This window comes from Cupressus sempervirens, chromosome 3, assembly GCF_028749045.1.
Source record: "Cupressus sempervirens isolate cs-2001-9-10 chromosome 3, ASM2874904v1, whole genome shotgun sequence".
NCBI lineage: Eukaryota > Viridiplantae > Streptophyta > Pinopsida > Cupressales > Cupressaceae > Cupressus > Cupressus sempervirens.
The window spans coordinates 926,952,064-927,024,152 of NC_143120.1; positions in this window are offsets into that span (position 1 = coordinate 926,952,064).

A 72,089-nucleotide genomic window follows, 5' to 3' on the forward strand; every position below is an offset into this window, starting at 1 on the left:
GACTACCATTTCTCAGATAGGTACATGCCCAATGTTTAAGCATCCTACAGCTGGACATGTCAAGGTTGATTGTAGAATAATAGTATGTGTAGTTGTGTTGGGCATAGCACTAATGATTTGTTGAATATGTTCTTCACTTAATTGGAACATGGGTTGTGTTGAAGTTGATGTAGGTATAGAACTAGTTCCCACTATAGGTTCTTTTCCCTTGCTAGATATTTGTGCTATGGTGGTATTTGGCAATATGGGAGCACCATCTTTGGTAATTTGTCTAAACAAAGTGCTCTCATCAAAACTCATAGGGACATTAACACCATCCTTGATAAGGTTTTACAAATATCTCAGTTTTGTTCACCTTGATAGATTTTTTTAACATTTCCAAGTTGTGTGGGTCTGCAAGAAATGTTTGAACATCACTAGGAATATCATTATTTTCAATGGGGTCTTCATGTTGGTATACTTCTTCCTCATCATGTGTGTTACTACCTATAGTGGTGTTTCAAAAGGGATTCTCTAGTTCCTGTGTGGGTGTGGCCTTAGGCATACCTAAGTTTGTACTATGGGGAAATATGTTCCCCAATGAGACTGATCGAGGAGGAAAAAGATTTTTCATCTCTTGTTGTCTTAGTGATTCCAATAAATGGAACATAGGGTTAAATGTGAGTCTGTCAGATTGTGTTTGTACCATACAATTGTAACCAAATCGATGGGTGGAAGCTTGTGGAAGGAGAAGATGTGAAAGAGCAACTAAACCTTATATGATAAAAGAGAAAACAACCTAAATGTGAATAAAATACCTTGTTGATTCAGCAAACCAAGTGTGATATAGGATAAAATTATCTTTCTTCTACCAAAGATGGAAAAATGACCATTAGGCAAGATAGGACACCGAATAGAGGACTCAATATTTGGAGATGGACTTGTGATCCCAAATGAGTGAGTGCAACTATCATAAACATTTGCTTGTGGATAAAGCTCTACTGTTGTAATCTTGAAATTATTGTAACTAAGATGATCTTAGGTTAAAGGGGTTAAGGTTCAAATGGTCAAACTCTCTAGAGGAAAATTTGCAAATGGAAGACTAGAAAATTCAAAAATGGATTGATGTGGAAAATGAGGGTAATGTGATCACTATGTGGATAGCTTAATCATTTCTCACTGGAAACAAAAATCTCGCATTTACTTCAGATAAAACAGACCAATTTCAAAGTTTAGCATTGTAAAGATTTTTTCATAATGAGCCTATTCATCCTCTTCCTTTTTTATGTCTTTGATAGCATATCAAAATTTTTTATCACTATGTGCTAGGCTTTTCCTTTCCTTGTAGGCAAATGGTTTGGATAACTTCACCTTCTTAAGTTTGACTTTTTCAGACATGGCAAGAACAAAATAACCCCAATTACAAGACCAAGCATAATAATTTTACAAAAAAATGTTGTGAATAAAAGACCCAATGAATCTCAAATGTTGGACCAAGTATAAGGATTTATGAAAATAGTCATAGGTCAAGAGAACCCACTTACAACCATTTTTCTCACTAAATGTTTAGCTCACCGTTTCACTCATTTAGACCTATTTGATGTTTGGTATTGGTTTTGGATTTAAAAACTCAAGCATGTCTAACATATCAACAATCCTAAGAAGGCTTCAACTAGGATTTACAAAGATCAACTAAAGGGCATCATTAATATACGCAAGGTATGTGAGGCCAAAATTTGTAGATGAAAGAAAATAGTGCCATGGAGCCGGAAGGAGATGGTAACCCAAATCTCCACCTTCACTTCCCAAAGGTATAAATTTATTTGGGGCTTAGCCAAGAGTGACAAAATTTTACTTCCAAGAGAGGTGTCTTTGGATTCACCTCCTCATATTTATACTCCACCAGAACAATGGAGTTGAGGTTGTCCCAAGGGGTGATGAAATCCCCAAGAAGACCTCCTAAAAATAAAAATAAGATCACTTATTTCTTGTGCACTCAAGATCATTGAAAGGTGCGCGAGGAAAGAATAAGTAATTGGCCTCAAGGTTTAAAAGACACTTGTTCTTTTCCAATTGAAGCTTTAGATTTTTTATCTACTTTTGAAGACACTCATGTTTAGAGCATACAATGTTCTTTCCAACTTGACAATGTCATCAACATAAAAAAAAAGAGGATTTGTCAACAAAATAAATCGATCATCATCAACATAAGAAAATCGATAAAGGTAGAACAAATTCCTTTAAGTCATTCAAGGTTGAGTGTGTTCATTTTAAGCACCAAGTCTAAATGTTTCATAGCAAGCTTCTTTGTCCCTTAAGCATTCAAGATTGTGTGAGATTTTTTAATCCCAAATAGAAATATTTTATTGCATTCTTCTTTGAACTTTAAGCACTCAAGAGTGTGTTTTGCTATCTAACCATTCATTCCAATGAAAATCTTGTCAATTCTTTTAAGCCAGTCAAGATTGCGTTTTGCTATTCTACACATACATTCCAATGAAAAGTTTGTGCATTCTTTTAAAGAATTAAAGAGTGTGTTTGAACATCCATTCCAATGACATGTGTGTAAATCCCCTTTAGGAAATTCAAGAGTATGTTTGTAATGCTACTTTAAATACATTTGAGAGTTTTTGGGATTTTGGTATTAGTTGCAACATACAATCCAAGGACAAATGATTAAGCCATACAAGTTCATTTATCCCCTAAGTCTAAAGTTCTCCAAATTTTGTCTCCTATAATAAAAATATGATCAATAATCAATCTACATCAAACAAATAGTAAGTTAAGTATAATGAGATTAATCAATCTGTTAAAAAGATAAGATGACATAATGTAGGCATAGACGACAAAAATGAAAATCACAAAACAAAAACAAGTATGATATACCTAATACTTACACTCACAATCGTAGATGATAGGATAAGATCACAGATGCCAAAATAATTGCAGATAATAGTCAACTAAAATTGTAGACTTTCAACTACCCACAACGCAAATGACCGAACAAGAAAAAATAGAGATGATAGTTTACAGAAATTGTAGTCTTTTAGTCACCCACAACAAAGATGAAAAATAGGAGTCTACAGAGATGATAGTTCATAAAAATGGCAAGCCCTTAACCACCCACAATGCAAATGAGAGAGTATGAAAACTATGGAGATGACACTCAATAAAAATGGTAGGCTCGCAACCACCCACAATGCAAACAATAAAATATGAAAACCTCGCAAACAATAGAATAGAATGTATTTGCAGTTTTAAGTGGTTATAAATTTGTCATCGGTAGAGATGCCAAAACATGGAAACGAAGAAATGTCTTCGCAAACAGCACTACGTCCTAACAGAGATGACAGTGTGCAATTTTTTATAGAAAATATTAAGTTTTTTACCATGATTGAGTATGGAAAAGAGACATGGGTGCCGCCAAGAATGTTAAAATTTATACATGAAAAACCTACCTGTCGGGAGCATGCTTAAACAAGGAAAATTTTAGTTATACATGTTCATATATCAAGGTTCAAACAATAAAACAACTAAAACTACTTGCATTTTACGAAGCTAAAATAACCAATAGATATGAGTTTCATGCAACCTCAAAGCAGCTCAACAAGGGCACCCATGTAAACCTTATTGTTGTGCTCTAGTTGGAGGGATGTGGATGTGCTCTCTAAAACACAACGATTGAATCCCAAGATTATTTGAAATGAAATGCAAGATGTATGAAGCTAATTAGATGTGAAGAGAATGCTTCAAACAATGGTTATGGATGCAACCATGCTCAAAGCATTCAAGGATAGTGAATTTGGATGCAAGAAAATAAACTAAGTTAACCATGAAAATCAAATGAAGCTAGCAACTACCAAAAGTTAGCAACAATGTATGAAATTACTAAGAGCTCTAGAATTATACTAGCATGTTAACAATACAAATGAGGGAGATGAAGAATGCTTGAGACAATTATAGCTTGAGAGAGGCCCTGGGGAGGTGGCATCTATGTGGCATCCACATAGGTGCCACAAGGGAGACACATCGGCTAAGGAGACAAGTCATGCAAAGGTTAAGATAAGCCTTTTTGTGATTGAGATGGCCAAGGTGTGGTACACATGTGTGAGCAAGCTTGGAGAAAGGAAAGGGGACAAGTGTATAAGAGTGTAAGAGGATTTTTAGAGGAATTAATGAAAGGGGGGCTTTCTTGGATTTTAAGTTGCTCACACATGTGTGAGAAAACACATAGAGACTAAAAGCTGTTTAGGAAGGTGTTTAGGATAATTAAGTGGGATTAATTAGTGGGTAGGCTTAGAAGGATGAGAGTGATGCATGGTAGGCTAGGTTTTAGGTGGAATTAAGATTAAATTAAATAGGATTTAATTTAATTATAGGATTATATAATTTAATAAAGTGGGAGGAATTAAATAAATTGGAATTTATCCAAAAGGGGATTTATGGAGCACTATGTATTAAATAAATTTAACACATTAGAGGGGATGCATTTAAATTAAATTTAAATACTTTAGGGAGGTGAACTTATTTAATTAAATAAGCAGAAGAATATGACAAACATAATTAATTAATACATAATCAATTATAATGTCAAAGGAAATATTAGAAAAATTAATATAGTCTTTGGGACGATTTTAAGCATCTGCAGACCCCTTTTAACCTATTCTATGATAAAATATGTCCCTAGGGGTCCTAGGACAACTAGGGACATATTAAATTCTTTCTAATGGGTCAAATGGGGTCATAGGCTACCCTATGACCCCTTTTGACTTATTCAATGATAACATGTGTTCCTACATATTAAATTCATTCTAATGAGTCAAAAGGGGTCATACATTACCTTATGACCCCTTGTAACACATTCAACAATAGCATATGTTCCCTGGGGTGATAAGACCCTTAGGGACATATCAAATTAGTTCTAATGGGTCAAAAGGGATCATAGTGTACCCTATCTAGGACCCCTGAGGACACATAAATTTTGTTCTAATGGGTCGAAAGGGGTTGTAGGGTACCATATGACCCCTTTTAACTCATTCAATGATAACATATATTCTTAGGGGTTGTAGGACCTCTAGAGACATATTAAATTCATTCTAATGGGTTGAAAGTGCTAATAGGTTACCCAATGATCTCTTTTGACCCATTCAATGATAACATATGTTCCTAGGGGTCCTAGGACCCATAGGGATATATTAAATTCATTTTAATGGGTCATAAGGTATCCAATGACCCCTTTCAACTCCTCTAATGATAACATATGTTTCTAGGGATCGTAGGACCCCTAAGGACATATTAAGTTCATCCTAATGGGTTTGAAGGGGTCATAGGGTACCTTATGACCTCTTTCAACTCATTCAATGATAACATACATTAAAATCATTTAATGGGTCATAAGTTACCCTATAATCCCATTTGACCCATTCAATGATAACATATGTTCCTAGGGATCTTGGGACCCCTAGGGACACATTAAATTCATTCTAATGGTTCAAAGGGGTCATAAGGTACCCTATGTCCCCTTTCAACATATTCAATGATAACATATGTTTCTAGGAGTCTTAGGACCCCTAGGGACATATTAAATTATCCTAATGAGTTGAAAGGGGTCATACGATACCTTATGACCCTTTTTGACCTATTCAATGATATCACATGTTCCTAGGGGTCCTAGGACCCCTATGGATATATTATATTTATTTTAATGGGTATATTATATATCTTATAGTAATTAATCAGTATATCTATAGACACCTAAAAATTAGCGAAGACCTAAAACAATGCAAATTTTGATCAAACAATGCAAATTAAGGACAAAATCAAATAACGGAGGAAAACAATAGACTTTTAAATCAATGGTAACATCAATTAATTAATCAATCAAATAAAAAATGACATAAATCACTTTTAAAAAGAGGAAAAGCAATTCATAAAATCATAAAATGAAATAAAAAAAGAAAAAGGAAAAGGCAAAAGTTGAAAATAAATGGAACATTTAATAAATCAATAAAAGTCATTTATCCTCACAAAAGTAATGATACCACCATGTATAATATCCTATATACTATATCATATAATACAATATATATAATATATTTAAATATAATATAATATATTACAATATAATATGTTATAATATAATATAATATATTATATAAATTATATTATATAAATTATATATATTAAATACAATAATTTGTAATTAAAAATAGTACATATTATTGTTGATTAGGACCTCATTTATAACAATAAAAAAGACACAATTTGTATATCACATGGATCATGAAGGAGATAATCTAGATCCCTCAACTTTTAATCCTCGCTCTCCATTTTTAAAGTGATTCTTTTGACTTGTAGGGAGGGAACCTATCTAGTATTGAATGTTTTGGATACTCAATAGATCCGATACCAGACCTAATGCGATACCCGATATATCAGGTATCCCATTAGGCCTAGTTATCACCAAACCTTCTTGGTTAACTAAAAAAATGTTAATTTGCAATGTTTAGGGGTGTTCTAGAGTTCAATGAGGTAACTGATGACTTCTAATTTTACAAAATTCATTGAAACCAAAATGACTTCTTAAGGACATTCTCATCTTTGTAGCAATATAATTGTTGTCAAGATATTAGTTTGATAAGTATTTATTACTTATGGTTAAATGAAGATACCTATAAGGTGTTGATTTACATACTCATTGAAAAATAGCTATAACTTTCAAACCGTAAAACATTTTTGAAATCTGAAAGATGTGTCACATTCTATGTTTCCTCTAATATAATAAAAAATAAATAAATTTAAATTTAGTAATGTTTTGAATTAGTTAAGGTGGTTAGACACAAGGCTTTTTTTCCTTAAAATGTTCTACCAAAAAATTCATAAAAATATCATTTCTTTAGAATAAAAATACCCAAAAATATGTGTCACATTTGGGCATGAGTCTACTTCTAATATCTAGAATCTTATAAAAAAATACGATTAAGGTGGTCAGATATACACCTACTTCTTATTTTTGTTCTCAAAATTTTGTACTATTGTATTAAAATATGAATTTTTGATCGATCAGGTTTAAAAAAATTAAATAATACCTGGTAATTTAGAAACTACATTTAATTTCCTACAGATTTTGTTGATATAACCTTTTAATATACACTTGATAACTAGTTCAAAATTATACGTCAACTTGACATAAATCTGATTTATTGATTTTACACAGTCACTTAAAGGTATAGTTTGGCCCACTATGATCCTACACATACCCTGACCAAGTTAACTTTATTAGATAATTATTCTTTTAATTTCTCTTAAGAACATCACTAGCTCAAATTCTTCAAGTCCAAGTTGATATGGAAAAAAATGAATGAAAATAAATGAGAAGAAAAACAAAGAATAAATTGTAATAATATAAAACCTCTATAGTCATAGAATGAATTCTAGTCCCAAATAATATTTCTTGCGAACAAAACTCCAAAATATCATTATTTCCAATATGCCTTTGTAAAGAGAAGGCTAGAAATTTATAAGTACTAATATACCAAAAATAAAAGACTAGGAAATATAGGCAAGTGCCTACAACACAACGGTAAATTGTGAGCATCTTATTAGAGAGATCTTGGGTTCAAGTCTACTCAAGATTAATAAATAATATTAATAATTAGTTATCCCACATACTAATAATTAATCTTGCCTTTTCTCTCTTACCCATCAAATAAATAAATAAAATGACTAGGAAATATCTTGTATGTCTCAATGTGAGATGAGAATAAAACAAAACATTTATATTCTTTTCCAAATCTCAATGCGAGACAAAAAAGAATGAAAAATACAACAATTGTTGGTCTCGGATTGGTTTTTACAAATGAGTTTCAACACACTTAACCAATTCTCAAGATGATGCCGAGTATAAAATAGAAGTTGAGTTATAATGTGTGTTGAGCTAGAGAATTCAATAGGTGCCGAGTGAACTTCAGGTGTTGAGTGATCTTCAGGTGTCGAGAAAAGTTCAAGTGTTGAGTCACTATAGATGCCAAGTTACTATAGGTGCCAAGTAAAGTATAGATGTCAAGTGAAATAGAATTACTATAGGAGCCAAGTGAGACAAAATTCCTATATGTGCCAAGATCAGCAAATAGTAAGTTCCAAGTAACACAAAGTTAGCATATGAGTTTGTATCTTCACAAACTCAGATGTAAACCATTTTTGGAGCCAACTCAGGATGAATCTTGAAGAATCTTGAAGATAAGGTCAAATCGTTTGCATTACCTATGTAATTAGCATGCAACCAATAATAAAAATGGAGAAGGTATCCAACCAATAGGAAAAGTGCAAGAATTGAGCAGGAAATGAAGAGTAAATATTGACTGCAGATTCATACCTAAGACTAAGTCTTCGAAATCTTTAAAAGAAGGATGAAACCCCATTGTATGTCTACGTGTGAGAAGTGTATGGGTGAAATATAGAAAATTTTAGAGGGGTGTTTAAAGACTTAGAGAAAAGCAGAGCAACATTGTAGAATTCAATTGATCAAGAACAGAGTATCAAAGTTTCAATGAGTGACATATCAAATCAAGAAAGGATCAAAACAAACAAAGCTGAACAAGGATCTAGAATCAGAAATTGAGGATTGCAAGTCATCAATTCAAAACATTCTTCTATAATTTCTAACCATTGTATTGTGAGAATGAAAGTCCTATGTTGATAGGTTGGCTTAGTAGTTATATAGGTTTAGCAGCCATATTGTAGATCCTTGATAGGATTGTAAATCCTTTAGTAGGGTAGCATTCCATGTGAATTTTTGTATATCCTTTAATTAGGTCACTTTTAATAGGGTGTAAAGTCTTTAATAGGACAGGTCTTTCACAGAGCAAACCATTGGAAGTGGTCAAAATTTGTAACCTTGAACAGTTACATGTTGTTGTAGTGATACTTTATGGGTGTCATCCCCACCCAAGTTTTACCTTCTTATTTTGGAGGGTTTCTGGGTTACCAAATCTTCTATTATCTGTTTTCATGCATGTCTTTACTTTCATATTTATTAGATGAATTAGATGCATGTGAATGTTTTTAGTTAAAAGGTTTTGAAAAGGTTAAAGTTAGTTACTTCTTATTCACCCCCCCTCTCTGAAGTAAATCTTCCCATTTGTAAATTCCAACAATTGGTATCAGAGCTAAGTTCTGACAAGGAGGAGCCTTACAGCTTGGAGAAAAGATTTGGAAATGGAAGTCTAAAAACTTGGGAAGATCATAGAGAATCAGGCAATAGATATACAACTTGCTCTACATACTTTGGAAGAAGCCAAGGAGGAACTAAGAAAATTCTTAAAGAGAAGAAGAGAAATTGCCGTAGCTAAGAATGATACACAATACAAGGAGATTGACACCTCAAAACTATTTGCAAATGGAGATTCTAAAGAGTTTGATGCACCAATAGCAGACCTAATGGAGAAGAATAGAGCCCAAGCAAAAGAAATCAAAACACTCAAGCTTGAACAAGAGTCACAAGCTATGTTGCTTCGTGAAGCAACTAAACAAAAGAAAAGAGCCATTGAAGACAAGGCTATGCTTGAAGAAGACAAGAGAAATCTTGCCAATAGACTAGAAGAAAAGTCAATTGAGCTTGCAAGAATAACAAACATGCAGCTAGACACCCTAATCCAAATGATGAATACACATCATGAATTGAATGTCAAGGACATTGAGATCTCTACACTGAAGATGCAAAATGAACAATTGGAAAATGATCTAAAAAGAGAGAAGGAAATTTCACATAGCTTCAAGAAACCTAATGAGGCAATCAAGTATTTTCAGCAGCTATTGAAATCACCAAGGGTGAATAATGTTACTTCAGGACTAGGATACATCAACACTGAACAAGGAGAGTCATCCAAAACTGCAGAAGAAAGGAGTAACAACTGTAAGAACACTAAACCAACTTATCATTTCTGTGGTAAAAATAGACATAAATCTAATGTATGCATGAGAAAGAATGCCCAACCCAAGAATAAGAGTCACTATCATAAGTGCAACAAGCAAGGACATTAAGCACATAACTACAGGACTAGGACTACTAGAACAGCAAGATTTGAAGGTCACTACTACAATTGCAAGAAGTATGGACATAGAGCTTTTGAGTGCAGATCAAAGCCTATGTGGACACCTAATCAATCAGCAAGAGGAAATAATCATGGATATCACTACAATTAGGACTACAACACTAGGTACAGGTTGTCATTACTGTTAGGAATATGGAAACATTCCTAAAAAATTGCATAAGGACACATTTCAAAGAAAACTACAGCAGATGGTTAAGTCAAACCACATGTTTTAGTTGCTTGAAGATTGTTCATATCAGTAGGAATTGCCCTACAAGGTCAAAGGCACCCAACTCAAAGAACAACAAAGGTAAAGAGAAGGTAGATGTTGAAAACATCAAACGAGAACTGAATAAGACATGGAAGAAGAAATATGGGAGTAGCACATCAAATAAAGGGATCACTTCACCTAAAAGGTCAAGTGATCACACTTCATCAAAATAAGTAAAGAGAAGGCATGAGGGACTAATTTATAAAGCTTTATCTTACATTAGTTCCTAAACAAGTAAGTATTAAAAGGAAGAGATCAACATGATTAAAGATACAAAGTTAATATTTCAAGATTTCACAAGTGTTGCCAAGTTGCCCTCAGATGCTGAGTAAAATCTTAGTTCATTCTGAGTTGACTATCAAATTAGTAGAAGCCGAATGATTAGTTGGAGCTGAGTTGGTAGTGGTAGCCGAGTAAAGAGGACAATTCAATTGAAGTCAAGTGAGTAATATTCCTAAGGATGATGAATAATGAAAAGCCAATGGAAGCTGAGTAATGTAGAAATTCTTCAGAAGTCAAGTGAATAGTTATAAATGCACTAAGCATTAAATATTTTGGAAATAGGGTATATTATCATGTTTTCAATCATTTTTACTCATCACAAATGAAAAGCAAACACAACAAAGAGTGTAGAACAACTCCAAAGTAGAGAATCCAATGTTTAAGTAGATTTCAATAGTAATTTAGGATGATTTCATCAATTTTGAGGTATTTACGTTTGTGCCGAGCTATGCAATTTCATATTTTCTTTGTGTATAAACCCTAGATTCGCACAAATGGCTTCTAGCTTTAGGAAAACTTAGGAGAAGGAACTGTTTGAGGTCCAGCTTGTGTCCAATGAAGTGAAACAACCTAATTTATGCCCAATACCAGAAGTAGCATATAAAAATGATCCAGTTGGAGCCCTATCTATCATACCCCCTAAGGTAGTTATGGTTCAAGATGTTAGGAGATGTTACAATTGCAAGATTGGAGAAATAGGAGACATGGAAATGAGGGAAGCTTATGAAAAACTATGTAAAAATGGAGTGTTGAAGGAAGAGTACTAGATTGTTGAGAAGAAGGGTTTGACGTGAGCCCTAGAATTCCCCACAGTATTCAAAATTGAATGAATCAAAAGAGTAATTAGCAGAATACATGATGGAAGCTTATGGTTGGAGGATGGCCCAATAAAAATCACAAAGAGAATTGTACATAGAGTGATAGGGTACCCAACCCTAGATCGGCCAAAGACACTTAGGAGTGATTCTAAGGAGGCAATTGAGAAAAATACTGGTGCTAAGTGGAATAAGAGAGGGATGATAATTGATACCATCCAAGACCCTCTTGTTGATTTTTCTATTTGAGTCATTGCACACAAGTTTTACCAATCTAGCAGACTCAACAATGTGCCTTGCATTGCAATGGATGTAGGCTATAAATTGGTGAAAAAGGATCGTACTTATGATCTTGTAGAATTGCAACTAGAGAAAATTAATAAAAATTTAGCAGCTATAAGGAGAACCAAGGGAGCCCAATGCAAATTTGGTATTATTTTGATTTGTATATTCTTTTATGTGCAGAATGAGTTTCCTTCTTTTGGAAAAGTTGCATTGAAAACTAATAGGTCAATCATAGCTCAAGTTAATAAATATATAGAGTAGATGGGAGCTAATTTTGAGACCCTTATTACTAGTTATTTTGAAGACTTCAAGAAGACAATGAAGCAAAGGCTAAGAATTCTAGTGTCATTAGTAGAGAAACATGTAAATGATGTTTTCTTTCTTGTAGATATTGATTATACATACATACAAGCTTCCATACCAAGAGTTAGATGGTTAAGACCTCTAGGCTATGAAATAAATATAGATGAGGCATCAGTAGCAATAACTACACTACTAGCAGAAGAAGTAGACAAAAGTGCACCACATTTTGGAACCTATGATGTGGTCAAGTCAAAAGTGGATATGGAGTTAAAGATTGCCTCCAAACTAAAGAAGAAGGATAAACTTGTGAAGAAGTTAAAAGCCAAATTTGGTGAGGGCGTAGTAGAAGAAGGTGAAGAAGCTGAGGGTGATGAAGAGGAGCAAGGACAAGAAAAACTTGCATTAACCCAAGGAATGGGAGAAGATGTAGAAGAAGAGGAAGGTTTTGAGCAAGAAGCACCAAAGCCAAAGCCAAAGAAAAGAAAAGCACAAAAACAACCAGTTGCATAGCCAAAGAGAAAGAAGAAAGTAACAAAGCTAAGCCCAGCCAAGCCAACTACAAGGGAAAACACTAGGGCAACTACCCAAGTTGCAAAAGAATAGGAGAAGCAAAAAGAAATAGAGCAAGGAGGGCCTGAAAAGTAGAAGAAAAGAAGAAAGTATGTTGCACCTCCTTAATTAGATGAAGAAAGGACATAGTCTAATGATGAACAATTCAGATTGGTAAGATGTTCTACCAAATCTAAATTGGAAAATCTTTGCAATAATATTAGAGATAATGCAGATTTAACAGGTTTAAAGACCATACATTTTAATAAGTTGTCAAAGGAAGAACAGAACATAGTGGAAGAGTCCATATACACTATGATGGCCAAGTTCAAGACCACCCCACTTGAACTAGACAATTCAATGCCTAAGGAGCTAAGCTCCATTGTAGAGAATAAATGGCATTACTACCTTAAAATAGAAAAGGAAATAAAGGAGTCAACATCGGCTCATGTAATGTCTAACCTAACTAAAGGAAAAATAACAAAGGCTAGTAAGAAACATGGGAGAAAATTTGCACCCAAATACAGAGCCTTTAGTATATTACAAAATCAAATTGAGGATGTTGTGTAGAAATCCACTCTTATGTGGAAGGTTATATATGGGTTGACAATAGTCAAGGAAGGGCAGGAAGATCGCTTTGATGGGAGAAATGATGAAGAGGTAGTAGAGAAGAGGAGAAGGAGGAGGAGAAAACCCCTAAGGAGCAGGAGGCAATATAGACATTGGTGAATTTGCCTACCTTAGGGACTCCTACCAAAAAGTTGAGCACTGATGTAGTACCATTACAGATTTTAGAACAAGGCTCGAGCTCCACCAAATTTGCAAGGGTACTTCACTATGGATACCCTACACTTGATGAGGAAATAGTCATACCCAGTTATGACTCCAGAACAATGAACCTAGCTCAGATAAATGAAGTGCAAGAGGCACTGGAGAGAAGGAAGAAACAAGAGATACTTAGAAATGAGTATAGATAGAAGCAATCATTAGTGGAAATCAAAGACATATTTCTTGATGCATTTAGCTTGCCGGTACCTGATGAAACCAAGCCCATCATGGAGTAATTGTCCAACATAGTGGACCAAGTACAAAATGAAGACCTTGATACAAATGTTAAGTTATTAGAATGGTCTGAAAAGAAGTTTCAAATGAAATTCAATGAGAAGATATCTAATGAGATAGAACTTTCACAAATATAATTGGCTAAGAAAGTTGAAAAAGTGAAAATATTACTTGGGAATGTATTCTAATTGTACTCCAAATTGTGTGACTCATCATATTTCACACAAGAAACTAGCCAAAGAATACTGAGCTTGGAACGAAATCTCAAGATTTCTAGCACATAGCCACCCAAAGATCTAGCTCAGAGTGAGAAGCATTTTGCAAAAATTCTTCATACCTAGAAGGAGTTAGTTGTACATCTTGCAGCAGAGACAGCCATCCAGCACAAATCACTAGAAATGGCATTGAACAACTGGGATGATTCTCTAAAGATGATCATGGAGATAAATAAAACATGTTTGGCTAAATATTCTATTCATCCTTAGGACCCTTTGACATAAGTGTCAAAAAAGGGGGAGAGATAATAAAGGGAGAGATATTCAAATTTTGTGGAAATAATAAGGGGATAAAGCCAAAAAGATGCAAAAACTGCAAGAAGATGTAAAAGGGGGAGCAAAAACAAAGAGTACAAACGAAGAAAAAATAGGGTACATAGAAACAGAGGCAAAGGAATGATAAGGTATATTTAGCATGAGACAAATTCAACCTAAAGAATTTTGGATACAAGAATGACACATCAGCTCAAGGGGAGTTACAAATTTTTGAGGTATATAGTTTTCTACACAACTTTTGAACAAGTTTTTGAAGTCTTGTACATATGCCAAATAGAATGTGTAGTATACTCATAGAGATCAGATTCATAATGATTAGTTAAGTGCTTTTTCCACTCATGTCAAAGGGGGAGATTGTTAGTCTCATATTGGTTTTGACAAATGAGTGTCAACACACTTAACCAATTCTCAAGATGATGCTAAGTATAAAATAGAAGTCAAGCTACAATGTGTGACAAGCTAGAGAATTCCATAGGTGTCGAGTGAACTTCAGGTGCCAAGTGATCTTCAGGTGCTAAGCGAAGTTCAATTGCCAAGTCACTATAGATGTCGAGTCACTATAGGTGCCGAGCAGAGTATAGATTTTGAGTGAAATAGAATTACTACAGGAGCCAAGTGAGACAGAATTCCTATATGTGTCAAGCATTAGCAAATAGTAAGTGATGAGTAACATAGAGTTAGCATATGAGCTTCTATCTTCACAAACTTAGATGTAAACTATTTTTGGAGCTGACTCGGGATAAATCTCAAAGGATCTTGAAGATAAGATTGAATCTTTTGCATTACCTATGTAATCAGCATGCAGCCAATAAGAAAAATGGAGAAGGCATGCAACCAATAGGAAAAGTGCAAGAATTGAGTGGGAAATGAAGAGTAAATATTAATCATAGGTTCATACCTAAGACTAAGTCTTTAAATCTTTAAAATGAGGACAAAACCCCATTGTATTTCTATGTGTGAGAAGTGTATGGGTGAAATATAGCAAAGTTCAGAGGGGTGTTTAAAGACTTAGAGAAGAGTAGAGCAACATTGCAGAATTCAATTGATCAAGAACAAAGTATCATAGTTTCAAAGAGTGACATATCAGATCAAGCAAGGATCAGAGCAGACAGAGATGAACAAGGATTTAGAATCAACAATTGAGGATTGCAAGTCATCAGGTAAAGACATTCTTCTATACTTTGTAACCATTGTACTGTGAGAATGAAAATCCAATGTTGATAGGTTGGCTTAGCAGCTATATTGTAGATCCTTAACATGATTGTAGATCCTTTGGTAGGGTATCATTCCATGTGAATGTTTGTAAATCCTTTAATCGGGTCACTTTTAATAGGGTGTATATTCTTTAACAAGATAGGCCTTTCATAGAGCAGACCATTGGAAGTGGTCAAACTTTGTAACCTTGAACAGTTACATATTATTGTAGTGATACTTTGTGGGTGTCATCCCCACCCCAGTTTTACCTTCTCATTTTGGAGGGTTTCTGGGTTACCAAATCTTGTGTTATTTGTTTTCATGCATGTCTTTACTTTCATGTTTATTAGATTAATTAGATGCATGTGAATGTTTTTAGTTAAAAGGTTTTGAAAAGGTTAAAGTTAGTTACTTCTAATTCACCCCCCCCCCTCTTAGAAGTAAATCTTCCCATTTGTAAATTCCAACAACAATTTCCAAATCTCAATGTGAGATGAAAAAGAATAAAAATACAACTATATACTAAGTTATGCTAACCTCCTAACAACTAGGAAACTAGCATTCACTTTTAGTTTTTTACTTTTAGTTTTTACTTTTATTTTTTACATTTAGATATGATTAAAACTAATGGAAATAATGATCAGCTAAAAACTTATGTATATCCTATGCATACCCTATGAATCATCTTCTAATGCAGGAGCATCTTGAGTACTTTGGCTTTGTAAGTACATGCTACTAAGCTTGCATATTATATTTTTTATGTTCATGGTTGCAACTGGGTAAGCATTATGCTTGGCATGTTAATGGAAGATTATTTCAATATCCACATAGCATTATACATAATTTCTTGTGGTTTCTCATTTACATTGGCTTCCATGTGTAACTATTAGGGAGGTAGCTTAGGATTGCCTTCATTGGGCTCCTATCCTTGTGTTTGGTGGTATCAAAGCATGTTCTCTTTCCTTGTAAAGTTTATGGTCATGGGGAACCTTGTTGTGGTTTGGTTGTAGGGTGACAGACTGAGTTTCTGATCTATAACTTGCAAAAGGTTACAATCTTTGCAGGAACTATTGTCAAAATGGTTCAAGGTAGAGGAAATGCAAATAATATTATTATGGACATTTTGAGACAAATAATGGCTAGACTTGAATCTATTGAAATAACCCACAGAATAGGAGTACATATCGATGATGTTAGTGATGAAAAAGAAATAGTTGCACCTAATCCTGAACTTGGGGTTGAATAATATAAAGAAAAACTCTTGAGAGCCTTGAGTAGATGGAATTACAAACCTTCTTTTGAACTATCTTGATATAGTGAAAAGTTGGATGCTAATGCCTTGTTGGATTGGATCTCTGAGATTGAAAAAATCTTTATTTTGAAAGTATTCCTAAAGATAGAAAGGTGAAGATGGAAGCTACAAAGTTGAGAGGTTATGCTTCTCTTTGGTGGGAACATTTGCAGACTGGTAGACAAAGAAGAAAAAAGTAAAAGACCAAGACTTGGTAAAGATGGTTGTTAAGCTAAAAAATAAATTCCTTCATGTTATATATCATGTTAATTTGTTAAGAAGAATGCAAAATTTGAGATAGAAAGATATGACTATGAAATATTATACTTAGGAATCCTACAAGATGGATATTATATCTAGATATGTTGAAGATAAGGTTGAGAAAGTTTTTAGATATTTGAATGGTTTGAGGACTTCTATACAAGATGAAATTAGTTTCAAATAAAGATGGAAATTTTTGAAGAAGCATACTTGTATCCCTTGAGAGATGAATAAATTTTGACAAAAAAACTTGAACATACATAGAGAATAAGAGGTGGAAGATTTTAGAGGAGAGGAAGTAGATCTTATGGTGAAAGTAGTAGATCTAATAGTACACATCATGATAGAGGAAAATTTGAATGGAAAGATGATAATTGCTAATAGAGGAATGTAGGAGTTGATGAAATCCAACTCCGCAGTCGCCAAGATCGCCTGCAGTGCAAATAGCTTGCCAAAGAGAAACTTAAAGAGCAAGAGCTTGAAGGAAACAAAGCAAGGGAAAATATTTCACAATAGGAAAAATGAAATTGCTATGTGAATGGATGATTTTACAATGAGAGAGAGACCACTTATAAAGGCCTCAAGGAAGCTTGTAGAACAAGTCGGAAGGAGTAAGAAGATAAGGTTGACAACTAAGCACTCTTCCACAAAAAGGTGGAATATGCTAGAAGGGAACAAACTCTCGTGTTGTCAACAACTCATCACTACAACTATTAACTACTAAATATTAAACAAATGCATTAACCTAAGTAAACTTAAGTAACTAGAATAAATAATTAATAATTAATTAATTATTTACTCTAACACCCCCCCTTAAGTGCAACTTAGGGAATAACTTAAGCTCTCAAAACTAAGATGAAAATGTAGAATGGGTCCCAACAACGAGGCCATGTTAGGTACCCATGTACAATGCAAAGAAATGCAACCTCTGAAAATGGGGAAAGAGGGAAAACCTCATGGGAAAAACCCTCCCCCAAAAAGAGGTAAAAAACATGTTGAAAAAAAAATGAAGTGAAGAAAGGAAGGAAGGCCTCAACAACACCCCCCAAGGACAACTTCCACTAGAAATGTTTCAAGAGACTCTCTCAAAACCATAAGTACAACCAACCCCCCCATGAGAGATACTAAAGCCTCCCTAGAATAAAGGAGCCCGTGAAGGAGGGATTGAACCAATGCAACTCCAATGTGGAATAAACAAGGGTACATAACTAGGGAATCCCTGAATGAGAGGCAAAACTAGAAAGCCTAGCTGATGCCCAGAGGAGAATGTATCAGGAACCTAAAAGGGAATCCCCAAGGCAGGTGTGATGACACTATCATGAATGTCCATTGTAGTATCTGCAACAAGTGCTCCTAGAGTCTCAATGAATGAAGTTGGAGGATCATCTAGAGTGGAAGAAGAATTTTGTAGAGGAGAAAAGCCCTCAACTGGATGTGGTGTGGCAGTCAAAACAGGGATCTCAAGAACAATGCAAAGGTTCAAGTATCTTGACTGCATCACATGATGCTCTTGTGAAAGAGAAGTAGTGTGCTCCAACAATGGAGATGGTGGACCAAAGTGCAAAAAGGTGTAGAGACAAGTGGAAGGATCAACTACCCCTGTAGCAATAAGACTTCCTATTACATGATCCCAAATGAAGACTAAATCAGTAGTGAACTCAACTGTCTTCCCTGATCCACTACATGTAATCTAAGAAATCGAGAGAAGGTTGGAAGACAAAGATGGAACATACAATACATCATTGAATATACCATCCTAGATATGAACTAAACCTTTCCCATAGATTGGTAGTGCAATGTTATTCCCCATGAGAATATGAGGAATAGGAGAAGCCTCAAGAGTAGAGAAGACACCTTGAGAAGATGTCATATGGTGAGAAGCACCTGAATTCAGTATCCAAGGAACCTGTGAAGGAGATGTAATGGCAGCCTGTAATGTATGACCCTTTCCAAGATCCAATGTAGATGGAAAAGATGTGGAAGAAGACTGAAAGGAAGACCCCTGTGAGGTAGAAGAGGATGGAGAAGAGACAATGTTCTTCTGAAGAAAAGCTTGCAAATCCGCAATTTGTTTCTCATAGCCATTAAATCTCTTCTGAAAAAAATGTCCCTCATCATGAGATTGTTTCGCACAATAGGAACAAGTAGGAGTCTTGGTCTTCTTTTTCTCCTTCTTCTTAAAAGATGATGAATTAGTAGAAGAGGGATTTGATATATGCTTCAACTTCTGCTCCTGTGTATCCTTAGCAAGCAATGCCTGTGACTGTGAACCTGAAAGTGAATTCATTTGAGTGATCTTGGACTATTTAGGGGTTAACCGATCACAAAATATCTCAAATGAAGGCATCTTATGTCTATCACCCAAGGCATCCATAGTGGAGTAGAAAGTGGAAGAGAAAATCTGATACTATCCCCTCAACTTTGAGAGTATCAAAAAGATACACTCATCATCTATCTTGGTTTTCTCACATCCCAGTAAAAGTGTATGTAGAGATTTAAACTTCATCAAGAAGTCCTCAATAGTGGGAAAGCTATCACGTGTCAAAGAAGTCAACTCTACATCTAGTTGAAGTGCTTGGAACTCATTCACTTGGCCAAACAAATTCTAAAATTTGAGCCAATAAGCTCGTGGAGTAGTCAAACCATCCAAGTGAAATAATATATTGTCTAAAATGTTTAGTGCAATCAATCCCATGGCCTCATACATTTTGTTCCTGTGCTGAAGAACCTCAAAAGGGCATGTAAGAATAGGTTGATTCTCATCCAGACATGACCATAAGCCCCTTGACATGAGAAGTCATGTCACTTGTGCCTTCCAGGTGTGATAGTTATGCGGCATGAGATAGGTCACAGATGGATCCACCATTGAGAGAAAGAAGAAGATAGAAGTAGAAGGGTCTTATTCTAAATTAAATTACAAAAAAGAAAATGCTCCCCCCAACAATGTATAAATTGGGCACTCTTTACTTAATGCGATTACAATAGCCAATTTAGGGCCTATTTCTAAAAGTAATATTTTTGTCCATAGAACCTATAATCTAATTCCAAATATGGAAAGTAGACAAAAAAAAATGCACTTTCAAAAAAAATGGAACTTGATTATGTGTCCAGATGAGCCCATACAAAGCATTTAAAGTGGCAAAAATTGGAATTTGTGAGTTGCAAAAAAATTCAGGAATAGAGATGTCAAACCACCTACACCAATGTGTAAATCATGAAATTCTACCTCAAAACAAAAAAAAATCTTCAAAAAAATGAGTCCATATGAGGGAGATATCGCTGTTTGAAAATCACCTCTGTAATTATTTTTTTTGAATCGCTATCGTTGCACCTCCAAAAAATAAAGAAAAAAGCCCAAATAAAATTAGATCTATTATGCCAAACCCTCTTTCTCCTTTTTCTCCAAATACTAAAAAAAATGCTCTTCCTCTTGATTGAAGAAAAAATCACAAACAAACTAGGGTTTGTGTCTCCAAATCACAGCTTCAAAAAAATCCTTCGAACAAGAAGCAGTAGGGAGGCTCTGATACAATGTAGGAGTTGAAGAAATCCAACTCCACAATTGCCAAGATCACCTGTAGTGCAAATAGCCTACCAAAGAGAAACCTAAGGAGCAAGATCTTGAAGGAAACAAAGCAAGATAAAATATTTCACAATAGGAAAATTGAAATTGCTATGTGAATGGATGATTTTACAATGAGAGAGAGACTGCTTATAAAGGTCTCAAGCAAGCTTGTAGAACAAGCTGGAAGGAGGTAGAAGATAAGGTTGACAACTAAGAACTCTTCCACAAAAAGGTGGAACATGCTAGAAGGGAAGAAACTCCTATGTTGTCAAAAACTCATCACTACAACTATTAACTACTAACATTAAATAAATGCATTAACCTAAGTAAACTTAAGTAACTAGAATAAATAATTAATAATTAATTAATTATTTACTCTAAGAAAGAAGAGGTAACTCCACTAGAGGTAATTCTTTTACTTAATCTAGAAATAACAATAGAGGAAAGAGAGAAAATAGAGCTTGGTTTAACGGAACTTGTTTTAAATGTGGAGAAGAAGGACATAGAGATTTTCAATGTATATTTTCTAGAAAGAAGATAGAAAGTAGTAGCATAAATGATTTGATTCAAGAGGAAGTTATCAATCCTTTTAATAAACTCAAGAAAGGAGAGAACCAAATAATGAGAAGAACCTTGCAAAATGAGCAATTGGATAATGAACCTATTTTGAGGATAGGTATCTTGAAAATTAGATGTAAGATTGAAGGTAAATGTTGCAAAGTGATTATTGATAGTAGTAAATTTGATAATTTGACATCTAAGGTGAAGTTGCAAAGATTGAAGAACCCCAACCCTTATCACATTTCTTGGATCTAAGATGAACATAAATTATTGGTGAGTGAATATTTCTTTGTAAAATTTAAGATTGGGAACTACTTTGATGGAATTTTGTGTGATATTATGCCTATAGATTGTTGTTATATTCTTTTGGGAAAACCTTGGTAGTATGATAGGAAAGCTCTACATGATGGTATATTGAATCAATATACTATTTGGGCTAATGAGAAGAAACAAATATTGTCTCCCTTGGTTGACAAACCTAAAGAGAATCATTGTACTACAGTAAGAGTTTTCTTGGTTGAAGGAAATCATTTTGTTAAAGAGAAGAAGAGACATAATATTTTCTTTGATTTGATTCTTAGAAATACTAAGAAACAAGCTGAACTTGAGCATGATGATGCACCTAAGATTAGATCTTTGTTGATAGAATTTAATGATATTATTTATGATAATTTACTTGATGGTTTACCCCCTATATGAAGTATAAGCCACTATACATGGATTTGATACTTGGAGCTAGTTTTCCTAATAAATCACCACATATGCTGACATCTTAAGAGAATGAAGAATTCAAAAGACAAGTGCATTAATTAGTTAAGAAAATTTTTATTAGAGAAAGTTTGAGCCTTTATGCATTACCTATTTTATTGGCACCTAAGAAGAATGGAGAATGGAGGATATGCATTGATTCTAGAGCTATAAATAGAATAATAGTTAAATATAGATTTCCCTTGCCTAGGATGGATGATATTATAGATTGTTTGAGTAGAGAAAATTACTTTACAAAGATTAATTTAAAGAGTGGATATCACCAAATTAGGATTAGAGAGGGAGATGAATGAAAGACTTCTTTTGAGACTACTGAAGGTTTGTATGAGTGGTTGGTTATGCCTTGTGGTTTAACTAATGCACCTAACACTTTTATTAGATTGATGAGTGAGTTTTTCAAGAATTGTTTGGGTAACTTTGTGATTGTATGTCTTGATGACATACTAATTTATAGTAGGACTAAAGAAGAACACCTAATGCATATCAAACAAGTATTGCAGAGATTGAAAGAGAAAAAGTTATTGATAAACTTGAAGAAATGGCCTTTTATGAAAGAAGAAATTGTGTATTTGGGTCTCATGATTTTTTTTGATGGATTGAAGATAGATCCTGAAGTGAAAGTTGTTCTTGAATGACCTACACCTAGGAGAGTTGGAGAAGTTAGATCATTTCATGCATTGGCAAGTATTTATAGGAAGTTTATTAGAAATTTCAGTGTAATATGTAATGTTATGATAGAGACTATGAGAGCTAATAAAAAGGAATTTCAATGGACATATGGAGAAAATAAAATCTTTAAAAATTTGAAGGAAAAGGTTGCAGGATTACCTATACTTGATTTAACATATTTTACTAAAGTTTTTCAAGTTGACTTTGATATTAATGGAAGTGTAATTGGAGTTTTTGTGTCAAAAAGGTAAGTTTGTAGCTTTTTACATTGAGAATTTAAATGATGCTAAGAGGAAATATTGAGTTTATGGAAATTATTTGTATGCTATTATTCAACCCTTGAAGAATTAGACACACACTTGATGTCTATAGAATTTGTCTTGTAAATTGATTAAAAAGCCTTAGAGTATTTTGGAAGTCAGAATAAGTTGAATCAAAGACATGTGAAATGGGTTGAGTACGTGCAAAAAAAATCTTTTGTGTTGAAAAATATAAGTGGGCATTCTAATAGAGTTATTGATACTTTAAGTAGAAGAATAAGTTTGTTGATAGAGATGAGAGTTTAAGTGCTTCATTTTGACAATCTAAAGATCTTGTCTAAAACTAGTTGTGATTTTGCAGAACCTTAGAACTCTTGTAAGAACCTTGTGATTGATTACCAAGATAAGTGGGTTTATTATTTCATTCAAGAAGACATGTTGTTTAAATGAATTAAGTTTTATATACCTAGAGAATCTATGAGAGAAAATATCATTAAAGAGAAACATAGTGGTGGACTTGCAGGACATTTTGGGATTGTTGAGATAATAAAGTTGATTTCTGATACTTTTGGCCACAGATATATAAGGATGTTTAGAAGATGGTTAAGAGTTGGAGAATTTGTCAAGTTTCTAAAGGTACTAGTAGGAATGTTGGACTATATGCACCTTTTCCTATTCCTTTTAAGCCTTGGCAAGATATTAGTATGGACTATGTTTCAGGATTACCTAAAAATTAGAGAGGTAATGATTCTACCTTTGTAGTGGTTGACATATTTTCTAAGATGGAAAATTGTATACCTTGTAAGAAGACATCAGATATAGTACACGTAGAAGACTTGTTTTTTAGAGAAATTGTGAGACTACATGGATTTCCTAAGATTATTGTTGTAAATAAAGATACTGAGTTTACTGGATACTTTTAAAGAACACTTTTGAAGAAGTTGAATATTGAGCTTAAGTTTAGTTCTACAATTCATCCATAGAAAGATTGAAAAATGAAGGTTGTGAACAGATTGGGTGAAATTTTGAGAGGTTTTTTTGAAGACAACCCTACTAGTTGGGACTTGGTCTTGGCACAAGTTGAATTTGTATATAACAATTCAGTTAACAGAAGTACTAAGAAGACATCTTTTGAGATTGTGAATAGAATGCATCCTAGAGGAACTACATGTACCATCTTAAAATGGATGCACTTAATTTTGAGATTGTTTAGCCCTCCTTAGTATGCTTTCAGTCTCTTTTTCTCCTCTCCCCTTCCATCTCATTCTTTTTTCTCACATGTTTCCTTCCAACATGGTCTTCTAGGTGTTGTTTTGCTACCCATTTGACCATATCTCCTGATCACCCTGTTATCTTTTAGTTTCATTTGCACTTCCCTCTAGGCCTTTCTAAGTCCTTCTTGTCCCCTCCCTAGGGTATAGGTTGACTAGGTCAACCTTTTCCTTAGAGGCTATAAGTTTCAGAGCCCAAAATGCCTTGAGTTTGCTAATTAATTTAATTTACTTCCCTATCAGCCTGAGTTATTTTTTGGCCTGCCTGAAAACAAGTATAAAAGGAGGCTCATGGGATTCATTTTCATATCTCATATCATCTTCACAAGACATGCGCATGGAAGTAAGAAATCAAGGCATTATTCTTCAAGAAATCATCTTCAGACATTCAAGTCTAAGAATCTCCTTCTTGCATCAAGCTTCTTCCTTCAAGATGGTATTAGAGTTTGGTTCTAAGGAGAACATCAATCATTCCAATCCATTCAAGTTATTTTATTATTCATCCATAGCATGTCACATACATTCCTATTCATGAGGTTTTAGCTTCTTTGGTTTCTTTGAGTCAAGGTTATTACACTTACTTACTTGCAAACATATCAAATGCAATTGAATCTTTGAAGGTGATTGTATCTTTCATTTGATATTATTCAGATATACTACATGTTAGCATTTCCTTTATCATTTACATTTTAATTCAAGGTTGATTCCTCAGTCTACAACTTGACCAAGGCAAGCCCTTACCCAACAAATAACAAAAACCCTTCATATTATGTGTGTAGGAGTAGGATAGAAGAATTTTGCATAGGTTATAGAAATAACTCTCTAAGACCTTAGAGAATTTGGTTTTACTTTGCTACATTTCCATGGACTACATTAACTTTGTGGGAATCCAACCCTCTAGGTGGACTTGGTTTGTGCTTCTTTTCTGGATAAATGATTTCTTAGTTTCATTCCTTTCTTCATTTTATTTCCTTATTTGTGTATATGTGAAAATGTGGTCTATGCTAACACACACACACTTCAACATGGTCCTTATTTTTGGATTCATCCCGAAATGAACATTGGATTGTTCATCCGAAAATTAGCCAGTAAAGCAACCTATTGTCTTCTATCTAAAAGCAATTGCTTGTTAGATATCCTAAATGTATGCAAGTAATAAAAGACATTAAGCTAAATGTATGCAAGTAATCTAGATGAAGTGCAAGCAATTAATCTAGGAAATAGAAGGCATTAATCTAAATGTATGCATTGTTATTTTAAATGAGAATTTAAATAAAATAACAATACGAAAGCTAGAAATTTGAGTACTCAATTCAACAGGAATTCAATACTATTCAAATTCCAACCTCTGTAATGAGGAAATGAAGGTCTCTTAAATAGACTTTCCTGGAATCCATCAACGGTTGAGATCGATTTCAATCAACAGTCGGGATTGAAAATGAGGTTCAGTCATAAAGGAAGATTCTCAAATCAAATGGAGTTAACTGGCTCAGATCTGAGTGTAGGAGTTAGTCAACTCAGATAGACTTTAGTTTAAAAGCAAGTGATCTGGGTCACTTCTAATTTGATTAGCAGTGAACTAGGAATTTCCTTTTTGAACTAAAGAGAGATTTTGGAGAGATATTTAATTTAATAAAATGAGATATGCTCTCATAATTACCTTTTTCATTTAATTAAATAATTCTATTTATAGGCACTTTCCTTATTTAATTAAATAACTTCATTTAATCAATTAGGAATAACTTCCCATTTAATTAAATAATGTTGTTTTAATTAATTAGAAATAAGTTCTCCATTTAATTAAATAATTTTGTTTAATTAATTAAAATAGGCATATTTATTAAATTAAATAAATTTAATTCCATAGTACATTAGCCTTAGGATATAATTTAATTTAATTAAAGTATAGGTACTTAATAATTAAATTAAATATTAATCAATAGGTTTAATGTGACTAATATGAGTAAATACTATAGGAATTAAATAATAAGCATGATGAATGCAGATTAGGATTTTTTGCATCTGACAATTAAGTCAAGTAGCGAGTAGTAGAATAAGAATTTGTCTAGTGAAATAGGACTTAGGATTGATTAGAAATAGACCATAATTGGTTGAGATGGCAGTAAGCCAATTTTGGGGTATTACATTTTTCCCCTCTTTAAATGAATGTGTGAGCAGCATGTTCAATTCAAAGAAAATCAGAAAGCATGATGCGAAGATGAGATTGGTTCTGAAGTTGATGACATGGAGACCAATTGATAAGCTTTTAAGGACCATTTCTAGAATAGAGCTTAATCCTAAGGGATCCAAGTAGAGCACTTAGATACCTAAGATTGATAGCATTTAAAAGACTATCTCTAGAATGGAGCGTAATCTTTTCAGAATGTATAGATACCTAAAATTGATAAGCATTTAAAAGGTTTCTTTAGAACGAAGTTTGACCTTTAAGGATCTAGATAGAACACCTAGATACCTGAGATTGAAAGTATTTAGAAGACTATCTCCAGAACGGAGCATAACCTTCAAGGATCCAAATAGAACACCTAGATACCCAAGAGTGATAATCATTTAGAAGATTATCTCCAGAACGGAACTTAACCTTCAAGGATCCAGGTAGAACACCTAGATACCTGAGATTGAAAGCATTTAGAAGATTATCTCCAAAATGGAGCTTAACCTTCAAGGATCTAGATAGAAAACCTAGATACCTAAGAGAGAAAAAAAAAAAAAAAAGATAACAAGGTCCAATCATGAGTCATAGAATCATCCCCAGAATGAGGCTTGATCCTCAGGAGTCAGGGTTTAGACTATCCTAATACCTGTCCATCGAACTTTGAGAAGAGTTGTTATAAGGTTGATCAATTGATGAAAAGATAAGATAGATAGCAAAGATGCCAGATAGAAGGGAACAAGATGCCCCGAGTGATGAGATTCCTTGAATGATGAGGACATAAGATGGGAACGAGATGCCTCGAGCGATAAGTATTCAATGATGTAATCATCCTGCCCCCTCAGGAGTGAAATCGAAAGATGACACACCAAAAATATGATATGAAGCAGTATATCATGAGATATAGAAGAAATCTGAGAATTAACATAATGTAGAAAAGAGATCAGAATGATCTAAAGAAAATTCAGAGTTGTTATGTAATGATTGCGAGGTCTAAAAGACCAAGTTTGACCAAGAGTTGACCAAATTTAGCCATAGTTGACTTGAGTTGACTATTTCCAAAATGGATTTTGAAAATATGGAGAATGTAGAGTTCAAAGGATGCCAAGAATCACAAAGTATCAGAAATATTTGGGCTGCACAAGCATTCGATCGCATCGGTCCCCAAAATTTTAAAATGCATTTTTGAGGCATTTTTGAGGCTCTTGGGTGTGTCAAATTTCAAATTCAATCTCAAAAATGAATTCAAAATGGTCAAATTAGCTAGGGGTGTGATTTTTGCGCAAATCTGAGCACTTTGAAAAATTTGGTCAACAACCATATAAGGGCCCGAGGGGTCATTTTCAATTCATTTGTGCTTTTTGTCTTCTATTGATTTAAGCTCTGAGAGAGACATGGCAATGAACGTGAGATATCATCGATTTGAGCACTCCAGATGACACAATCGGCTAGCAAACTATGGACCACCAGTGAGTCAGTGATTCCCTTCCTTTGTACTTTCACTTTCATGTATTTTGATGTCATTTATTGCATTTATTAGCATGTTTTAGGATTGTCCAATCAGTCTTTGCACGAGACCTATCTCTGTTCGTTTGAAGAAACAAGGTGCGTTGTTTCTTCGCACACAGCAGGGAGGATCTTCACACGGGAGACACTATGTCTCGCGTGAAGAATGAAATTCTTCATGCGACGCAATTTGTTTCTCGCATGAACAGCTCTTTTCTCGCACAGAAAAATCTTTTATCGTGAGATGACGTAATTCTTCGCACGAAGAAATAATGTTTTCGCACAAAATTGGGAGAACTTCGCGTGAGATTTCATGAATTTTGCGCAAAATCCCATGAAAATCATGTTTAAAAGTTTTATTTTCGTTCTCAAAAATTGCATTTTAATTTGTTTTGATGCATCGTTTCGACTTGATACTGATTGTTTCGTGTGTCACTTCTTGTTGTGCGTGTAGGAGGTCTTTGGTGACGTTGCATTCAAATTGCATTACCCACCATATGGGGAGTTATTACGGAGTCTTGATGACACTAATTAGGCACACATTGCATGATTGGGTTTGTCTTCACTATGCCAGATTCCAGCCGTGATGGTGAATCATGGCCTTCTCACTGCATTGGTAGAGCGTTTCCATTTAGAGATGAACACATTTCATTTGCCAATGGGTGAGATGATGATTACCTTGGAGGATATATGGAGGATCCTGAGGATCCTATTTCATGGTGCCCGAGTCATCTATGATACAGTGCCTCGAGCAGGGATAGAGGCATTATCTATTATTTTTGAGAGAGCTACCAAAGGGCAGGGCCATCAGCTGGGATGAGCTGATGCACAGTTATGGATTGATGCACAGGCTAGCATTTGTGCTAGCTATATTTTTGAGTTGTTTCTTATGTCCTAACAGAGGATAGCATGGTTTGGAGTGTGGGTGGGGAGTCATGCTCTGTAGGATGTTGGAGGCACCTGAGATCTTTGGGTGGGGTTAGTGCATGTTGGCCCATCTTTTCCATTAGATGCATGAGGTCATCTTCCATGAGAAGAAGACCATGGTAGCTGGAGTATATGTGTTGCAGATCTAGGCTTGGGAGCAACTTTTCGTATGCAGGCCAATTTTTGAGGATGCCAGAAAGCCCATAGAGCCATATATATGCAAATATCGAGGGCACATTACCCAGGTCCACCTGGGTAAGACTAAGCATTGGCGAACACATCTTGATGACCTAGTCTCTATTGTATGGTGACCTTGGTGAGAGACAAAGGAATGGGATGGTGCCCCTAGAGAGCTACCATGGATGTTCAGTTCTCGACCTCTGGCAGGCAGGACCACATCAGTGATAGAGAGAGTTGTGATCTCATGAGTGTGGCGGCAGTATGGCCAACCACAGGACATTTTTGCTAAGTAATACACCTATGCCAAGTTATAGAAGGATCTTGAGTGGGGATGGCTAGCACGGATGGACCCAGGGCAGTCTATGATAGATATTTGTAGCCTAGCTATAGTTCAGTGGGACTACCTACCAGAGGTAGTAGATGCAGGGATGACACCTACATATCAAGCATTTTTTATCATCCATCCATTCCCACATTTTATAGATCCATAGGGATAGCAAGGCAGGTATAGAGGTAGGTGCCCCAGCAGTAGCAGACATAGCTGCAGTCAGTAGGTCAGCCACAGCAGTAGCCATGGGTCTGGCACCGGGTACAGTAGATGCCAATTCCCCCATGTCAGATAAGATCAGACCCAGGTACCAGGGGTAGTGGGACTGGACAAAGTCAGCACCGTAGGCATAGGACAGAGGAGGAGGCCCCTCAGTAGGAGGCTCCACAGCAGCAAGAGGCACCACCACAGTGACAGGCACTAGAGATGCTAGATGAGGATATGTCAGATCAGCTAGCAAGTGGGATGCAGGACATTGTACGATAGTATTGATAGCGGATCTGTCAGGCCTCTCAGTAGTTGGGGGACTTGCAGATTTTAGTGGTAGTCTTAGATGTGTAGCTGGTGGAGAGACAGGGAGAGATAGACCGATTGAGAGAGCACACGGAGACTGCAGAGCAGAGATTAGAGCTGGCATAGGATGAGGTCCGCTTCCAGTCAACTTGAGCAGCGTACTATTATGTTGCATATACGAGTGTAGTACCTAATGAGACACTTTAGGTTTAGCACTTTTCTCAGTATGCCTAAGAGTCTAGAGGCACACGACCTCCTATCAGACCAGATATGCCACCACCACCGCCTACTACTCCTACTCCTCTTGGAGGTGATGGTATAGGACAAAGTTAGATGCTCTGTGCCTAATCTCTAATTTTGATCCCTGGCTATGTATCGATTGGTGTGCCAGCACCACATGTGTCATTTTTTATTGATTGCACTCGAGTAGCACCCATTTTTTTGTACTGATCCATTCTTTTGATATATATATACGAGATCTTGAGCCAAGTATCCCTGTGTACATGTCATTGTCTATTTTTTCTTTACTTTGATGTATATGAGATGTATGTTGTACATGGATAGAATGCATATGTATGGACTGACATCTCACATAGTTTTGCATTTTTTTTACTTGAAAGTGATAGGAATTTCATTGAGGAGTGTGAATCGACAAACCAAATGCTTGTGTAGTCATGAAGAAACCTAATACATGTGGAGGTGCCCCCAATCCTTCATTACAAAGGGTAGGAACAGAATGACCATTGAATTGTGTGCTTATGCAAATGAAGTATGTAATGCAAGACTATGTTAAATGCAACCCTAGGTCTGGTTACCAAGCCTCGATATTTAATCATCACCGGATATAGAACAAAGATCGTAGGTCATACAATTCCCACTGACATTCCAATCATGGAAATTTGAATATAACATACGTTATTTGTTTGTCAGGATTAAATGTAAGCATTTGAGGCACAAGAAGCTAGAATGACCAGAACATTTGTCCCTTTTAATGTAGCAAGTTAACATAAGCATCAAAGCATAAATTCTAGGATGACCTGAATGTTGCTTGCATGCAAACACGCCAGACACATAGGAGATCCATCTCATGCTCAATATTAAGTAAGTATTCTATCTACAATGACCCTTGCATTCGTAACCTGAGACAGAAGTGTGCTAGATATACTCGCAGTGACCCATACGTTCACTTAGCAGGACAAGTATCAGTATTTACTGTAGCATGAAGAGTTCACTCCAACAAACAAGGAGAAGAACCAATGTTATTAATGCATCCATATAAAAGGAGTCGAGGTACACATGGCCATCCAATACAAGATGGAGGCTCTTATAGTGGACACCCCTTTTATAGGAATAGATCAACTTATTGGAACTAAACCACAAACAGAAAGTAAAGAAAAGATCATGCCCCCAATCATCACTTATCTAGTTAGAAATGACATCATCGAGTTGCTCAAGGAGATATGATAAAGCAAAACAAAGAAAACAAAGAAAATGCTCAACATATCCAAACAATTATATCATTTTTAAGTTTAATGTTTTGGGATTGATGTCAAGTGTCAGTGTCCAGAACATGTTTGAAAGAAATCTCTTCAGTAGGGTGATGACAGTAGGCAGATGCAATCAAAATGACTGGTGACTGAGGTCAAAGAGGAATCAACACGATGAAGAACCTAACAAGGATTGAGCAATAGTAGACAGACATAGCCAAGATGACTAGTGACCAATGCAAGAGAGATTTTCCATAAAGGAATCTGGAGACATGACCTTAGCAACATTAGGCAGACATAGCTAAAATAACTGGTGACTATTGTAAAAGAGATTTTATTAGGAGAATCTTGAAAAGAGTGACACTAGCAATAGTAGGAAGATGCAGTGAGGACCACTAGTGACTGAGGTCAAAGAGGAATCTTCATGATGAAGAACCTAAGAAGGACTGAGTGATAGTAGACACACACAGCTAAGATGACTGGTGATCGATGCAAGAGAGATTTTCCATAAAGGAATTTGGAGACATGACCTTAGCAACAGTAGGTAGACATAGCTAAAACAACTGGTGACTATTGCAAAAGAGATTCTATGAGGAGAATCTTAAAAAGAGTGACACTAGCAATAGTAGGTAGACGCAGTGAGGACCACTGGTGACTATCATGAAGGAGATTCTATGAGGAGAATCTCAAAAATAGTGACACTAAGGGGGAATGCCCCCAAGCTGTGACAAGACTCAATCCACGGATACATGAGAAGAAAGTAGGAAAAGCAGGAAAGCAAAAGCATGAAAGTGATTGTACAGAATAGCTAGAAGATGCACTGCAAGATGGGGCATTGGGAACAAGAGGCGCCTGTTTACCAAGTTTTCACCTTCTTGACAAGATTCTCTTTTTTACTACCATGATGCCTGTTTCCAGGTTTTCACCAATGGCACTTTTTTTTTGTTTTTTAATTTTTTTGTATTTTTCTCTTTTTGATTTTTTTTTGTATTTTTGAGATTTTTCACTTTTTTTTTTGGTGTTACCAAGGTGCCTATTGCTAGGTTTTCACCAAGGTAATAATTTTTTCAGGACTTTTTCTAATTTTTAGGTTTTTTTTTCAAGACATATAGATATGTACAAAGAGCTTGCTGAGATTAAATCAACTGTAAAACCACTTCAGATGGATAGTGTTGATAGGCTCTTTAAGCACTTCTCCTTCAGTTGTGGAAAGCTGATAGGCGCCAGATCCATATACTGCAGTGATGATGTATGGACCTAGCCAATTTGGTTCAAACTTTCCTTTTTGTACTCGTTGTTGTTGATTCTTGGGGTTCTCTCTTAGGACGAGATCACCCAGTTGGAAGTCACGTGGCCTGACCCTCTGATTGTAGCTTTTGGCCATTCTTTGTTGATATGCTCATAGATGATCACATACTACTGTCGACGTTCATCCAGTAACACAAGCTCTTGAAGCTGAGCTATCCTATAGTGATAAGACCCTTCATAGAGATTATCAAGGTAGGAATCTCAACCTCTATTGGAAGCACAACATCCGCTCCATACACCAACACAAAGGGATTCGTGCCTGTTGGAGTTCTGATGCGTGTCCTATATACCCACAGGGCTAGATTGATCTGGAGATGCCAGTCTCTCCCTGACTTACTGACTGTGTGATGAAGAATTTTGAAGATCACCTTATTGGATGCCTTAGCTTGGCCATTACCTTGGGGGTAATAAATGGAAGACCAATGTTATGTGATTTTGAATTTCTTGCATAGTTCCTTGAGGTCTTTATTCTTGAATTGACCTCTATCATCAATAATGATTGAAGATGATACACCATATCTATAGATGATGTAGTTTGTGATAAAAAGTGCTACAGTTTTGCCATCAGCAACTATGAGAGGGACTGCCTCTACCCACTTCATAAAATAATCTATAGCTATGATGATGAACTTATGTCCATTAGAAGAGGTTGGGTGAATCTGCCCCACCAAGTTGAAGGCCCATTGTTGAAATGGCCATGTTGTAGTAGAGGGAATCAGCTCTCTGGCTGGAGCGTGAGTGAGATTCCCATGTAGCTGACACTGCTTGTAGGACCTAGCATACTTGATAGCTTCTTGCTCCATTTTAGGCCAGTACTAACTAGCATGAAGGATTTTGTAGGCTAGTGTCAAGCCATTGGAATGAGATCCACAAATGCCCTCATGAACGTCAATTAGTGCACGTTTGGACTTGTCGAGTTCTAAACACCTAAGGAGTGTTCCATTGAGACCTCTCCTATACAGATTGTCAGCAATAATGACATAATGTGAAGCATTATGGATTAGGTAACGTTTCTCATTCCAATTCAAACCTTCCAGAATGGTTTGATTATGAAGGTAGGAATAGATGTGATGGTAGGGGGTTGATTCTTGTCCTATAATAGAACAGATCATCTTGGAATCAAGGGTGTCATAGGCTGGGTAGTGTAACGCTTCCACCAAGAACTCATGTTGGAGATCATTTTTTGGTATTTGTAGTAGGGAGGACAGAGTGGCCATGGTATCAGTCACTTTATTATCTACTCGTGGAACTTGCTGGAAGGTGATGTGTGCAAAATACTTCTTCAAGTCATCAACCATGCGCTTGTAAGGAATTAGTTTCTCATCCTTTGTTTGATACACATCATTTACTTGGTTAATAACAAGATGAGAGTCACCAAAGATGTCTAATTGATCCACTCTCCATTTAGCTGCAATTGTCATGCCATTGATCAAAGCCTCATATTCAGAAATGTTATTTGTACAAGGAAAAAAATCTTGTATGCTTTGGGCAATGAGTATCTCTATAGTGTAATAAAGAGTAATCTAGCACCTGATCCCTATTGCGTGAAGGACCCATTGAAGAACATAACCCATGTATGGTGTGTGAGTGCCAGAATTGACTCATTTGGGAAATCAATGTTCATTGGTAGAAGACTCTGTATGGGTGCCTCGGCCAGCTGGTCTACAATTGTCTATCCCTTTATAGCCTTGTGTTCAACATATTGGATGTCAAACTCACTAAGTATCATGACCCATTTAGCCAATCTTCCTATGAGAGCTGCCTTACTGAGAAAGTACTTTAGTGGATATATTTTAGCCACAAGTCATGTAGTGTGGGCAAGCATGTAGTGTCTCAACTTCTGGGAAGCAAAGAGAACTACCAAGCAAGCTTTCTCAATAATGCTATAGTTCTCCTCATAAGAAATCATTGTTCGGCTCAAGTAGTAAATAGCTCTTTCTTTGTTGTCTTTATTTTCTTGACCCAACAGGATTCCCAAACATGTTCCAATGGCTAAAATGTATAAAAGCAAAGGCTTCCCATGAATAGGAGGCATAAGAATTGGAGGATTGACAAGATATTGTTTGATCTTTGTTAAGCTTTGCTCACAATCCATGCTCCAATTGAATTTCACACCCTTATGTAAGGTCTTTATGAAGGGTTGTGATCTATCCACCAATTGTGAAATAAACCTATGAATAGATTGAAGCCTTCCCTGTAGTCCTCTCATCTAACTATTGTTTTGAGGTGGTGGCATGTCCATTATCGCTTCTACTTTCTTCAGATCTACTTCAATTCCTTTTGTAGAAATAATGTATCCCAAAAACTTCCCTGATGAGACACCAAATGCACATTTCTTAGGATTGAGCTGAAGATTGAATTTTTCCATATGATCTAGGATGGTTCCCAAATCTTGCAGATGAGTATTGCGTTTAGTGCTTTTGACCAAGGTATCATTGACGTAGTCCTCCATGGCTCTATGCATCATGTCATGGAAAATTGTAGTAACAGCCCGATGATATGTAGCACCAACATCCTTCAAACCAAATGGCATCACATTCCAACAAAAGGTTCCCCATGCACATGTGAAAGTCATTTTCTCCTGATCTTCTGGCGTAATTTTTATTTGTTTGTATTCAGAAAAACCATCCATAAGTGAGTACATCTCATAGCCAGCTGTCATGTCCATGATCATATCAATATTAAGGAGTGAAAAGTCATCTTTAGGACATGCCAAGTTAACATCACAAAAGTCTGTACAAACCCTGACACATTTATCATGCTTGGAAACATGAACAATATTGGATATCCATTCAGCATAATCAATTGCATGGATGAAACCAGCCTTTAGAAGTTTCTCCAATTCTACTTTGATGAGCAATGCAACGTGAGGGTGCATTTTTCGAAGCTTTTGTTTAACCAGTTTGATACCCGGTGCTATGGAAAAATGATGCATGATAAGATTAGGATCCAATCCTGGCATGTCAGAGTATGTCCAAGTAAAATTTATTTTCTTTTCTTTGAAAAAGGCAATGAATTGTTCCTCCTCTTCAAGTGACAGTGACTGCGCCAGATGTATCATATGAGGATGTTCTTCTGTACCCAGGTTAATTGGATGTGTCAGCTCTATTAACACAACGATCTCTCCTGAAAGTGATTGGGAAGGACATCAAATATCTCATCTGCAAGCACCTCAAAGAGGTTTTCACCCTTGGATACGTATTTTGTTTTTACTTTTTTGGGATCTGACACTGCCACAATGTGATTTTCACCATCAGACCTCTTGCATTTTTTCTTTTTAATTGTATGACTAAGATATTTGATGTCAGCCTCAGTCATGTTGATACTCTGCTCATTGGTGGAAGACATTACAAGTTTGATAGTGTTTAGGTAACAGATGAGAGCATAGTCATTTTGGAATGTGGGGACTTTGTTAGATGCATTGGGGTTCGTGTCTATAAGCTCATGATGTGTGAGTGAGAGAGTAGTGGTTGGTTCAATTGTGTTCATAATATAGTCATTAAGTTCCTGGACCAGCAATTCAAGACCTATGACAACTTCGTCCACAGGTGTATTCAAACACCTTAGAATAAAAATGTTAGTAAGTGACAACTCTAGGACACTAGTTGGATCAAACCCATTTGGCCTAACCCTAGACGTTTCACCCACTTTGATTTGGTTTTCGTAGACATGCACTTTATCAATGTCTTTATCAATAGTAGCTTTTGAAAGAGAGTCAAATTCATATTCATGAGAATTGGTGCTACATGGTGAGAGATTGTAGAACTCCCCAATAGTGATAGGGACATACTCAGCTTCATCCTTTGGATTCTTACACAAATACTCAATACAACATGACTGACTAGATTCTCCCTTTTTTGAATGATATTTGAGTTGCTCAGTATTGTCCTCAGAAGAATCACTAGTATCATCCACAGTGCTAACACATGGCACAAAGTCATCTGGCTCAACAAAGAATTTAGCGAGATCATAAGGGATAGGATGAGGATAGGAATCCTCATCATCAGATTCTTCCTCTCGAGTATTTGACTCAGATTGTGACTCATTTTCATATGGACTCTCAGGTGTTGGTATGAATTTATTTTGTCCCAAATTAAAGGGAACCTTCTTAAACCCTAGGCTAGTTGTATCACTATTGCTTCGAGCTCTTTCTTTGATAGGATCAATTAGGCCATTGTTATTGCACCCAATAGGGCTAGTTCCCTTGTAACCAAAATACTTCATAAGCCTAAGACTAGGCCCATATTTCTTAGGAGTAATTTCTCAAGCTTGTTCTATTAGGTCCACTAGACCCTCTTCTTTGTAAAGTCGTGTAGTAATGGCTCTATTTTTTCTTTCATCTTATAAGGGAACTATAGCCTTGACAAAAGTGCCATTATACTTGGCCTGAGGTGTCAAAATGAATGGCTTCTAAGGGTCTCTCTGGGAGAGATGTCAATGACAGCACTAGTTCAATGTGGTACTCTCCCATACCAATTTCTTTTAGTTTGAATGACTTCTCAATTTGTTTCAATTTATTGTCATGATAATCAGTAGACTCATGGTTAGTACGGATGAATGTTTTAATAGCTTTGAGCATATTGTAGGTGTAGCTAGTAGTGGATGGAATAGTAACTTCAGAGCCATGAAATGGGAACTTGATGCATTGGTGGTATGTGGATGGTACAGCATGCATCTCATGTATCCATGTCCATCCCAACAAAATGTTGTAACCCAAGGGAATATCAAGCACCTGACAGGTGACATCCTTCTCTACAGGACCGACATGAATGGGTAAAACCACAAGGCCTAGAGACTTTCATTCCACTTCGTCATACCCTTTGATAGTGATCTTTCGTTGAGGATCGATAGAGTCCTCAGAATAATTCAATTGTCTAAGATGAGTAACAGAGACAATATTTAGGCCAGCGCCATTGTCAATGAGTACCCAATGAACACGTGTCTAGTGGATCATAACCTCAATGTGTAGAGACTGATTGTGTGGGTGATTCAGTGAGTTTTCATCCTCCTCAGAGAAGGTCATAAGATAAGGTGAGGTCAAATGACCTACCATGGATTGGAATCACTCAAGATCAAGATCTTCAGGAACATTTGCCTCAGCGAGGGATTTGTGCGGAATATACATGTGAGTAGGCAAGATTTTAAGTAGCTCAAAGATGGAAATCTGAGCATTAGTTCATTTTAGCTAATCGAGAACACTATAACTGGTTGTAGTCAAGTTCATTGTGGGTTTTGCACCTTTAATGGATGGACCAGCAAGGACTTTATCTTTGTGTTGTTCAGGATTTGAAGTAGGAGGCGCAGGGCGTTTGAGCACCAACTTGGCACGAGAGTGAGTAACAGCATTAGCACAGTGTTGTGAAGGTGTATTATCCATTTTATCGGAAGTAGGGCCCCTCAAGAAAAATGGTGTCTTGGGTTTGTCGTTATCTTTCTTTCTCTTAATGGTAATAATGTCACAATATTCAGAATCCATAGGTTCAACCATGTGAATGACATTGTCATCATTGGAATATGTATAGTTGACCTTGTTGTAGGGTTGTGGTTTTGAAGTCTTTCCTTTTTCATAAGCTAGGAAAAGTTCTTTGAACGCCTTGTGATCCAAATTTTTGTTATGTCCATCTACCACAAGATCACCAGCATCAATCATGTCCTAGACTTTATGGCACAAGTTTATACAGTTGCTAGTTTTGTGTCCCTTTTTTTGATGATACTCATAGAATGAGGTCTCATTCGACCATCGTGGATGTGGTTGTGGATCATAGGGATGAGGGTTATCCATTGGTAAAATAAGCTTATGTTGTAGCAATGTCTTGTAAACCACATCCAAAGGTTCTCCCAAAGGTGTATACTCTCGTTTGGGGCGTTTTGTCCAAGAGTTTCTCAGTTTGTTCCCAGGCATCTTATTGTTAGGGGGAGGTTTCTTAGAATTTTTGGCCGCTTTGAGGCAGTCTGTGAGATTAAATGCCGCTTTACCAGGTTTGAGTGTGACATTGTCAACAACTCCATCATGTACAATTTATCGGTTGTTGTTGAAATGTTTGGTTTTATCCTTGTTGGAAGTGGAACCTTGTTTTATGTCTCTCTGAAGAGTGAGTTCACCTTTCTTGACCATAAATTCCTTGATACATATAGCCTATGTAATCATGTCTTCAAAAGTACGTGGACCTTGAAGTTGGACTCTGTATCCAAAATCAAGTAGGAGGTTATCAGTGAAAATGTCAAGCTTCTTCATTTCTAGAATTTTGCAAGAATACTTAGTATATAGTTGTCTCCACCATTAAAGAAATGTGAGAAAAGGCTCACCAACTTTCTGTTTAAGGTTGCATAGATCTCAAATATTGACAAGATGTTAAATGTTATGAGAATATTGCTCAACAAAGAGATTGGAAATTTTGTCAAATGTCTTGATACCAGGAGGTAAATGTGAGAACCACTCCAAAGCCTGACCACCTAGGCTTCTAGGGAATAAATGCATGAGGTAGGTTTGATCGTGTATAAACTCCATAGACAAAGCACCAAATTCCCCCAAGTGATCTTGGAGATCAGTAGTACCAAAGTACTTGTCATATTTGGGTAATTCTATGTCTCGTGGGAAAGGTGGCATGTTTATGCTTTTGTCAAATGGAAATGGATAAAGAGCGTCCAATGTGTATGTCTTTGTGGGTTTCTCTTTCTCATGCATCATCTAAGCCAATTGGTCTTGCATAATTTTTAGTTGTTTTTAGAGATTAGAAGTCTCAGTTTCTTCTTCAGGTGTGATGATGGTTTCCACATTGAAATGAGAGGGTAACTTCGCTCCCTCTTGGGCAAGTTTGAGAAAGTACTTTTCTTTCTCTTCATTGAGTAGGATTCCCATGACCTTTTGGAATTTTTTGTCTCTTTGACATTTTGCTATGTGTTCAGGGAGTATTTCAACCCCTTCCTATTCCTTATCAGTGTCATAGTCTTTCTCTTTCTCTTTGTCATTCCTAGGTGGTTCTTGATGTCAACTATGACTACTATGTTTAGGTTCACGATTAGTCATTATAGGAATGTATTCAATTTCAGTGTGTCATGTTTCAAAAGGTCCTCTGAAAAAAAGATTAGACATCGTGTTTGGTATTACAAGACCTCTTCCTATCTCAGTATCCTCTTGGTACAAAGGATTCCTAACTTGTTGCAAGGTTATGGAAAATGTTTGCTAAGTTCAAGGTGACATGGTAGGTGAGGGGGATCGTGAAGATGCCTCACTAGCTGAACTAGATACAGATTGTGTAACGAAAGGTAAGTGACCTCTGTCACGATTATGACCCTTGGCACAACCATGTCTAAGTCTAAGAGGATAAAACACGTTGCCGCTTCTGGTTGTGACAATCATAGACAAGGACAAAAAGCTAGAACCTGGACAAGGACTACACTAAGTTTGAGTCTCAAAAAGGATGAGATAATAGAAATAATGTTGTCCACCAAGGCACAAATGGTCTATTTTAAAGGCTAGAATAGCTAGAGATTATGACCAACGTGACACAAGGTATGACAAGCATTAAGAAATAAAGACAAAAGGTAACTTAAGAGATGAGACCAGTCAAAGTACAAGACACAAGTCTTCAGCTAAGTGAAATGTCATTTTTTTAGGACTGTTTGTAGACAAAGAGCGATAAACGGACACAAAAAAAGATAGTGTGTAGGTTGCAGATAGCTAAAACAGACCTAAATTTGTAATGCTGACAAAAAGTCTCCTGCAAGAAACCTTTGTAGGTCATGCAAAGAAGTTTTACAGGCCGTGCAAAGAAGTTTCTAGATCGCGCGAAGGTCAGTGATAGTGTCTTAATTTCATGCAAAAACGTTCACAGGGTTGCACGAAGACTCATGACAGAAGTTTAATTTCACGTGAGGACAAAATGATTTCACACGAGGATCAGATGATTTTGCATGAGACTAAAAAAATTTTAGTGCAAGAAGGTAGACCAATTTTACAACAGCGACTGAATTTGACAAGGTTTCTAGACTTTTCAAATAGATTGGGTAGATTTATCAGAAAAATTTGATTGGATAGACAGCAAGGTTGATCGAGTAAGATGTTTGGACAATGTTTTGAGTTTGCAATTTCAAGAAAAGTGTTCAAAGAAGACAGTGGGAAGCAAGCAGTAGTCAAAAATAGTCCTGTCGAGGATAAGGCAACTCAACAAGATAGGGGAGTCTTGATTTTTGTTTGTTGTAAAAGGGTTTGGACTTTGTTGATGACTCGATAACAAACACGCTTTATCCCTGGAAAGAAAAATTGTTAGAGAAGGCAAAACCTTTGTCTCACATCTTATGTGCATGCGTGTACCTTACACAGCCGTGTCACCTGCTAAAGGGCACCCGTGTTTTTGGTATATTCAAAGGACTCAATAGTATATGTTGAACGAGCGCCCTTGTGGTAGGGGACGAGCATGTATACCACCTTCAAATGTCCAGTAGCATGCCTATGGTGAATTCTATAGGAGAGATTCTTTCCCCTCCTGGCACAAAGATTATGTCTCCTTTCGGAGGTGAACCAAGTAGCTTCTAAATAAGAGATTTTTACTTGGCTTCCATTCTTATTAATTCTTAGTGGCTCCACAAGAGAAGTTGAGACCAACAGCCCACACCAACATCTAAAAGTGCACACTACTTGCTTAACAAGTCAGGGGCTAACGTCGACCAGTGCACAGAAAGAGCCTCCCCTTGATATGCAATATCAAGAATCAAGGGGAAGAAATTAATCTAGCTTTGAAGTCTTTCGCTCTACAAAGCATCTTGATTATAGTGAGTTGGAATCTCCAGCAAAAGGAGTGTGCTCACTTGGGTCATTCCCAGAAGTTGGATCACTCCGGTAGGCCCTCTAAAGGATTGACATGAAATGGTGGTTTAGATCTAAGGGTCCGAGTTTCTGATTTCCCTAAAGGGGAAAGAGCATAATCCTCTACCTTATTTCTTCGCCCAAACATGCAAGACAAGTTAATTACCGACTTGGATTAATCAATCCAAACTCATTCTTTCTTAAAGATTTTGATTCCCTAAAAGGAAATTATTGTCTTATCATAGAAGAGAATAAGCATTGGAGAACCACCAAGCTTCTTGTCTCCCTTGGAATGGCATATTTTGGAAGTGTCTAGGTTTTTTATTCACTGTCGGTCATGACCTCTGAGAAGTGAAGAGAGAATTCCCCTATTCTTCCATCTTGCATCCTAAGAAGTTTACAAGCCCTAGTTAATCTAATTTTGAAAGCAAGAAAGGAAGACTGTAAGAAATGATAATGTTGAGCAAGGAACGAGAAACAATCCAAGTAAGTTAAGTGTGAAACAATGTTACCATAAGATAAGCAAACTCCAAGAGCATACACCAAGATGGTTCAACAATGGAGACAAGGATTTATAAGGGGAAAGCAAAGAAAACCCCTTGTGAGTATTATGAATGAAGGCAAATGCCTAGAGAAGAGAGAGAGAGTGTGTTGGAGCAAAAGTAGCTCAATAAAATAACATCAAGTGCTAAGAGTGTGTTGAAGAAAGAAGGAGGAGCATCTCTTATATAGAGATGAGAGAGGAGTTGCAATTGTAACTCCCATTTCTATGAATGCCACATTCATAATAGGTGTGTGCAAAGTGTCACAATCCTCTTAAGGAAGATAAACTAAATAAAGAGATAAATAAGAGTTGTCCTTACATGTGGAACAAAGGACAAACAATGACATGTCCTCCACATGTGTACAAGAGGACAAACTATATTTAGGGACCCTTGGAATATCCTAATTAATATATCCAAGGAAAGATTAACCTTTCTAACACCCCCCCTTAATCTTTACTTGGGGAGTTTACATCAACGGGTTGTAAACCCAAATTTTTACAATGGAACTGAAATCTCTCTTTAGAAAGTGGTTTGGTTAAAATATTAGCCACTTGATCTTCTCCTTTACAATAAAGAAGAATAATTTGGTTGTCTTCAACTTGTTCTCGAATGAAGTGATGTTGAAGTGAAATATGTTTGGTTCGTGCATGATACACTGGATTCTTTGCCAAGGCAATAGCACTTTGATTGTCACAATGTATAGGTGTAGGTGATTGTTGAGGCAGACCCAAATCGTCAAGAAGTCTTTGAATCCACAAAGCTTCCTTAGCGGCATTGGTACAACCTTTGTATTCAGCTTCAGTTGAGCATAGAGAAATAGAGTGTTCTTTTTTGCTTTTCCAAGAAATTGGACCTGAACCAACAAAGAAAAAATAACCACAAGTGGATTTCCCATCATTGGGATCTCCACCTAGATCAAAATCAGTATAGCCATGTAAAATAAATTCAAAATTTGCATCATAAAATAATCCCATATTAATAGTTCCTTTAATGTACCTTAAGATGCATTTAGCAACTTTGAAATGAGTTTGTTGAGGTTTAGACATAAATCGAGAAACTAAACCAACACTATAAGCAATATCAGGTCTAGTAAGAGTTAAATAATTTAAACTTCCTACCAACTGTCTATACAAAGTTTCATCAACAAAAGGAGTATTCATATCAGTCATTAATTTAGTACCTAATTCACATGGAATTGAAACATGGTTAGATTCATTCATCTTAAATTTTTCTAAAAGATCATAAGCATACTTGCTTTGAGAAACAAAGATACCTTTAGGAGTTTGAAAAATTTGCATACCTAAGAAATAATGTAAGATACCTAAGTTTGTCATCTGAAATTTTTGTTTAAGTTGGAATTTGATATCAGAAATCAAAGCGTATGAACTAGAAGTGAGTATTAGATCATCTACATAAAAAATAACAATGATAATATCATCGTTAGTATGTTTAATATACAAATTAGGATCATTCTTACTTCTAGTAAAACCTTGAGAAACAAAGAAAGAATTAATTTTAGAATACCATTCTCTAGGTGATTGTTTAAGACCATAAATAGATTTGTTCAATTTGCAAACCAGATTTTCACTACCTTTCTTAACAAATCCAGGAGGTTGAGCCATATAGATTTCTTCATGTAAATCACCATTTACGAAGGCACTTTTAACATCCATTTGATGAATGGGCCAATTCATTTTAGATGCTAAAGCAAGAACTAATTTGATAGTAGGCATCTTAGCAACAGGAGCAAAAGTTTCATTATAGTCTAATCCTTCAATTTGTGAAAAACCTCTAGCAACTAGTCTAGCCTTGAATTTACTAATTTCATTATTAGTATTCAATTTTGTTTTGTATAACCATTTACATGAAACTATATTCTTTCCATGAGGTAATTTGACTAAGTCCCAAGTTTGATTAGCAAGTAAAGAATCATATTCCTCTTGCATGGCTTTCTGCCAATGAGGTTGAGAGTTAGCTTGATCAAAAGACTTAGGATCATTAGAATTCATAATAGTAGTCATCAAAGCATAATTACAATAATTAATCCTTCTATGTTTAATTCCACCAGATTTAGAAATATAATCATCAGCTTCATTGATTAGGTTTTGAGCCCATTTAGGTTTACATTTAGTTGTAATGGAATTATCACTAGAGGAAGAATCATTAGTAATAAAAGTATCAGTAGTATCTACTTGAGTATCATGAGTTGTAGGAGCAGAAATAATCGGTGGTACTTGATTTGAAGGATTAAGAGAAAGAGTAGGGTTAAGAGAAGGAGGTTGGTCCTCCACAGCACAATTTTAGTGCCACTGAATTCTTCATCATGTGTAGTAGAGCAATCATGAACTCCATTTTCTACAATACAAACATCTCTAGTAACTTGAACTTTGTTAGTAGTGGAATCATAAACACGATAACCCTTAGTGTTTTCATCATACCCAACAAACATATAAGGAGATGACTTAGCATCTAATTTATGCCTTTTCTATTTAGGCGTATGAACATAAGCAATAGAACCAAATATCCATAAATGATGTAAATTCGATTTCCTACCAGACCAAGCCTCTTCTGGAGTGATGGCCTTGAGAGCTTTGGTAGGAGTCCGATTAAGAATATAAGTTGCACAAAACATGGCTTCAGCCCAAAATTTATAATGCAGATTCTTAGCATGCAACATGCTTCTAGCCATTTCAACAATGGTCCGATGCTTTCTTTCTGCCACACCATTTTGTTGTGGTGTATAAGGAATAGTAAGCTCGTGCTTAATTCCACATGATTTCAAATAAGAATGAAAAGCATTATTCACATATTCCTTCCCATTATCAGTTCTAAGAATTTTAAGTTTATACCCAGATTGCCTTTCAACATATAACTGAAATTCAATAAATATATCAAGGACTTGATCCTTGCTATGCAAAAAATAGATCCAAGTTCGTCTAGAAAAATCATCAACAAAGGTAAGTGCATACCGAGAACCTTGGATGGAGGTATTCTCCATGGGGCCCAAAAGATCACTATGGACAAGATGCAACTTATGAGTTGCTCGCCATGATTTTCCACTTGGAAAGGGCTCCCTATGCATCTTACCACTCATACAACCTGTACAGGAAATCTTGGAAGGTATAATGTGAGGCAAGCCATCAACCATATTATGCTTTTGCATGAAAGTAATATAATTGAAATTTAAATGACCAAGTCTTTCATGCCATATATTGAAATCAATAGAAGTATGTAAAGAATATCGTGAACTAGAAAATTCATGGAATTTAAACAAATTGTCATTATCCATTTTAGCATGAGCAATCACTTTGAGAGTTTGAGGATCTATGATATAACATGTATCTTTGTAGAATTCAACTTTATAGTTCTGACATAACTGTGAAATAGAAAGCAGATTAGTTTTCAAGTCAGGTACATATAAAACATCATGCAATTTACCATTAGGAATAGTAACATCACCTAATCCTTCAACTTTACAAGTCTGATTATTAGCTAACTGAATAGGAATGTTAGCAATATCAGGTTGTAAAGAATCAAAAATTTCTTTATGAGAAGTGACATGTTGTGATGCACCACTGTCAATAATCAACTCTAAAGGTCTGCAAAGATTAAAGCTACAAGTAAAAGCATGACGAGGATTAGAACTAGTCGAGTTACCTTTTTTATGGTTTGAGGTTTGATGATTGTTACTATTATTCATAGGTTTTTTATCATTTTTCTTTTTAAAACAGTTATTGACAATATGACCATCTTTGCCACAATAAGAACAATGAGGTTTGGAATTGGAATGGTTTCTTTGATGATTAGTATTACGAGTATTATTAGGATGATTGGTATTATTATTATATGTGGCATGAAATTTATTGTTGGAATTATTTGAATTAGTATTATATTGTTTGTGATTATGATTATTATTATTGGAACGAAAATTATTAGTTGAATTTCTAGATACAAATGCATGTTCAGTTGATTTAAGGGTACCAAACTGAATTAGCTTAGCTTCTTCCTGTCTTAATAAAGTTTGAAAAATAACATAAGTTAACTGAGAAGTTAAAGTAGGAATAGCAAGCTGTGCATGAATATTAGTTATAAACTGTTGAAACTGTCGGGGAAGACATTTTTTAAGAATAAGATGAATTAAACGAATGTCCTCTAATTGAACACCTAAGGCCATAATTTGGCTTTTAAGAGAATCAAATTTTAAGAGAAATTCATCCATACTTTTAAAATCTGCATACCTGAGATCTTCAAGTTGATCCTGCAACTATATTTTGCGGTATTCATCTCCACTGTCATACTTGGTTTGTAAGATGGACCATGCATCATGAGCTTTAGAACAGTGAGCAATTAACACATATAAATCTAGAATAATGGAAATACCAATTAACCCTAAAGCTTCTTCATTTTTAGCTTTCCAAGTATCTTTCTCGTCTTGAGTAGACGTTGAACCGAGTTCAAGAGAAGGATCAGTGGCTATTTCGAAGAGGTGTTTAAAACGAAAAATAAATGAGATATGAGTTTTCCAAGAATGATAATTAGAATAATTAAGTTTTATTTCTGGAATTAAGGTTGACATGATTAAAAAAAATTGCCCTTTTTTTTTTTATTAAAAAAAATCCTTAATTTGAAAATCAAATTAATTGAAAAAAAAATTTGTTAATTGAGAAAAAAAATTTAATTTTATTAATTGAGAAAAAAAATTATTTTTTTTTTTTTAATATATAAAATTAAGAATATATCTTTTATTTTATTTTTTTGAATTATGGATTTGAAAGAAAAAAAATTAATAAAATTTAAATTTTTATTTGTTTTAAAATTTATAAAATTAAAATTTATATTTGTTTTCAATGGTTTTGTTTTAAGAAATAAAACAAGATTTAAAAAAGTGAAAAAAGCAGGCAAAGAATGGGAAATTTAAAAAGGTTTAGAAAGGGGGAGCGGAGCTCAGGCGGTGGCTACAGCGTGGCCAAAGGGCGGCCCTGGTCGGTGGAAATCGCGGGTTAGAGAGTTTAAAAAAATGCGAATAGGATATGGATGCGGGCGTGGCTGCGTAGGCGGCAGTTGCCGCATGGCCTGGACGCAGGCCGCGCCAAAAGGTTTACGCCGAGTGTTATGGGGGCGGTGAAAGCGATGGAAGGGGGTTTATTTTGCGTGCGGCAGTGAAGAGGGCGACGGCAGAGTTGCAGATCTCACAATGAAGAGGGCGTCGGTGGCGTTGCAGACTCGCGACAGTGATACTAGTGGCGCGCGACGGTGCACAGCGGCACAACTGGCTCAGGGCAGCGTGAGAGTGTCGCGCGGTGGCGCGACGACGTTACTGGCTCTCGGCGGTGCGGGGGCGCTACTAGCTCGCGGCGGTGTCGCGCGGCGGAGCGGGGGTAGCGCGCGGGTGGTGCGGCCACCCAAAAAATGCAATGCAAAAAAAAAAAATGTGTGCTTTAAAAAAAAAAACAAAGTTATTAGATTTATAAGGATGAAAATCCTATAAAAACATGTATGTTGTATGCTTGAAATTTTCAAGAGCATACAATAAATAAATATAGAAGACTATATTAAAAAAAAAAAATTTAAAGAGGAGTTTAAAAGGAGTATAAAAATTAGAGAGTTATTTAAAACTTTACTCATGTAATACTTCTTGTTTTGGCGGCATGCCGTCCAAAACAAGGAAAAAAAATTGAAATTTAACAAGAAAACCCTTTGGCGGCAAGCCTTCCAAAGAGGGTTAGTAAAAAAAAGTATGAAACTTTACAAGAAAACCCTTTGGCGGCAAGCCTTCCAAAGAGGATTAGTAAAAAAAGTATGAAACTTTACAAGAAAACCCTTTGGCGGCAAGCCTTCCAAAGAGGGTTAGTAAAAAAAATGAAACCTGCATACACAAGATTTGTTAAAAAGAGCTAAAATCACAACACAAACTTCTTCTCTCAATAACGTCTCCAAATAAGGTGTGCTCCAATGAATGGCAACCTTCACCACAAAACTTAAAACAAGGATTAGATAGCCAAGCTCTGATACCATGTAAGAAATGATAATGTTGAGCAAGGAACGAGAAACAATCCAAGTAAGTTAAGTGTGAAACAATGTTACCATAAGATAAGCAAACTCCAAGAGCATACACCAAGATGGTTCAACAATGGAGACAAGGATTTATAAGGGGAAAGCAAAGAAAACCCCTTGTGAGTATTATGAATGAAGGCAAATGCCTAGAGAAGAGAGAGAGAGAGTGTTGGAGCAAAAGTAGCTCAATACAATAACATCAAGTGCTAAGAGTGTGTTGAAGAAAGAAGGAGGAGCATCTCTTATATAGAGATGAGAGAGGAGTTGCATTTGTAACTCCCATTTCTATGAATGCCACATTCATAATAGGTGTGTGCAAAGTGTCACAATCCTCTTAAGGAGGATAAACTAAATAAAGAGATAAACAAGAGTTGTCCTTACATGTGGAACAAAGGACAAACAATGACATGTCCTCCACATGTGTACAAGAGGACAAACTATATTTAGGGACCCTTGGAATATCCTAATTAATATATCCAAGGAAAGATTAACCTTTCTAACAAAGACACACATTGTTTTGTGGGTTTGAAAATATTGATCTTTGATAAGCATATCTTTGACAGCATCTTGCAAGCAAACTGCCAGTCTTTTTTTTAGTGGGTTTTAAAAAGAATCTTCAACAATACATCCTGCAAATAATGATTAAGCTGCAAAAAATCCAGAGAAACAGATCAAGATAAGTACATTAGCAAAATTAGATAAGCTGAAGATTGAAAATGCTCAAAATCAAAGCTGTTGTTACAAGATCTCTGACAGAGTCGTGCAAAATTGTTTTAGGCTCGCGCAAAACTCTATTACAGCCTGCATGAAGAAAATACATGCCGCACGAAGTTTTGTGCGCTTAGGAACTTTCTTGTGTGACACACAGAGAATCTTTGCACGAAGATTCAGAATCCTCACGCGAAAATAAATAGTCTCGCGCGAAGACTCTCGATTCTGTATGGAATCGTACGGATAGAGAACTTAAAATTTGATTTAAAAAATGCAAAGAAGCCCTAAAAATTTTGATTTTCTCGGGCCCCACGGTGGGCGCCAAAAATGTATATGTGAAAATGCGGGCTATGTTAACACACACACTTCAACATGGTCCTTATTTGCGGATTCATCCTGGAATGAACATTGGATTGTTCATCCAAAAATTAGCCAGCAAAGCGACCTGTTGCCTTCTATCTAAAGGGAATTGTTTATTAGATATCCTCAAATTTGAGGTGTTAAGCAACCAAACCCTCTAAGAACAAAGGATTTGAATGCAATTAAGCTATATAAATGTGCAAATTTACTCTAAATGAAGTGCAAGCAATTAATCTAAGAAATAAAAGACATTATGCTAAATGTATGCAAGTAATCTAGATGAAGTGCAAGCAATTAATCTAGGAAATAGAAGGCATTAATCTAAATGTATGCATTGTTATTTTAAATGAGAATTTAAATGCAATAACAATATGAAAGCTAGAAAGTTGAGTACTCAATTCGATAGCAATTCAATACTATTCAAATTCCAACCTCTCTAATGAGGAAATGAGGGTCTCTTAAATAGACTTTCCTGGAATCCATCAACAGTTGAGATCGATTTCAATCAACGATCGAGATTGAAAATGAAGTTCAGTCATAAAGGAAGATTCCCAAATCAAAGGGAGTTAACTGGCTCAGATCTGAGTGTAAGAGTTAGTCAACTCAGATAGACTTTAGTGTAAAAGCAAGTGATCTGGGTCACTTCTAATTTGATTAGCAGTGAATTGGGAATTTCCTTTTGAACTGAAGAGAGATTTTGGAGAGATATTTAATTTAATAAAATGAGATATGCTCTCATAATTACCCTTTTCATTTAATTAAATAATTCTATTTAGAGGAACTTTTCTTATTTAATTAAATAACTTCATTTAATTAATTAGGAATAAATTCCCATTTAATTAAATAACTTTTTTTTAATTAATTAGAAGTAAGTTTTCCATTTAATTAAATAATTTCTTTTAGTTAATTAAAATAGGCATATTTATTAAATTAATTTAATTTAATTCCATAGTACATTAGCCTTAGGATATAATTTAATTTAATTAAAGTATAAGTACTTAATAATTAAATTAAATATTAATCAATAGGTTTAATGTGACTAATATGAGTAAATACTATAGGAATTAAATAATAAGCATGATGAATGCAGATTAGGGTTTTCTACATCTGACAATTAAGTCAAGTAGCGAGTAGCAGAATAAGAATTTGCCTAGTGAAATAGGACTTAGGATTGATGAAAAATAGACCATAATTGGTTGAGATGGCAATAAGCCAATTTTGGGGTATTACAATTTGCCTTTATGCTAGTATTTGAATTAGTAGTATTTAGATCTCCTTTTTTATTATTTCCATATATATTGCATTTCATATACTTGTATTTTGAAGAAAAAAAATTTACATCTAGTTCATTTTAGATTGCAATTTCATTATAGTTATTTCATTTCCTTTGAATGGGGTTGTTATGTTTCTTTTCAAGCTTCATTCATGATATTCAAGATGTTCCATTTCATGCATATGATGAGCACTTAGTTTTTCCTTTCATTGATTTTCCTTCCCCTTCAAAGGTTTCTCTTTTCAAAGATGATGTTGTTCAACCTTTAGTGATTTATAATGTTCCCAACCTTGAGAGTACTATAATTTGGAATGAACCTTGCATAAAAATATTGGCTTCTCTCTTCCTCATGAAAATTCTTCCTCTAATGTGTGTTTTCCTCCATCCTATTTGGGATGAACCCTTAGATAAGGACATGGATTATTCCCTTCCTCACAAGACATATTTAGATGATGACATGGGTATTACTTATGATCAACCTCTTTCTATGCATTTAATTTCTTCTACACATGAGGCCTTTACTATTTTTGTTTAATATCATGCTCCCAAGAGTGCGTTAAAAATAGAAGACCACACATTTTATGCTTATTCTGATACCTCTCATGACATATCTTGCTTCAATTTAGGTCTTGTTGAAAAAGATAATTCTTATTAATTTATTTTGACAAATTCAAACCTAGATCATAATGATCCTACTCAATTATATTCTATGAGTGACTTCTCAACTCTTCAAGATTGTGAAACATTGTATTTTGTACCAGCATCCTACATTATTGACTTTTTGTATCAAACACCTTTATTTGAAGAGTGTACATATATTGAGTGTTTCTCTTTACATTTATGTCTAGTTAAACCTAAGAGACCTTGTTTATCTATGTTTCATCCTTCTTTTCAATTCAGTTCATTTCTTATGTTATGTTTCATATGACTTTCAATGGTGAATGGTTTCTCTATGATCATTTTACTTGATACATCTACATCCCTATTATGTTTCTCCTAGATATGTGACATTGTTAGCCTATGTTTTGGGGGCTCATTGTCCTACTTTGTGAGTAACATAATAGTCATTTCCTTTGTCTCCTCACTTGGGGGGCAAGGCCCTCTTTCCTCTTTCTATCTATATCATAGGATTCATTTTCTACCTTGATGATTTGTTTTCCTTTTATATTATGTCATATTTTATTGCATTCATTTATTGTGTTTTCTTATGGACTATCATCCCAAGTGCAATCTTATTTTTTCTTGAAATCACATGTCTAGTATAAATTGAAACCACTTAGGGAGGTATACTGTGATTGTTTTTCTTCTTTTTTCCAATATCCTCTATGAACTTGCACTCTTATAATTTGATCTTTTCTCTTACATGCATTTATTGTGTTACGTAGGGATTAGCATCTTGAGTGCAACCTTGTGCTTATAAATGCATCTCTATTATAATGGAATCTCTCATTTTGGACATATATTGGATTTTCATTTTCTTTTCTCTTGAGGATCCATAATCCCTTTATTGTATCTTTTCTGATAACCAAGTGGACATAATGTGGTATCCTTTAATCTTCCTCCTTCATTTCTCTATAGGTTGTGTGGTACATTTTTACCTTTAGGGATGAAAAGCATAATTACATGCACGATCATGTATCTATTGCCTAGAAAATAGGTTTTTATACATTGGATAGTAATGTTTCTTATTTAATAATCATCTTTGGTTTACATCATAAGTGATATCTTTTCTAACATTTTATATTGTTTAGAGTTGGGTATCCTATGATGTTTCTTTTTTTAATCATCTATAGTGTTGCATTATTATATAATAATTCTTTTTGGATATGGAATGTTTGTATTTTATGCATGGCTATCAGTTGTTTCGTATAATTAATATTTATATATTATGATATTTTTTTATTTAATCCTACCATATATTTTATTTCTTGTCTCGCGCTTGGGGGGAAGGTTCCTTTATAAATTCTTTATCTATCTCTTTGTCTAAGGATCTACTTTCCTTAGTACAATGTCATTTGTTTACTATGTGACATTCTTTGTTATAAGGAATTTTTTATTGATCATTACTTTCTCTTATACAATAGGTGTGTTTCCTTGATCATCACCTCTTCTTTATTTACAAAACTATGTTCATTATAAGCATCTTCCCTTACCATGTGATTCGATGTTTTTAATCCTTCTTCCAAGGATCCCTATTCCACCTATACACAAGGGGTTAAATAGGTGCATTTTTTTTCTTCTTTCTCTCTTTTGTCTCAAAGTTTTATCTTTGTCCATGAAACTCCTCCTGAAGGTATATGTCTTACACACAATATCTCTTCCTTTCAAGGGTCTCTTTTCATAAGTGACATATCCTTTAATAATTTATCTATTTACTTAGCTTATAAGAGTTAATTCTCTTTGCTAGGTTTATGGTATACATTATTTTAAAGATTATCTCTTTGTTTCTAGAAGTAGTTATCCTTTATTCTCTTCCTTATGATGTATATGGCTACATAGTCATCCTAAGGAGGGGGCATATATACGCCCTCTTTTTACATAGTTTTTTGTTGATAACAATGGGGTAGAAAATAAACATATTGAGTATGGCTTATATTACTTTAGAATTGTTCTCTTGGTATGATTTCTAGGTCCTCCTCAAATCTATGCATTGTTACTCCATCTCTCCTTTTCACACACAAGCACATATGCTAAATCTCATATATGGTTAATGCATGCACATTTTCTAAATCCTCAACGGGTATTAGTGATACTTCTTTGTTTAGAAGAACCACACCTTTTTGCATTTTTTGTTTCTAAAATGTGTATTAGTGATACTTATCCATCTTGAGAAAATGTGCCTTTTATTTGTGTGCTAAATCCCTCCTAGGGTAACATGCATAAACATTTACACTTTTTGGTGATACTAGGAAATTAATCTGTGGGTGGACACATACACACATACACATGCATGCATAAGTTTTCGAATATGCATAGAATGGACTACCAAACACACAAACCCGCTAGACCATTTGATCTTGGTTTTTCTTGTTTTTATTTTTAGGATTGACTATCAGTTACACAAACCTACTATACCATTCAATCCTTACAATCTATGATTCAAGGTAAGGTACACAAACCCTACTGGGCTAGGATAATCACTCTTTTCTTCTCTTTTAGTGCTTTCATGTTGGTGAGATAGAATAATGAGAGATGTAGTCCTTAGTGATGCTCTTTCCTTTCCTAAATGATATCTTATGCTTTGTAATAGCCTTCTAAATATGATATTAGTGGGTGGTACATTGTTAATCGAGGTCTCTTTCACTATTTGATTTTGGCTTCTTAGAGTCTTTTATTTCATCTTTGTTTCCCCTTCTGTGTCTTCTTGGGTTTTGTTTCCTTTTTGTTTTCTTTCACTTTCTTTTGATTTGTTTTTGTACTCTTGTGCATGGGAATGGATTTAGGATCCTAGGTTTGGGGGTTTATGTCCTTAATATTGGTGATGGTCTAGCTTGATGTGACATCTTCTTTCTTCTTCCCTTCCTTTACCAATAGTATGAATTGCCTTATATTCCCACTAAAGTGGGAGCTAAATGTACCATCTTGAAATAGACACACTATATTTTAAGACCTTTTATCCCTCCTTAGTGTGGTTTTGGTCTCTTTTTCTCCTCTCTAATTACATCACATTCTTCTTTCTCACCTATCTCCTTCTGGCATGGTCTTCTAGGTGTCACTTTTCTACTCTTTTGACCATATCTTTTGATCATACTCTTATCTTTTAGTTCCATCTGCACTTCCCTCTAGACATTTTTTAGGCCTTCTTGTCCCCTTCCCTAGGTCTAGATTGGCCAAGTAAACCTATTCCAAGTTAATTTCAACCTAGGTTGACATTGACCAGGTCAAGGTTGACCAAGTTGACTTTGTCCCCAAAGGTTGTAAGCTTTGGGGCCTGGAATGCCTCGAGTTTGTCAATTAATTTAATTTACTCTCATGTCAGCCTAAGTTGTTTCCCCACCCAAAAACTAGTATAAAAGTATATTAGGGGATTATTTTTCATATATCATCTCATCCTTACAAGACATCCACATGAAATTAATAAATCAATGTGTTCTTCTTAAAATAAACATCTTCAAGCATTCAAGTCTAAGCATCTCTTTCTTGCATGAAGCTTCTTCCTTCAAGGTGGTATTGGAGTTTGGATCTAAGGAGAAGATCAATCATTTCAATCCATTCAAGTTATTCTATTATTTATCTATAGCATGTCACATACATTTCTAATCATGAGGTCTTGGCTTCTTTGATTTCCTCTTTGGTTTTTTTGAGCCAAGGCTATTACACTTACATACTTGATCACATATCAAATGCAATTGCATATTATAAAGTAATTGTATCTTTCATTTGATATTATTCTGATATAATACATGTTATAATTTTCTTTATCATTTACTCTTCACTCCAATGTTGATTACTCAATATAGGGCTTGACCTACACAAGCCCTCACTAAACAGATAACAAAAACCCTTTGTTTTTTTGTGTGTAGGAATGAGATAGTATTATTTCACATACGGATCTAGAAAGAACTCCATGAGGCCTTCTTGGAGAATTTGGTTTGACTTTTCTACAATGTCCTTGGACCACATCATCTTTGTGGAAATCAGACCCTCCAAGTTGACCTAGTCACTGCTACTTTTCTGGATGAATGATTTATGGGTTTCATTGCAATTGTAATTTAATTCAGGAATTTACAATTAGATATTTGGAAATAGGCTCAAATCCTCAATTTTGGAGCTAAAATACCCCTTTAAAATTATTGTAAGGGAAAGGGTAAGGGTAAGGGAGCTAGTTTACCTAGCAATAACTTTCCATAAAATTCTAGGCTAGGTGGGACCATACCATAAAATTATAGGGCTAGGTTAGGTCTATTTAGGGGACCATACCATACCCTAAAATTCTAAGGCTAGGGCTAGGGTTGTTTGGTTCTTTACTCCACTCTAGTGATCCAACTCTCCATCTTCTACTTCATATTTCAAGGTGATTCTTTTATATTTTATTTCCTTTCATATATTTACTTTAGATTTATATCTTAATTAGGTTGATTGTATACACTTAGCACTTATATCTACATTATTTAAGCAATTGGTTCAATTTTGTATACATGTTATCTTATAAGAATTAAAGAGTGTATTTCCTTGTATTGTATTCTCCTTTATAATTCAAATTTGGTATTGGTGCCCTTTCTCCTTTGGGTCCTAGCTAATCTAATTTGGATTTGAAAGAGGAATTATATTTGGAGATTTCCCTCACCGCCATATGTGAATGGCTTAGTGGACAACAAAAGAGGAGATCTAGAATCTTATTAAAGTGTCTCTCATTTTCCCCTAAATACTACAGAGTTAAGAAACTTGAATAATGAGATGAAACATAATATTGAAGTTGAGGAATGTGTGGTCTTTATGAATGATTTTCATGAAGAAGTGAGGATTAATCTAAATAAAAGTATTCATGAGTGCAAGGAGAGAGAAGATAAGAAGAGGAAACATAATATTTTTAAGGTTGGAGATGAAGTGATGGTACATTTGAAGATGAATATATTTCTTGTTGGTATTTATAGAAAATTAAAAATAAAGAAGCTTGGTCCTCATAAGAAATTAAGTGTCATAGTGGGAATGCCTTTGAATTTGAATTACCTATTGACATGGATAGTGGACTAGTTTTCGATAGTTCAAACATTTATGAGTACTATGAATCTGATGAAGAAACACCTGATTATCCTAAGAAGAAGACATAATCAATTGATAGGATTTTGGATACCAAAGTCAATAAAAGCACTAGAGGAAAATATTACAAAGAATACTTGGTGAAATGGAAGAATAAACATGTGAAAGACAGTTCTTGGATATCACAAATTGATTTGGATCTTTACGGTACTTGTCAAAATACCAGAGCTTCATGATATGGACATCAGTTCTTATTTACTCTAGGTGTCTAATGCAAGAGCATCTTGGGTACTTTGGCAATCTTGCATCAACCAAAAAGATTTCCTTTCAATTGTTCTTGTCTTTTGTTTAAGGAATAGTATTTTTTGTTTGTATTTTCTCTTTCCACGCGTCTATCTATGTCATGTGAACCTAGCATGGATTTTGCACCTAAGCTCATTAAAACTAATTCCATCAAATGTGGGATTTTTTTTTTTCAAGGTGTGCTTGTTTCATGGTAGCTCGAGTAATGTGCAAGTTTGGCTTTTCCAAGGTTTTGTTTGGCATCAAGGCTTTCTGCAACCTTGGGGTTTGCTTCTGTGATTAGGTGTGGACCTATCTTTGTCCCCACAGATGTTATTTTTCTTAATTTAAGGTCACTAGATTCTCCTTTGGGAAACACCTATATTTTGTAGTAATTTGTATGACATATCATTGTGTTGTCATACTAGCAATATATTTTGAGATCTAGGATTAGAAAAAGAAAGGAATGAAGTTAGAAATAAGGAAAACATTAAGATTTCTCTATGTAGATATGAGATTTTAAGCTTGCTAATCTTTTTGTTAATGTTCATGGCTACAACCAATTAGACCTGATGCCTAGAATGTTAATGAAATATTTTCTCACATATCTACATTGGACTATACACAATTTCTTGTGTTTTCTCCTATATATTGTCTTATGTGTATAAATCTTGGAAAGTATAGCTTATGATTTCCTTCTTTGGGCTCCTAGCCTTACATCAGATGGTATAAGAGTTTGGTTTATTTCTTTGCTAAGTTTGCGATCATGGATAACCTTGTTATGGTTTGGTTGTAGGGTAGCAGACTAATTTTTTGACCTATAACTTGCAAAAGGTTGTGGTCCTTATAGGAACTAATGTTAAAATGGTTTGAGGTAGAGGAAATGCATATAATTCTATTATGGACATGTTGAGACAAATTATAGTTAGACTTAAAGCTGCTGAAATAGTCCAAAGAAGAGGAGTACATCCTGATGATGTTGAACCTAATTGTGAACCTAAGGTTGAACAAGATGAAGAAAGACTCTAAGAGCCTTGAGTGAATTCTAGACCTTCTTTTAAACTATCTTGTTATAGTGAAAATTTGGACACTAATGCCTTATTGGATTGGATGTATGAGATTGAAAACTTCTTTGATTATGAAAGTATTCCTAAAGATAGAAAGGTGAAGATAGTAGTTACAAAGTTGTGAGGCTATGTTTCTCTTTTGTGAGAACACTTGCAAACTGATAGATAGAGAAGAGGGAAAAAAAGATCAAGAATTGGGTAAAAGTGGTTATTAAGTTGAAAAATAGATTCCATCTATTGAATATCAAGTTAATTTTTTGAGAAGAATGCAAAATCTAAGATACAAAGGTATGATCATGAAAGATTGTATTGAGGAATTCTACAAGTTTTAGATTAGATCTGGACATGTTGATGATGAGGTTGAGAAAGTTTATAGATATTTGAATGGTTTGAGGACTTCTATATAAGATTAGATTAGTTTTTTGAAGATTGAAAGTGTTGAACAACCATACTAGTATGCCTTGAGAGCTAAAGAAATTTTGAGAAAGAAACATGAACATTGATAGAGAGAGAAAGAGGTGGAAGATTTCAAAGGAGAAAAGGTAGACCTTAGGGTGAAAGTGGAAGATCTGGTAGTATACATCATGATAGAGGTAAATCTAAATGAAAAAAAGATAATGCTAACAAAGGAATAGCTAACTACACTAGATTTAATCCTTCTTCTTACCCTAGGAATAACAATAGTATAAAGAGAGAAGATAGAGCTTGGTTTAAGGGAACTATTTTAAATGTGGAGAAGTACATGGAACTTTTGAATGTACATTTTTTTGGAAAGTGGAGAGGAAGTAGTAGAAAAATTCTTTGATTCAAGAGGAAGCTATTGATCCTATGAATCAATTTGAGAAAGGAGAGAACCTAATGATGAGAAGAACCTTATGGAATGAGTGGTTAGATAATGAACCTATTTTGAGGAAAAGTCTCTTTAAAGCCGAATGTAAGATTGAAGGTACATGTTGCAAAGTGATCATTGGTAGTGGTGATTCTAATAATTTTGCATATGTAGAGTTGGTATCCAAGTTGAAGTTGTAGATATTGAAGCACCCTAACCCTTATCACATTGCTTGGTTCAAGGATGAACATAAATTATTGGTGAGTGAACAATTCCTTGTAAAATTTAAGATTGGGAACTACTTTGATGAAGTTTTGTGTGATATTATTCCTATGGATTATTGTCATATTCTTTTAGTAATACCTTGGCAATATGATAGGAAAGCTTTACATTATGGTAGATTGAATCAGTATAATATTTGGGCTAATGAGACCAAATAAGTATTATTTTGTTTGATTCAAAAACCTGAAGAGAATCAATGTACTACATCATGAGTTTTTTTGGTTGAAGAAAATGATTTTGTTAAAGAGATGAAGAGACAATCCTTTCTTTTCTTTGATTCTTAGAAAGACTAAGAAACGAGATGAACTTGAGCATAAACCCGAAATTAGATCTTTGTTGATAGAATTTCAAGGTACTATTTCTGGTAATGTACCTACTAGTTTATCCCCTACATGAAGTATATGTCATTATATAGATTTGATACTTGAAGCTAGTTTTCCTAATAAATCACCACATAGGCTAGCACCGGCAAAAAATAAAGAATCAAATAGACAAGTGCACAAATTAATCGAGAAAGGTTTGATCAAAGAAATTTTGAGCCCCTCTACAGTACCTATTGTATTGGAAACTAAGAAGAATGGAGAATGGAGGTTGTGAATTGATTCTAGAGCTATATACATAATAACAATTTAATTATAGATTTCACTTTCCTAGGTTGGAATACATTATGGATCATTTGAGTGGAGTAAAATACTTTACAAAGATTAATTTAAAAATTAGATATCATAAAATTAGAATCAGAGAGGGGGATGAATGGAAGACTTATTTTAAGACTAATGAAGCTTTGTATGAGTGGTTTGTTAAGCCTTTTGGTTTAACTAATGCACCTAGTATTTTTATGAGATTGATGAATGAGGTTCTAAAGAATTTTTTGGATAATTTTGTGATTTTATATCTCGATGCTATACTAATCAAGAGTGGGACTAAGAAGAACACCTAATGCATATCAGACAAGCATTGTAGAGATTAAACAAGGAAAATGTGTTAATAAACTTGTAGAAATATTATTTTATGAAAGAAGAAATTATGTGTCTAGGTTTTGTGATTTTTGCCAATGGCATAAGATGGATCCTGAGAAAGTAAAAGCTATTCTTGAATGGCTTGCACTGAGACTATTGGAGAAGTTAGATCATTTCATGGATTGCCAAGTTTCTATAGGAATTTTGTCATAAATTTCACTTCAGTATGTAGTGTTATGATGTAGACTATGAGAGGTGATAAAAAGGTATTCAGATGGACATGTGGAGAAAATAAAAAGTTTGAAGAATTGAAGGAAAAGTTCATAGAATTACTTATGCTTTCTTTTCTAGATCTTACTGGATTTTTTCAAGTTGACTGTGATGCTATTGGAAGTGCAATTGGAGTTATTTTCAATCAAAAAGTAAGCCTATATCTTTTTACAGTGATAAGTTGAATGGTGCTAAGAGGAAATATTTAGTTTATGACAAGGAGTTCTATGCTATTATTTAAGCCTTGAAGAAATGGAGATAATAGTTGATGCCTAGAAAAATTGTGTTTTTTCACTTATCATAAAGCCTTATAGTGTTTAGGCAGCCAAAATAAGTTGAATCAAAGGCATATGAAATGGGTTGAGTGCATACAAAACTTTCCTTTTATGTAACAACATAGAAGTGAACATTCAAATAGAGTTGTATATGCTTTAAGTAGAAGAAGAAGTTTGTTGACAGAGATGAGAGTTGAAGTGCTTAATTTTGATGCTTTGAAGAGCTTGTATGAAACTGGCCCTAATTTTGTAGAACCTTGGAAATATTGTAAGAACCTTGTAACTGATGAAAAAGACAAGTGGTCTGATTATTACATTCAAGAAGACATGTTGTTCAAAGGAATTTAATTATGTATACCCAGTTATGAGAGAAATTATCATTAAAGAGAAAAATATTGGTAGATGTTGAAGTTGATGAAAGATCAACCCCACATCCCCCAACAATCACCTGCATGCAGACCCCTGTCACAGAAAGAGAGAAGCAAAAGCTATGGAGGCTGGAATTCCTAGATCCGTAGATGCAATATTCTTGATGAACAAAAAGAGAAATTTCTATTGTCAAAAGTGAATTAATAAAATTACAAAGAGATCAATCCTTATAAAAAGAGATCAAAGCCCTAACAAGCAAAACCAAGGTTGCACGATAATAATTAATAAAATAATTAATTATTATATGCCTAATGTTTAGCTTATGTAAACTAGAGATAATAAGTGATTTAATAATTAAATAAAAATGATTTAATTAATAAGGAAATATCTTATTACTCTAACTCTCCCCTTAAGATAAATTTAGGGAGTAGCTAAAAACCCAGAAACTATTGTTGAAAGAAAATTTGGGTCCCGACAACAAGGCTTGATAAGGTACCCAAGTAGGGTAAACTTTAAGAAAGCCACCTCTAGAAAAAGATATAAAATATTGGTGAATACATCATTATTTTGAAAAAAACAAAATTATTTCTATTGGCGAATCTCTCAATTTTTTATTCTAAATATAATTAATACTGGTGAATCCCTAAAGTAACTAATAATTATGATAATTATTAGTCAGTTCAATTTAATTTCTCCAATAATATATTATATTTAGGTGACTCAAATCTAATCATGTAACGGATATTCTAGCGAATATTTGAGTTTAAATTTTTAAATAAAATAAATTATTGAGCAATTTTAAATATTCTACAACTTGATTTTATAAAACTATGGCTATTTAGGTTGTATCAAATCTAAAATTATTAGCCAAATTACTAGCCAACAAATTCTAAAATTATCCAATTTATGAATATTAGCCAATAAAAACTACCTTGTACCCAAGCAAAACCAAATCTCTGTAAAGAGGAGAAATAGATAAAACCACATGGGAAAAACCCTAGATGGAAAAAATGTTGAAAATAACTAGTGAAGGGCTGAAGAAGCCTCCAAACTAGGGAATGTCCCAGAAGATAGAAAAAAAAGATGATCATGAAGAGCATCACTAAAGCATGAAGCTAAAAACACTACCAAACTGCTAATTTGAAGAACCTCCACTGTATAGAACATGACCAGATAAAGAACACTAAGTCTAAAGAGCTGATCAATCAAAGATGGAAGGTATATTCATGGCCTCCAAAAATAGGAATGAAAGAATGTCTATATGGTAAATGATCCATCACAGTGAAATGCATAGGTATCCAGCTATTGCAATTTACCTAGTACATCGAATCAAATATTGAATACATAGCTCACTCCATTGAACTAGTAAATCAATAGATCCAACATAACCAACCCTATAATGTTGAAAGGTAAGACCTGAACACTGAAATTGAATGCAATATCTCCTACAGAAAGAAGAACTAGGAACAACGAGAGTGCAAAAGAAGTACAAACACCTATAATGGCACGTGTCATCGACACATCATGAGGCCAATGTCATGGAAGGAACACTCACTTGGAAACTTGGAAAAGGAAGATGGTGAATATGGCCAACATGAAACCCCAAAAGGCACTTTATAATGTAATGTGAGTACAACAAAACTCAAAGACATGCAAGATCCTGAAATGCAATAGAGTGGCACTTTATTTTAGTGCGTTTGCAAGAATACTACAAAAGGATGTCAACAAAGATCAAAAGAGACATAAGGTTGATACAAGAGATAGTACAACCAATTAAAAATAATTTGAAATAATAAAATTGATCTCCAGACCCTAAACAACCAAGATATACACCAAAATGCAAAAAAAGCAAAAACTGAATGGCATGTGCCTAGAGCATAATTTGGAAAATAGAATGTTTCCTAGAGTGCAAAATATAACTTCTAACTTTGATATCCAAAATAGACCACCAAGTAGTATCCAAAATCCAAATAAACTACACCATCAAGATGGGCTTGGAACTAGCTTTCCACTGATATCTCATTTGTGAAAAATCGAGTCTAGATGAGCAAGTTACGATCAAAAAACCACATGTAGGTCAAAAAAGTGTTGGGACAGTAAAAAAAAATTATTGTCTCAAGATCTATGCCAAAATGTATCAAAAAGCGTGTCCAATAGTATTAGAAATTACCTTAAGAAGTGTGACAAAATTCTAATTTTCACAACAGAAAATATTGATTTGCCTACCAAAAAGCTCAATTTGCATACCAAAAATAAAAATTTGTGTGCCAAAAAATAATTATTTGTATGCCAAAAATCTTGATTTGCATGTCAAAAATCTTAATTTATGCACCAAAAATATCAATTTGCATGCCAAACATCTTGATTTTTGAACTAAAAAATCTTGGTTTGCATGCCAAAAATAGAAAATCATCACCTCGAGAAACGTGTCAAAAAATCTCAATTTTTGAACTAGAAAATCTTGTTTTGCATGCTAAAAATCATGAAATAATCACCTCAAGAAACATGCCTAATCAGATAGCAATATTATTTTTCCTTAGATTCCAACTGTGTCCAAACTAGATAAATTTTATGTGAAAATAGGGGTTTTGGGGCACTCTGAGCTCAAGGTTGATGTCTGTTTGGGCTCAAAGTGCACCGAAAAAGGGTGACCCCAGATTTAATACAAAAAATATTTGAAAAATGAAACCCTCTGAAAGAAAATACATAGATCTGAAACCCAAGCCAAACTTTTCATAAACAGAATAGGGGCATGAAGATCTGGAGCTCTGATACCATGTTGAAGTTGATTAAAGATCAAACCCACAACTCCCAAGAATCACCTACATGCAAACATTTTTCATAGAAAGAGAGAAGAAAAAGCTATGGAGGTTGGCATTCCCAGATCCATAGATGAGACATTCTTATATTATTTTTCCTTAGATTCCAACTTTGTCCAAACTGGACAAATTTTATGTAAAAATAGGGGTTTTGGGGCACTCTAAGCTCAAGTGTGATGTCTGTTTGGGCTCAAAGTGCACCGAAAAAGGGTGACCCCAGATTTAATACAAAAAATATTTGAAAAATGAAACCCTCTAAAATAAAATACACAGATCTGAAACCCAAGCCAAACTTTTCATAAACAGAATAGGGGCATGAAGATCTGGAGCTCTGATACCACGTTGAAGTTGATTAAAGATCAACCCCACAACTCCCAAGAATCACCTACATGAAAACATTTTTCATAGAAAGAGAGAAACAAAAGCTATGGAGGTTGGAATTCCTAGATCCATAGATGAGACATTCTTGATGAGCAAAAAGAGAAAGTATTATTATCAAAAGTGAATTAATAAAATTACAAAGAGATCAATCCTTATAAAATGATATCAAAACCCTAATAGGTAAAACCTAAGTTGCATGATAATAATTAATAAAATATTTAATTATTATATTGCTAAAGTTTAGCCTTAAGTAAACTAGAGATTGTTGATCTCATATTGGTTTTGACAAGTGAGTGTCAACACACTTAAGCCATATACTTAGTTCATGCCAAACTAGTAATACATGTCAAGCAAAACATGTAAATATTAGACCATGCTGAGTTGCAATGAGTGCCAAGTCACTCAAGTATCGAGCAGATAGACCATGTTGAGTGATTTAGGAGTCAAGTAAATAGTGACTATCGAGTAATGCAGGTATCAAGTCATAGAATACAGAACAGTGCACGTCGAGCATCAGAGACTTCATATGCTGAGTGACATGGTTTTGACATATTTGTTTGTAATGGCACAAATAACTATGTAAACCATTTTGAGCCAACTTAAGATTATATTTTGATATTTGGAAGATAAGGACAAATCTCTATTTGGATTTCTTATGCAATTACATTCAGCCAATCAAAAAATGGGAAGGATTAAGCAGCAAAATGGATGAATCTCATCCATAGATTCATACCTAACCCGAAGCCACATAAGTTTTCTTAAGGAGGATGGAAACCCTAAACTATCTATGGATGAAGGAGAGTTGAAGGAGAGAACAAGATAGTTTACATGCAGATCATTCAAGGTGACTTAGAAGTTATGAAGAAAGAGTGAATTGCAAAATTAGTTAGAGAAGAACAGAGGATAGAGAAAAGGATACAGCATTCAGACATCTGATCATGAAGGATCAAGAAGACATTATTTTCAGGCGATCTATTATTACAAAAGTAAGTGCCAACCATAGGATCTACGCTGAGACATTTCAATAGGTGATTTCAGTCAAATCTCTTAACAGACTATTCTAACAGGTTGTATGAAATCCTTTAATAGGGTGCTTCCTTAGTTGTAAGTTGAAGTCATATAACAAGGCACACTTCTAATAGGGTGTTGAAATCCTCTAACAAGGTGAGACCTAATAGTCTTTGTAAGCCTCTAATAGGGTGGACCTTTCACAAGGTAGATTATGTTTCATGGTCAACACATTATAACATTCATTAGATACACTTTATTACTACAATAGTGAAGATATGTGGATTTCATCCCCACCCCAGTTTTACCTTCTCACTTGGAGAGTTTCTAGGTAATCATATCCGATGTTATGTGTGTAAATGCTTACATGGTTATATGATTTAGATGCATATGCTTTACATGTTCTTTCAATTTACTCATTGAATGCACGAAGTAGATGTATGGTGAAATTTTTATGGATCCAAGTTTAAACTACTGATTCATCTCCCCTCCCCTTAGAAGTTTACCTTTCCTATTGTAATTCCAACAATTGGTATCAGAGTCATGTTCTCTAAAAGGGAAGCTTTGTAGCTTTGAGGAAAGATCTTGAAATGGAAGTCTATAAGTTGAGAAAGCCTATTGAAAACCAAGAGATTGAAATACATCTTATACTACATCAACTGAATAAAGCAAGAGAGGAATTAAAGAAATCCTTGAAGAGAACGAAAGAGATTGATATTGTGAAGAATGACACACTATACAAAGAGATAGACACTACTAAGCTATTTGTAGATAATGACTCCAATAAATTTGATGTAGTAGTTGCAGATCTAATGGAAAATAATAGAGTCCAAGCCAAGCAAATTAGAAGTCTCAAGTTAGAATAAGAATCACAAGCTATACTGCTATGTGAGGTGACTGAACAAAAGAAGAAAGTCATGGAAGACAAAGCCATGATTGAAGAAGACAAAAGAATTCTAGCCAACAGATTGGAAGAGAAGTCAACAAAGCTAACCAAGATTTCCAACATGTAATTGGATACTCTAAGTCAAATGATGAATGCCAACTATGAATTAAATGTCAAGGGCATTGAGATAATTACATTGAAGTTGCAGAATGAACAATTGTAGAGTGACCTAAAGACAAAAAAGGAATTTGCTAAAAATTTCAACAAACCAAATGAAGTCATCAAATACTTTGAGCAATTATTGAGATCTCCTAAATCTAAGAATGATACATAAGGACTAGGCTACACAAGCACTGAAGAAGGAGAATCATCCAAAAGTGCAAAAGAAAGGAACAACAAAGGTAAGAACTCCAAACCTAATTGTCATAATTATGGTAAGAAAGGACATACTACTAATGTGTGCGGGAGCAAGATTACAAATCAGAATGTCAAGCCTAAGAACATGACTCATTGTCATAAGTGCAACAAGCAAGGTCATCAGGCACATGAATGCAAAACCAGGACCATACATACACAAAGATTTGAATGATATTTCTATAATTGTCAGAATTATGGACATAGAGCTTTTGAATGAAAATCCAAATCCATGTGGTCATGAAACAAGCCAACAAAGGTAAGAAATAGTGGTAACTCTTACAATTGGGATTATAATACAAGATATAGCTGTCAATACTATCAAGAATATGGACATGTTCCTAAGAATTGTATTAGAACACACTTTAGTGGCAATTACAAAAGATGGTTAAGTCAAAATACATGTTTTAGCTATTTGAAGATTGGTCACATCTATAAATATTGTCCCACTAGGTCAAAGGCACCAAGTTGTGGATTTGATAAAGGTAAAAGCAAGGCAGATTATGAGCACATCAAAGATGAGATGAACAAGACATGGAAATAGAAAAATGTTGGTTGCACATCAAATGAAGAAGGGATCACTTCACCCAATGGGTCAGGTGATCACACCTCATCAAACTAGGCAAACAAGAGGTATGTGGGATTGATATTTAAAGGTTATATCATGCATTAGTTCCAAAAGGAGATAGCACTAAAAAGAATACATTAGCATGAATAAAGATGCAAGATGTTATTAGAAATCCAAGAAAAATCTTTAAGTTTTTCATGTTGTTGCTAAGAATGAAAAGTTTCCTATATATGTTGAATGGAATGTTAGTTGATGACGAGCTACCAGACTAGTTAGTTGATGTTGAGCTCGTAGTAGCTACCAAGTGATAGAAATATCAATGGATGCTGAGTGAACCCAAAATTGGTTATTGATGAGCTTACAATTGTGTAAGTACCTAGCATTAAATGCAAGTTTTTCAAGTATATGACTGATTTGAGCTCATTTTTCATCATCTTGAAATCAAGAAAGACTGAGAAGAGCTAGAGGTGACTTAGAAATTTGTAAGAAGCAATTGCAGAAGATTCGTGTAGTGATTCATTGTCAGTTTATTGGATTTTCTAAGGTATTTATCAAGAGCCAAGCTACACAGTTTAAATTCTCATAAAACCTAGCTTGTCATAATGGCATCTAGTTCAAAAAATGTTGAAGGAAAGGAAGTTTTAAACATTTAGCTAGTTAGTAATGAAGTTAAGTAGCCTGTATTTAGAGTCATTCCTAACATTGCTTATAAATAAGACCCTTCTGGCACATTGTCAATGATCCTGCCAAATGTGATAATGGTACAAGATGTGAGCAAATGCTATAATTGTAAGATAGGAAGAATTGGTGATATGGAAATAAGAGGTGCATACAATAGGTTGTGTGAAAATGGTGTTTTGAAGGAAGAATACAAAATTGTTGAGAAAAAGGGTTTAACACGAGCCCTAGATTTTCCAAATGTATTTAAAACTGAGTGGATATGAATTGTACTAAGTTGAATTCATGATGGTTCCTTGTGGCTGGAAGGAGGAAAAATCAAAATAACTAAGAGAATAATTCATAGGGTTCCTGGCTACCCAACCCTAGATCGGCCCAAGACACTCAGAAGTGATTCCAAGGAAATGATTGAGAAGAATACAAGAGTCCAGAATAAGAGAGGTATGACTATAGATAAAATCATAGATCCTCTTATCAATTTTGTTGTAAGGGTAATCTCACATAAATTCTATCAATCCAGTAGATTGAATAGTGTACCTTGCATAGTTGTAGATGTTGGTTATAAAATTGTTAAGAAAGATCATATATATGATCTAGCAGAACTTCAGTTACAACAACTAATGGAGAACATTGGAGCAATAAGGAAAACCAAGAGTGCACAATACAAGCTTGGTTCTATACTAGTTTGCATATTCTTTTATGTACAGAACATATCTCCCTCATTTGGAATAGCAGGATGGAAGACTAATAGATCAGTTGCAACAAAAATTGGGGAGTACATTGAGCAACTAGGAGAAAACTTTGAATCTATAATGACTAGCTACTTTAAAGACTTCAAAAAGTTAATGAAGTAGAGACTCAAAATACCAATTTCCTTAGTTGAGAAGCATTACAATGATGTATGTTTTCTTGTTGATGCTGACTACACATTTGTGCAAGCTTCCACACCAAGGGTAAGATGGTTAACACCCTTAGGTTATGAGGTCAATGTAGATGAAGCCTCGGCAACCATAACAGCTCTACTTGCAAAAGAAGTAGAAAGACTATGAAAAATTTTGGAAATTATGAGATGGTGAAATTAAAGATTGCCATGGAATTGAAGGTTGCCTCTACAATCAAGAAGAAGGATAAGTTGGTAAAGAAGTTAAAAGAAAAATTTGGAGAGGGTGTCAAGGAGGAAGAGGAAGAAGAAGAAGATGATGAAGAGGAAGAACAAACACAAGCTCAAGAACCTCTAGCATTAACTCAAGGCATGGGAGAAGACAAAGAAGAGGAGGAGACTAAAGGTGCTAAGGGAGAAGAAGCCAAGGAAGCACCTACTCTTTTTGAGCAAAAGAAAAGAAAGGAAAAGGCACAGCTAGTGGAAAGGTCAAAGAAAATTATAAAACCAAGTCATTCAATGCCCACTGTACATACTACTGGTGCTCAAAATTGCATTCCCATTTTGAGTACCTATTCCAAATTTTGAGTTGTTTTGAACCCCTATGAACGCTTTTCGTGCTTATATACCCAGCTGTAGAATTAATGCCTAAGTGGTATTTTATGTTTCTAACACCCTTCATTCAGCCTTTCCATGTGTTCTATGATGATAAACTAACATTTCAAACCATTTTGCAAAGTCCCATTTTGAGTAGTCTTCAATTTTGCATTTTCTGCCTAAGTGTCAAACAACGACAAAGGGCCCAGTTTTCCTTTGAATATCTTTCACCTGGTTATGTTTCATGACTCACCACTTTGAGGACATTTAGTATGCATAGCTAATAACCTATGTTCCAAGTTTCAAGTCATTTTGAATCTATTTGACTAGGTTTCAAACCCCTTAAAGTTAGCAATTTAGTATTTTCATAAATATGCATATTGTTCATAATTTCGAGTAGCCTTGTTTGACCTATCATAACTTTTGACCAGTTGACCCAAATAAGAAATTTCCTTTTGCATCATATTCTAGGGGTCAAAGAATTTTTATGCTCTAGATTTGAGCTTATGATGAATCCATTTGATCAGTTTTCAAATGCGATTCCATTTGCAATTTTTAAGGTTTCACTGGTATTCTGAAGTGCAGATTGGTCGGGTGCCCTGTTCGAGATATCATATCTTTGAATCTATGATTGGTGGGACCAAATGGATTATACCCCTGCATTCTACTTCAAAAATACTCTATTTTCAAGTCTTGACGAATCCATCTGCACACTTTTCCAGGGCCATTCCATTTGCAAAAAACATTTTTTTTACTGATGTCCCCTGTCCTGCAAATCTAGGTAGCCTACTTTGCACGCTGGCCAAATGTGTCCCATAGTTTCTCATGAGCCAAAATCATAGAAGTACACTCTCCTCATGACAAAGTATCAATGCCCCAATTTTCAGAATCTCAAGTGCTCATTTGCCCAATTTTTAAGGCCAAAACCAAATGCAATTTCCAGCTTCCTGGCATGTTTATCTCCAGGTGATTTAAAGGAGGCAACTTTGGAGGTTCATATCTTTTGACCTCGATGTCTTCATGCAAGGATATTTGGCAAGCCTATTGAATGTGTCAGAGAGAATAGAAGCCTAGAGTTTCGGAGCCTAACCAAGTGTTTTCATCAATTTTTAAAGCCAAGCAATAGGGCTTCTGACATAATTTTCAAAGTGATGAGGAAATGGTTTAAAATAAGTTTTAATGATTTTTTCAGTGGTCAAATTTGATTTCAAACAGTTTAAGATGATTGATGTATCAGTTTGTAGAATTAGTTGTTCGAAAATGAAAAAAAAAAATTTAGTCAAACCCACTTTGGGGACCGACTGATTCCATCAGATTGATGAGGATTGTGTGCAAGTTGAGGTTTTTGAAAGGGGATATGGTGAAAATTGTAATTTTTACGATGTTTCATTAGGTGCATTATTATCATTTGACTTTAAATAGGCAAAGGGATATGACTTCTATAGCATATCATGGTCCACACATAAGGAAGGATTCCAAGCAAAATTTGTGGCCTAGCTGGGGGAAAGCTACATGGGCAAGAAATAAACACCCCACGCCAAAGGCAGGGAAATCCACATTTTGCAGGTGCCAAGAAGATGGAGGCAGACCCACGTGAAGAATGAGAAGATCAGTGGATGCCCATAGCTAGAGAATGATGCAAACACCTCATGTTAAATAAGAAGCATCCATGTTCATAATGCTTCTCACGGCTAGGAGCAAGTTGTAAAATAGCAGTCCACATTTTTTTGTGAACAGGGGCATTGAAGTGGTATCCAGGTGCATTGAGGGAGCTCCATGTTTTTTGTGATCCATGTCCAGCAGGGAGCCCATGACCATGCACAGGCAGAGCCCATGTTAAAGAAGAGGGGATGCTATAAGAGGGAAGCCGCTGCATGAACAGGAAGTTCCATGCCAACAGCAAGGCAATCCCCACACAAAAAGGCCATAACTTGTATGGTGGGGCATGACAATCACTCATGCATTCAAAGGAAGAAAATGTGTCCTAAAGGAGGAGCTTTGCAATGCCAACAACACCTCATGCCTAAGAAATAAGCATTTAGCCACTGCATGAGGGGAAGTCACACGCAGCAGGGGGAGTTGTGAAAAATGTAGCAGGTGTTTTGTCCCACATTTTCACTATGAGGACCTTTTATTTGTGTTTATACCCAATTACGCATTATGTGAGGTGTCTTGAAGACACGCCTCTGTGTGGAAGTTGTTGCTTGTATGTATGGCCTAGCCGGTCAATGTAATTTTGACCTGTCTTGAGGTTGGGGATCTCAGACGGAGGGGCTGTGATATTACGATGGGTTGTAAGATCAGAGGGGGAGGATCAAAGGTGCTCGATCTTATGATGGTTCATAGGATCAGGGGACCAAGAATGGGAGGCCCCGATGCTACGCTGGGCCTAGTCGGAGGTCATAAAACAAAAAATTTAACCCTCCGATGTTACGAATTTTCCTTGGCGTATGATCGGGAATCAGTTTTCATTCGACTATGATCCTACAATGGGATCAACATGTGGAGGAAAGACAAAAGGAAAATGATTTAAAAATTAGAACCCAAAATGATTTGAATGCTCAAAACTTCAAGTGGAAAGATTTGATTTATTTTTAAAGTTTATATAGTTCATACTATATGACTTTTAAAAAATTTCAATTTTAATTGCTCTATTCAGTCATGGAGGTAGATTTTTAGAATGGTCTTAAGGGGGCAATTTTTGTTCGAAATGTATAGTATAATATACTGTTAGAACCTGAAAAGAGTGAATTTTCCATTTTTGCAGTCAGATTTTGTGCAGGTCTTAGCAAGTAGCAGCTACAAGAGGTTTTTTGATTTCGAGGGCTTCTATGTGAATTGTGCAAATTTAATGTTGCAGATGAAATTGCAATCAGATATAGAGATATTTTCATCTGATTTGACTTCTCCAACAATTTAAAAGGAGATTTGATGGTTTTTAATGTAGTTGGAAGCTATTGTGTTTTTTGGCAATAGAACAAGGTGCATTTCACGGTAAAGCAGAAGTGACATGTTGAGATCAGATGTTTTGAGCTTCAGTATAGTTTGTGATGAATTCTTGATATGTTCTCCATGAGATATTTTGCAGATTATTAAAAGGGAGATATATCAGATATTTTGGCTTCATTGATGATCTTAGTTGCAGGCAGTTGAAGGAAGTTCAGTTTTAGAAACTTTAGATTGAAGACTTTTTTAGTGGGATAGATGTCAATCCCATATTACAATTCCAGAAATATCTTCTCTCCTATATATCCTCCTTTTCTACTTTTTGTAGGGGTTCCAATTCTTTGAAGATTTTAGGAGGATTGTGAGATCAGTCTGGTTCCAATTTCCTGAGATTTTCTCATAGTTGTGATACTATTTTCTTAGTGTTATTCAGTTATGAACAACATATTATATTCCTTTTAAGGCATTTGTTATATTACACAGTCATTCGTTGTGTATTTCTTGAGTTTTGATATGTAGATGATGTATTGTTTTTCAAGAAAATTAATACAAGAGTTTCACCTTTCTTAGTTTCATTATGATTCTCATCTCCTTCTTCTATTATCTATAATCTTTTGTGTTTGAGAATGAAGAGCTTGGACTCAGTTGCAATCCATTAAGGTTGTATGTTAGGATGAACTTGC